At 39.1% G+C, this 72,089-nt stretch overlaps 2 protein-coding genes across 3 annotated transcripts; one reads left to right on the plus strand and one right to left on the minus strand.

Annotated features, from left to right (window-relative positions):
- The first annotated feature begins 14,862 nt into the window (after nucleotides 1–14,862).
- LOC131256512 (uncharacterized) lies at nucleotides 14,863–17,430 on the plus strand. The gene is made up of 3 exons (XM_058257379.1): nucleotides 14,863–15,736; nucleotides 16,216–16,388; nucleotides 17,242–17,430. The coding sequence occupies exons 1-3, from the start codon at nucleotides 15,068–15,070 to the stop codon at nucleotides 17,366–17,368; spliced, it is 969 nt and encodes a 322-aa protein (XP_058113362.1). The 5' UTR covers nucleotides 14,863–15,067; the 3' UTR covers nucleotides 17,369–17,430.
- A 5,716-nt stretch (nucleotides 17,431–23,146) lies between these two features.
- Nucleotides 23,147–43,983, minus strand: LOC131256525 (protein WVD2-like 5). 2 transcript variants are annotated; one of them, XM_058257385.1, is made up of 9 exons: nucleotides 43,693–43,983; nucleotides 41,021–41,346; nucleotides 40,603–40,938; nucleotides 40,400–40,458; nucleotides 40,156–40,233; nucleotides 39,926–40,025; nucleotides 39,761–39,832; nucleotides 39,512–39,622; nucleotides 23,147–23,827 (listed from the first exon to the last, which is right to left on the minus strand). In XM_058257385.1, exons 2-9 carry the CDS (start codon nucleotides 41,288–41,290, stop codon nucleotides 23,414–23,416), a joined length of 1,440 nt encoding a protein of 479 aa, XP_058113368.1. In that variant the 5' UTR covers nucleotides 41,291–41,346; nucleotides 43,693–43,983; the 3' UTR covers nucleotides 23,147–23,413. The 2 variants fall into 2 exon arrangements, with proteins under 2 accessions (XP_058113368.1, XP_058113373.1); XM_058257390.1 differs by having other exon boundaries at nucleotides 41,021–41,404.
- Between the last annotated feature and the right edge of the window lie 28,106 nt (nucleotides 43,984–72,089).

The raw sequence follows: 72,089 nt of genomic DNA on the forward strand, positions 1-72,089 counted from the left end.
CATCATCCGTTTTTAGTCATTACCTACCAATGTAATTGAAAAACCAAATATGCCTTTAGTGTAACCATGGTTATTTAACAATCCAATCTATTGAGTTGAGTTGGCCCAAGTCTTTGAGTTGACCTGACCCAATGACCAATGGGTTAAGTAGAGTTGTACACGAGTCGAGGCGAGCTGAGTATCGCCCTACTCGTACTCGGCTCTTAATGCCCGTGTCCTGCTCATACTCGGCTCTACTCAGCCATCGAGCATGAATTCGCTGCTCGTGCTCTACTTGCTCGAGTATGAGTAGAAAACGAGTACCAGCGAGTACGAGTAGAAAACGACTACCAGTCGGCTTTAATCTGAGAAATTCGGATCTAAATTCACCCCACCACCTGCCGCGTGTCAGCTTTAAAATCTAACGGCCACAGTCAAAAGGAATGGAATCCTCTAAAAACCCTTCCCAGGAAGAGCGTGCAACACCCGACCTGTTTGAGCCACTGTGATGTACGTGTGAAATCCACTCCATGTATCAGTTGCATAACCTCATTTCAAGACCTGGATCCCAAAATCAGAAAGATTCAAACGTCAAGTGGACCACACTATAGAGAGCGGTGGGGATGGGGACACCCACCATAAAAACCTTCCTGGCGTGTACTGTGTTTTCTATAAGTTATTGAATTTGTTCATATGGTGAGCCCTACCCGGACGAAGATCCATACCAAATATCCACTTGATCCAATGGTCAGTTGAGACTAGTTGAATTAAAGTTTTTAGCCGTGATTTTACATTATTCCATGGTGTGGCCCACCACAGTTTCAGATTAATCTTATTTTTGCATGGAGGTGAAGATGAGCTGTTAACGTGTAGTGGATGTTATAGTATGGAGAGTGAGTGAACAAAAACTTACTTTCTCCAAGTGGACCGGATCTGCTTTCTATGAAACCGGTATTATTATTAACAACACGCTCCTGTCTGCAATTTGTACGAGTACAGACCATGTTTGAGTAATCCAGACCATTGATATTAGTCTAACTCAGGTAGATGACCTCTGCACCAAAAACTGCCCATCCTAACAGTCAATTAGGTGTCTAAGAAATAGACAATTGAGAAAGACGGACAACGTGTAGAAAAAAACCACTAGAAAAAAAGATGGACACGAGTCGAGTACCGAGTAGAGTACCGAGTCGAGCACTTCTTTGCTCGTACTCTACTCGAACTCATAACGAGTAGAAAAAAACCACTCGTACTCGGCTCAAACACCTGACGAGTAGAGTCGAGTCGAGTACTTGCGAGTCGAGTCAAGCGAGTACCCGAGCTTTCTTTGCTCGTGTACAGCTCTAGGGTCAAGTCAATTTTTCAAATTTTAAACTATGCTAATGAGATACTCTACACTTTCTAACCAAAGGAGCTAAAACACTTTGTGGCTAAAGGCCTTACGAGACATCACAACTATAATTAGTCCAACTCTCAATGCGAAGGGACTATTCCAATGCCCAACAGTTAATAGAAAATCCAGGCCTAGTGCCCGGTGGACATTGAAACACCTAGATTGTCACCTAGAAGCAATCATAGATTTGACATAAAAGATCTTCAACATGTAAAGGTATGGTAGATTAAATTAAAATAGCATAAATATATATATATCTCTACTATATATAACATAGTATAGCGTGAGTAGCCTTGGACAACTTTATCTAAGCAATTAATAATTTGTGAACCATGGGCAATTTCAAACATGAGAAAGGATATTTAGGTCATTTGCATGATTTCACATCTTTATATGCTTGCAACCTGCATATTTCTCTATTTACATGTAGCCTACCTGGTGTTACCCGTATCAATCCCACATACGATTGCAAGTGCCATTCTCACTCATTAGTTTTAATGACAAAATCCTTTCCCTGTCACAGACAAGCATTTCATGTTTTCCTGCATCAAGATTGGTCCATGTTGTCAGCACTACTACATAAAATACTATCAGTGATGATATAACTCAATTACATTGCAAAATAAAGATTTTCTATTTGTGGCAAGTGAAGGATCCAGACTGCAATTGCACTGGCATTATAATGATTTATTAATATAAAATTTCTACCTTCTTCCGTCATGATCTAGTGAAAAATCATGACCCTTTTTTAAAGCCATGCAACTTATCATTTTTAAATTACAACTTGCAATTAAATAGCCTAAACATCTACACCAATGAAAACATAAAATATTATACTTTTAGGTTTGCAGGCCACAGTATCTAACTATATAACAAATAAAAATAAAAGTACTCACTGAAGAAGATGTGATTTTGCATGTAGACAGGCTTAAAATTATGAAGATTTCATGTCCTCGCATAGCATTAAGTAACTTATACAACTACTAAAATACAACATTGAAATAAAAAATATATATTATTTTGTCCTTTACTCTATTTTTTATTTTTTATTTTATATAATTTTAAATGGAGGACTTTAATAACCACCAAAAGCCTGACAATCAGAGAATGCACATGGAACGTAGCTCACCGTGAGTGTGACTTAGATGAGAGAGCATGATTCAAACTTCGATTGGGCCTGTAAAGGAGTTGGGTCAATATGGACTCAGTGAGTCAACTAGCGAGTCAACATAAAAAAGAAATGCTCCGGTGCTCTCAGGCACTAAAAGTTATAGTGCTCCTAAGTTGTATTTAGTTGCATTAGGGCACTTTGACTGTCCAATCTATTGATCTAGGCCGTCCATGAGGTCCAATGAAAATTTTGGTGATTTACCATGCAAGAACAACACCAATCCAACATAAATTAACCATTAAATCAATGGTCTTTTGGATGGTCAAGATCAATTATATAAAAATAAGTCCAATTAATAATTGGATTCATCTTTTTTTTTTTAAGAGAATCTGAAAGCAGAGGAGCATTTCTTGAATAAAAAAAAATATATACAATTAAAAAGAGAAATATGCCACTTTATGGTGCCTGTAGTTAATTTGGGGGAAGTGGTGGTGTGCCACGCACCACCAACTTCTGTGGTGTGTTGACGTCACCAAGTTACGTGGCCCACTATGTATATTTTGTTATCCATACCGTCCATCCATTTAGCGAGATCATTTTAAGTCATAATATAAAAATGGAACATATCCACACTCAAGTGGACCACATAATAAAATCTATGGTTTTTTTTTCTTTTTCTTGCTTTTCTTTTTTAAATCCTCTAAAAAAGTTGTCAACGGTCGCTATTGTGTAGCCCGCGTGGATGTCCTATAAGTAGCCCGTGAAGATGTGCGTGCGAGCTTAGTCGTACCTACACGCCACCCATGCCATTCTGGCACACATGTTTGAGATCCAAGGCATCCGTTGGCTAGGTACGAACGCTTAGATGGGCATCCACTATGATGTTTGAAAAAAAAGGCTTTCTTACAAAAACATAGCTAAACATTTTCTGCCCTTCATTTGTTTCATAAACTTTAACTCCAATGAGAAGTAAAAATTCCAATTTATTTTCTCTATGATGGGAATATACAAGTGGGACTCATCTTTTGAATGGTTCGGATCTTGTAAAAATGTACCACTTTGGCAAGAAGAAGTGGCTGTACACGCGAGTGGTTTATCCAGATTCCTCCACTGACATGTGGACGAGTAAGGGATATGTTCGTCATGTGAAAAGCACACGAGAACGCGGAGCTTTGCTTCCCTCGGCTGGGGTCTGAAAAGATCATAATTCTCATGCGAAACACGTGACGAAATCGTTAAAAGAGTAACACGTGGAAAATTCAATCCACCATGCTATAAATTTCACACGTGGAAGAGAATGCTAGCTTCCATCAGGTGAACTCCACTGGACTGGGGTCTATACCTCAAATATTAAACTGATCCGCCGATCTCAGCCCTACAATCAGGGAGATATAAATATAATGTGGAGCATTCATACTGCCCATTTATTGTCCTTGGGTATCAAAAAGAACGCTGATTATCGAGCAATCAGGATCACTCGATCAGTACGGATTTTGAGCTATTGTGCCACACTAAAATGAAGGCGAATCTGATGAACGGCCGGGATCTTTTAGGAACTGTCCAACCTTTTCACAACAAAGTTGAAAGGGTGGACAGTTCCGTGGAGATCAACTGGAGCAAACATTGAAACTATTCACTTTTGAGTGGCCCACAAGCATATATTGAATCAGAGCATCGGTTGTACGTTGATTTCAACACCTGTCGTCTTTATGAGTCGTACAAAACAATGGAAAATTAAGAGAAGTCTATTAACGGCTGAAATTCTTTGTAAACGGGTGGCCCATATGACAGTTAAATGAGCCTTGATTTTTACAAGAGGTGTCAAGACAGTGGGGATTGCCTCATGAGCGGCTCGGATTTTGTACACGTGTGCTTTGCTTCGATGTGTGAGCTGAGTACGCTTGCAAAGATGGCAGATGCGGTCCACCGTTTGAAAGAATCTTTTTCTATTTTTGTGGACCACAATCGTCCGTTGCACTTGTTATACTCAGCGGGTACAGCACCTAAGATCCGTCGGGTCACCTTGTTGTTCCCATGAGATCCACTCCGTCCATCAGGTGCGAAACTCCATTTTAAGTCTGTGGAATGAAAAAGAAAGGTCAATCCACAGTTTAAGTGGGTCACACCACAGTGAACAATGGGAAGAGATGCTGGCCATAGTCACGTGCCTGGGTCTCACCACGTTTTCTATATTCCATCCAACCCGTTCGTCAGTTTAGTCCCATCCAGACGGGACAGATATTCAAGAAATCAGCCCAATCCAAAACTCTGGTGGGCCACACTACATGAACTTGTGGTTTTAAGCATTGTTTCCTGTGATTTGCCCACCTGAGCTCTTTTATCAAAGGAAATGATTTTTGTCCTGTACGGTAGCAATGAGAAAACTCAACTCATGTGATGGAAACGGATTAGCTACTCTCATGCCACTGGCCCGGTGTGTGGTGGTAGGTGCTCGGTGGGCCCCACCATGATCTATGTGTTTCATTTCATCCGTTCTGTTCATCGATTGTTACGGATCATTTTAGGTCTTGACCTCAAAAATAAGATCGATATAAATCTCAGGTGGACAACACCATAGGAAAACAATAGTGATGGGATATCCACCATTAAAATCCTCCTAAGGCCCATTGTACTGTTTATTTGACATCCAATCTGTTGATTAAGTCATACAGACCTAAATGATGTGAAAAAATAAAAAATAAAAAATAAAAAAACAAAGATCAGCTTGATCTGAAACTTTTATGGGCCTCATAAAGTTTTTAACAGTTTACATCATTCAACACTGTTTCCTATAATATAGTCCACTTGACATTGGGATATACTCATTTTTGATCTGTATTCTAAAATGATTTAGAAAAATATATAAATGACGTGGATGAAACACATGCATCACCACCGACCATCAGCCATTGGCCGGTGGCAGGGGGAGTAGCCAATCCGTTTCATGTGATGCCCAATAGAGAGTTGCCCCACAGAGCTGGCGTGTTTCACCCGCAAGAGCGATTGCCCAATAGATAACAGTGGATTTCTGTCCTCGTTTTTTTTTTCCCAAAATAAGCCAAGGTTTGCACAGATATTACCGTGCAATCGTACCATGAAACGGGTAATTATCGGTAGGGCCACTAAAATGCGACCGAAAAGGTAAGGTGGAATTGAACCCACGGCCAACCTCAAGTGTCCCTCATGGAGTAGCGTACAAGCGAGCTATGGGCCCCACCCCAATCACTTTTTTAGACTTAAATTAATGCCTGTAAAAAGATAATGTAAATGCAAAATGGTCCCAATCACAGCAAATTGATGGACGTATAAGGCCTGCCTTGTGTACTTATGTATGATGTCAAGGTGAGCCGGGCTAAGGTATTTTAAGTATAAAATCTGATCGCCAACGACCGTCAGTTGGGTAGGACATCTGAGCCATGCAAACGGTGGGTCTGGCAATGAAGATCATCTGGCAGGCTGCTCTCCACATTAGGTGGGCCACACCGTCAAAATTCAATGGATAGCTGAACGTCTCACTCGATGAACAGCTGTAATCCAGCTAATGAGTGTATTGGCAGTTAATCTTCACGGTGGGGCCACCTTTTGAACGGGTCAGATGTGCAATTAGCATGTCACATCATTATTAAATTACTAGTTAAAAATTTGAGGCATCTGAAACGGGAAATCGGATTGCGTACTGAGTTCCTCAGTCGGCTTTTATGGTACTGCGTAAACTCTGTTGGGCCCAGTGGGAATATATGTCATTTATCCACACCGTCCATCCATTTATTCAGCTCATTTTAGGGCTTGAGATCAAAATTGAAGCATGTTCAACTCCAAGTGGACCACACCACAAGAAAAAGTGGGAATAATGATTTCAACCGTTTAAACTTTCCTAGGGCTCACAGTGATGTTTATTTGTCATCCAATCTGTTCATAAGATCACACAGACATGGATGAAGGCCAAATACAAATGTCAGCTTGATCCAAAACTTTTCTGGCCCACAAGAAATTTTCAACGGTAAATGTTCAATTTACACTTTTTCCTTTGGTGTGGTCCACTTGAGCTTTGGATATTCTTCATTTTTGGGTTCAACCCCTATAATTATCTGGTAAAATGGATGGACAGAGTTGATAAAATACATAACTAACGGTGGGCCCCTCAGAGTTTACTCAGTATGCTGCCTACTGAGTTAATCAGGTCGAGGTGGAATAACATGATCCCTCAGATGTTCCATGTGGAGCGTCTAGATCAATGGCCTGATCTCCCAAACCAGGGGCCTACTTGTTAATGAACGACAGGCACGACTCCAGTGCGGAGAGTGCACGCCAAAAGCTAGCATTTTGAAAATCAAATTTGGTTAACACAGGGAAATTAGACATTTCACGATTTTATGATGACAGCTCCATGCTTTCAAATGGAACTTTCAATCTTTTTATTTAACAAATACCATGAAAGCTTGTAGTTGCAATTCATCGTATCTGTTGTCCTGATTTTGTTTGTTTATTTATTTATTTGATGGCAGGGGTGTGTTAGCTAATAAGAGGATGCCACATCTGCACGCACTCCACAAGGACATTGACACTCTAATCACATGTTATTTGTAGGGCCGAGAAGAGACTAATAAAGATATAGGCTGCATTTAAAAAAAATAAAATAAAATTATAATACTTATAGAAAGATAATTAAGGTATATTTAGTTTTTTAATTTCCTTATATAATGCAAAATAAATAAATCATCATTATTATTTCAAGAGATTTGTTTAAATAAGAATTACAACTCGTAAATTAAGAATTTAATACACATGTAAAGAAAATTATAATCATTATATTTTTATATCATAAAACTAACACTTTTATAGTAATATTTTTTGAGTTAAACAAATAATAATAATAAGCTTATTGTAGTCAAAGTAAGTGATGTTATCATACAATTACAGGAGTGACTAATCATCACCCATTTTCAGTCATTACTTACCAGTAATTGAAAAACCAAACATGCCCTTCGTGTTAACCATGGTTATTTAACAATTCAATCTATTGAGATAAGTTAGCCCGAGTCTTTGAGTTGACCTGCCCGGAATGACCAATGGGTCAAGTCAAATTTTCAAAATTTAAACTATGATATGTATTATCGCTAATGAGATACTCTACACTTAAAAACCAAAGGACCTAAAACACTTTGTGGCTAAAGGTCATCCAATACATTACAACTATAATTAGTCCAACACTCAATGTGAATGGATTGTTCTAATGCCCAGCAATTAATAGAAATTCCGGGCCTAGTAACTGGTGAACAATGAAACACCTAGATCGTCACCTAGAAGTAATCATAGATTTGATATCAAAGATCTTCAACATGTAAAGCTAAGGAAGATTAAATTAAAATATCATAAACATTTTTTATATATTTTTTCTATTACTGTTTATTTGATTTTCTCTTTTAATCAAGGGTTTCTTTAAGAGATGTAAATTAAGAGTTTGTTGGTAGAATATAGGGTTGTTCACGAGTCAAGCTAGCTCGAAAAGCTCGCTCGACTCGGCTTGAGTCAGCTCAGATTGACTCGGCTTGAATGACCGATTCGAGCTGAGCCAAGCTAATTATTTGAAGCTTGAGTTGAGTTCAAGCCAAGTTCGACCAGGGGAGGGGTGGGCATTTCAACTCGACTCGACTCGACTCGAAGCTCGAACTTGAGCTCGACTCAGCTCGATTAATAAATATATTAAATGTTATATGTATTATATTATATTATATATATATATATTATTAATATAAGTTTTAAGTTTAAACTTAAAAAAAAAAAAAAAAAAAACAAACCCTAGAGTCTCTACCCGACCGCACGCACCCCCTTTCCCTTTCTTCTCTTTCTCTGCCCATTGCCGGTTGCATGCCCGCCCCGACTACCACCACCAGTTTTCATTTCAGCTCCACAATAGTATGATTTCAATCTCTTGAGATCTACTTTTTAGGCGAGAAATCCAAGAAATTCGAGATGGGTTCTTCTCAAATTTGTTAGATCTTCAAGGAAATCCAATGATCTGATTGGCTAGAGCTCTTTACTTGGATTTCTAATCTGTGTTTTGCTCTGCTTCTTTTCTAGTACTTGAATTTTTGCTGGTGGAAGAAGATCAAGAACAGGTCGGTTCTTACAGGTTTCCTCATCCCATTCGAAGCTTTGTTTGGTTTTTTCATCAGGTTTTACTTTGATTCTCTTAAAATTTTTTAATTTTTCATCAATGGAGGAGGATCAAGAACAGAATCCATTACTCTCTCACCCAACAAGCTTGAGCTCGACTCGAACCACTAGATCGACTCGAACTCGACTCGACAGCTTTGACAAACAAGCCAAGCTTCAATGTTGAGCTCGAGGCCAAGCTCGAGCTCGAACTCGAACTCGAGTACATCATGGACAAGCCAAGCCAAGCTTGGCCCACCGCGACTCGACTCAGCTCGATGCCCACCTCTAGTAGAATATAAATTGTCCTCACAAATTAGTAAAACTTTTCAATAGATAATTTTGAGTATAATTCTTTTTTTAAAAAAAAATAATTTTATGTATGATTCACTCTACACTTAAAGTAAGAAATACAAATTTAGTAATGTTAGATAACTATCAAAACTAACAAATTAGTCTAAACAAGGGGATCTTGATTGTTGGGCCATCTTCAACATGGGGTAATACAATGCTAGTGTCTCTTTTGCCATTAATATTCGCTAATATATATCTCTACTATATATAACATAGTATAATGTGAGTAGCCTTGGACAACTTTATCTATTTAATTAATAATTTGTGAACCATGGACAATTTCAAAAGTCAAAAAGGATATTTAGGTCATTTGCATGATTTCATGTTTTTATTTGCTTATAATATGTAACCTTCTCTCTTTATATGTAGCCCACACTATCTCTATAGTGTCACCCTCACTTATTGGTTCTAATGACGAAATCATTTGCTTGTCACAAACAAGGATTTCCTGTTTTCCTATATTGTGATTGGTACATGTTGTCAGCTCCGCTACATTAAATGTAATATGTGATCATGTGGCTCAATTACATTGCAAAACAAAAATTAATTGTTTGTGGAAAGCAAAAGATCCGGGCTCCCATTGCATTGGCATTACCGTAATTTATTAATATAAAATTTCTATCTACTTCCTGTCATGACCATCTAGTGGAAAATCATGGCCCTTTCTTCAAGCCATGCAACTTACCATTTTTAAATTGCTACTTGCAATTAAATAGCATAAACTTCTACACCAATGAAAACATAAAATATTATACTTTAATGTAGGCAGGCCACAGTATCTAACTATTTAAAAAATAAAAATAAAAGTACTCAATTAAGAAGATGTGATTTCGCACGCAGGCCGGCTTAAAATTATGAAGATTTCTTCTCCTCACATAGCATTAAGTAACTTATACAACTACTAAAATGCCACATTGAAATAAAAATATATATTTTCTTTTGTCTTTTATTTTTTATTTTATATAATTTTAAATGGAGGACTTTGATGACCACCAATACCCTGACAATCAGAGAATGAACATGGAACGTAGCCCGCCATGACTATGACTTAGATGTGAGAGCATGATTCAGACTTCGATTCGGCGTGTAATGGAGTTGGGTCAACATGGACTCACTGAGTCAACTAGCGAGTCAACATAAAAAAGAAATGCTCCAGTGCTCTCAGGCACTAAAAGTTATAGTGCTCCTAAGTTGTTTTTAGTTGCATTGGGGCACTTGACTGTCCAATCCATTGATCTAGACCACCCGTGAGGTCCAATGAAAATTTTGGTGGTTTACCCTGCAAGAACCACAACAATCCAACATAAATTAACCATTAAATCAGTGGTCTTTTGGATGGTCAAGATAATTACGTAAAAATAAGTCCAATCAACAATTTGATTCATCTATCTTTTAAAGAGAATCTAAAAGCAGAAGAGCATTTCTTGAAAAAATATATAAAAAATTAAAAAGAGAAATATGCCACTTTACAGTGCCTGTAGTTAATTTGGGGGAAGCAGTGGTGTGCCATGCACCACCAACTTTGGTGGTGCGTAGACATCACCAAGTTATGTGGACCCCACCATAATGTATATTTTATATCCACACTGTCCATTCATTTGGTGAGATCATTTAAATCATAATGTAAAAAATGGAACATATCCAAACTCAAGTGGACAACATCACAACACCTTGATCCATAGCTCAAGTAGTAGACCGAGGGAAAGATACGTCGTCTCAACACTGAGATCTTGACATTGATTCCCCAGTGGGGGTGGCTAACAGTGAAGTGTGAATTGACAGTGACAGTGGGGTGTACTAACAAGCTAACAAGAGAAAAAAAAGAAAAAGAAAAAGAAAAGTGGACAGCATCACAAAAAGCAATAAGGACCATGATTTTCATAGTTAAAAGCTTCCTAGGGGCCACCAATATATTTATTTATCATCAAACCTATTCATGAGGTCACACGGACCCGGATTAAGGGGAAAAAAAAACTTCTATGGCCCCAAGAAGTTTTCCTTGGTAAACGTTTGATCATCACTACCTTATGTGTTGTGGCCCACTTTAACTTTGGATTTGCCTCATTTTTTGTCCCATTCCTTAAAATGATCTCATAAACTGGATGAAAGGTGTGGATACAACACATACGTCATGATAAGGCTCATAGAAGTTGGTGATGTCAACACATGTTAGCTATTTGATCAATGCCTCTCTTCTTCTTTTTTTCTTTTTTTAATATGGAAGATTAATACCATATTTTTTTAAAAAAAGCCCAATTAACAATTTAAGTTATCTATTTGTTATGGCTATCATAGATTACTTAAGATATAATGAATCATTTTTGTTAATGGTTATTGATACTTTGGTTTGCTTTCTGCTATATATAATTTACGCGGGTGTGTCAAAATTGATATAGCAGCTTGTCCAAGTTGATTGATTTCAACTCCAAGCGTCGAAATAAGTAAATACATTTAATATAAATGTATATGATCAAATTCTAAGAAGATCGATCGCTTACTTAACCACCTGTAGAATTTGATAATGATCGGACAATAATCAGAGGGTGGGGTTCTTCCTCCAAAGATGAGTTACTTTATGCCTTCTTCAAGAAAGGACTTTTAAAATGTTAGTGCAATGAAATAAAAGGAAAAACTCGCAATCGGTTACTAAAAACAAATACAAGAATGCGTCTCTTAAAAGAACTGCGCGATATAGGATAAAGATCAAATTTAGCATATGAGCATAGATTTAGTTTATAACTAAAGATTATTTTTAAGAATTATTGCTACTCCTAGGATAAGTTGAGATAAAAGATAAATTGATTAGTTGTTATGTTGAATTGGTTGTGATGATCTGTTAATTTCCTCTTGAGTTATAGATTTTTATTGTAACTTGTTATTCTATATCCTTCTTTCATTATTGCAATGGTTACAGTAGTTGAAAAGTCTCTCTCTAGATCGCTCTCTTGTTATGTTTTCCTTTATGACTACTCTTTTTTCACTTAGCCAACTTTTGTTTCTCTCAATCGCCAGTCACCCTTCAACCATACATCAGCAGCATCACTTTTGTCGGCCACTTGCCCATGCTCCACTTGATTGCTCTCCGCATCTTTATATTTCAATAGCTTGACCGAGCTTCTCGACTGCATTATGTTTTCTAAATTTTCTCAGTTGCTCGATCTCTTATTGGATAGCTCTCGTCTGCTCAATTTGCTTTTGAACACCTCTTGGTTGTACCTCCTTATGCCTCTTGGCTACTTTGTTTACTTTTGAATACCTAATAACTGTTCCTTATCTTATCATCATATCAAATATGATTTCGTAAAAAAACATTCTAAGTATTCTTAAAGATTTTAGAGTCTATTTGACCGGATGTAATTACATGTATTTTTATGTAATTTCAAATGCATACATTAAACATCACAACATGCGTTTAAAAGGGAAGAGGAGTTGACCTAAACAAATTCCATGATAATTATAAGCTAAAGCTTGGTGGACCCACTATGATATATGTTATATCCACTTCATTCATTCATTAGTATAAATCATTTTAGGGCATGGGCTAAAAAATGAGGCAGATTCAAGGATCAAGTAAACGAGATTGAATGTTGAGCATTTAAATGTTCTTCCCATAATGTGGTCAACTTGAGCGCTAAATCTCTCTTATTTTGTGAGGTATACCTAAAATTTATCTTGCTTTCCATTATGATGGAACCCACATAATTTATCTTGCTTTCCATAACTAAAAGTTGCTGCTGTCGATGCCATATAGCAATTGTAATTAATGCCTTAAAAACTATAAAATATATTTTCTCTTTTTATAACACATGTCCTTTGTAATTGGATTCAGAACAAATAATAATGATAACATTCCATCCCTTGTAAGCTGGCCATTAAACTTATCTTGAATTTACGTACAGTTTGGATTAATTTGATTGGACTCTTTAAGTAAACCGATGCAACTAAGTACACCATATCTCGTGCTGCTCTCAAGGCACGGGAACATTTTTCATTATAAAATGAATAAATAAAATCTATCATATCTCTCTCTTTTTTTTTTCTTTTTTTTTCTTTTTTTGTTTGTGTTTTTTTAAATGGAAACTTTTAAAATATCTCCTTTCGAGGGAGATCCTAGCCTTCAATCTTGGGTACTTCAATTGGACATGGACCGTTGTCTTATTTCTCTCTTTAGGGGCCATCAACCGAAAGGGCCGCGTCGTCCTATCAGACTATATCTCATCATCGACGGTAGGACGCAATCAACCAGGTTTATATCATGGAACCAAGATATATCAGATCTAGCTGCTGGATCATAAGTTATGATATAACTTTTTCCCTCCAATTTATCTCATATAAAAAAAATCCTATCCGTAAAAAAGGTTTCCAACATAATGATAATCATTTATTATGAAAATCTAGCCGTTCCACTCAAAGAATGGTTCACACAAGTAAACTATGTCACACCAATGGCTGTCCATTGATAATTGACGTTATTTCCCTGCTCTATATTTGGATTCACCCGATTTCATATCAAATGACCACCATGGTGTGGCCCACATTTATTTTACCTATTTGACAGGTTGAAGGAAAAGATAACGCTGTATCATAGCTTTGATAGAGCTGGTGTATCAAATCATTTCTCTACTTCCTAACATATAATAAGAGTATTTTTTAGTGTAGACATGACCTAATGCATATTTTCATTGGATCCTATAAAACTTAAATTACTGGATGAATCTAGAAAGATGAAAATACTCATGCTTTTTTCACCCACTTTACTTTAATAGATAAGAGTATTTTTGTTAAAAAAATCAACTTTCATACCGTAAAAATTCAAATTAGTAAAATACTTTTCAAGTGGTGAAAGGAAAAAAAAAAAAAAAAAAGGCCTCGTCCATCGTGCTAACTTTTCCTATAATAAAAATTGAGATATGCTCGGGTGCTCTCGTAGCACTATGTACAGCACTCTATAGTGCTCCTAGTTGTATTAGGAACTTAATGACTAGAATCCATTGATCTGGACCGTTTATTAGGTCCAATGCATATTTCACGGGCTACCATGAGTACATCATGCTGACATATATAAAAAAACGATTTGATCAGTGGTCTTAAAAATGGACGGTCAAGATTATTTATACAAAGTAGGTTCGATCAACCATTTGAGTCATCTATTTTTCAGGGACATCATGGATTGCTTATCAGTCTAAAGAATCACTTTTGTTAGCCAATTCAAAGGATCCAATCCATGGCTCGGAAAAAGGATGGTTAAAGAAAAAGGCCAAATTAATTATAGATTATATCAGCCGTTCAGTTTAAAACCTTCTCATGGTAGCCCAACAAATGTGTTCTGAACTTAATGGACGGTTGAGATCAATCGATTGGACTTTCTAAGTGTCTGAATACATCCACGAGCACTATAAGTCATGATAACACTCCGCACTTCTCATGATTTTTTGTTTTTTAAATAAAAAATAAGAAAGGGTGGTGATTTGTAATAAATCTGAAACCAGAGAAAAAGAAAAGAAAAAATCCACGAAGGCAATTTGCCCGCGGATTCCAGGAAAACACTACACGTGACATAATGAATGTGAGCCGTCTAAATCCACGTCGAGACATATGAGCGGCTAAGGCGGCCCCACGTCACGTGCCCGATCAATATCACGTGGTCAACTTGGGTTACCGTCTGGTGACGTTGGCCGCGAAGCGGCTGCTTCTTCGACCATTCGGGATACGCCACGTTGGATATGCACGTGGGGAGGTGAAATCTCCTTTGTCGCATCCAGGTTGCATTAGAGGCTGAACCAACGGCTGAAATTCGTCCTCGTCTTGTATAAAAGGTCATGGAGATCTTTTCACTTCCTTGCGCCAACGCTCTCAGTAATGGTTGGGTTTTGAGGAGTTGGGTCTTGTGAAAATCGATTTTTCTGAAACGTAGTTTGGAATTCGAAGATCTGGGTTTCGTAATTCCTGGAAAACCTGATCTTCTGAAACCCTGTTTGGGTTATCAAGATCTGGGTTTTTTTGGGGCTTTGGATTGTGGAATTCTTCTAAAAATATCTTATCTTTGAAGCCCGTTTTAGGAATTGCATTTCAAAATGCTTCTCCGAAGCTCTTCGACTCCGCTCTTGAACTCATGGGTGCCTATGTCAAAGGAATCGTCGCCCGAACCCGATCATGTCCCTTCGATGCATCGGGCTCGATCGGCTGGCCACCATCTGTCGCCTTCTCTTTCCATAACAGCATCGTCGAATTCTCCGTCCCCGCTCGACGAATCCATGGCTTCGTTGAAGAAGATAACGAGAGCCTCATCAGAAAACGACCTTCGAGAGCTCTCGTTGCCGCCCAGGGCCCATAAACGTAGACCATTTCCTCGGAGCCTCAATGGGCTCTCCTCAATTTCTTCGGAAGAAGGGGAGGAAGGAGAGCGGGGCATCGAATCTGTCGCGTCATCTCTCGATCGTCTGTTTTCGAGCTCGGGCTTGGATGAATCGATTGATGGTGTTCAAGGGTGTTACGTTGGGTTGAAAGATAAGGAATCATCTTTGCCGATGTTTTTGGGTGGTGGGTTTGGGGGTAGTAACGGCGGTGGGATTTGTGGAGGGAGAGGAGGTCGTGATGGGGGTGGAGATGAAGATGGCAGGTCTGATTTTTCGGATTCAAATAATAACGGTAGTGAGAGCATGGAAGCTTACTATAAGAACATGATTGAGGTGAATCCAGGAAACCCGCTTCTGCTTGCGAATTACGCCAAGTATTTGAAAGAGGTATGTCGAAAAACAAGAACCCAATTGTAATTCAATTGAATTCTTTGATTTTGATTGCTGTTTCTCTACAAAAGAATGAATTTTATTTTATTTTTTTGTGTGTGTGTGTGTGTTTTTTGAAGTTGGGTATTTGATTATTGTTTCTAATCAGGTGTATCTACAATTTCATGGGTTTGTTTGTCTTTTATCTTATGATTTTTGGTCTCTCTGTTCTTGTTGAGATGATATTTTCTTATGATTTATCTAAGTCCTCTCTCTCTATTCTTGTCGAGATGATATTTTCTTATGATTTATCTAAGTCCTGATTTCTGTTTTCAATTGCAAAAGGGATAAAAATGTTCTTCCTTTTGTTTGTTTGTTTGTTTGTTTTTTTTTTTTTTTGGGTATTTGTTTGTATGTCAGAAAGCTCTGATTTCTGTTTTCTTTTTCTTTTGTAAAAGATATTAAGAAAATCCCTGTATTTTATTCATGTGATACAGGTACGTGGGGATCTAGGTAAAGCAGAAGAGTATTGTAGCCGGGCAATCCTAGCGAATCCAGGTGATGGAGATGTTCTCTCTCTATATGGTGATCTGATTTGGCAAACACATAAAGATGCTGAACGGGCTGAGAGCTATTTCAATCAAGCTATCCAAGTTGCCCCAGATGACTGGTAAGAAGATAGTTGATCCTAAGTATCTTTTCTCCGGGGATGTTCTTCTTTTCTTTCCTTGTTTGAAGTTTTGATTTTCCTGATTTTACCAAAACAAAGAACTGTTCTTTGGTTGAATGGTTTTCTTCAAAAATAATCTGGACACCCGAAAACCATAAATTCAGCAAAATGGTACTTGCTTTCCCAATAGGCCAGACTGTTGGTGGTGTGCTTTGTGCTCAGGTGAATCGGTTTGCAATCCGTGATGAAATGATGAAAAGATTCACCATTTGCAGCTAATTCATAATTCACTGAATTCAGTTCTAAATTCACGTCTCAGGTTGAATTCTCCAGGTTCTTGATTCGCATTAATTCACCCAAAGATATAAGCTTGAGAAGAATTGATGCCTAAATCAGCTTCTCAATTCGCTCAAGTTGGTGATTTCACCAGCTCCTTGATTGGACCTCCCCATCACCTTAGCTGGTTGAGCAAATGGTTCCTGTTAACTCAGGGAATCCAAACTCCCAGGTCTGTGAATTAATGAATTTATTCTGTGAATTGGATTCACTGGGGAAGTCATTACAGACTTTCCAATCAAACGTGAACTATTCAAACCTTGCAATGGCAATTCAAGCTAAGGAAAACTGGCTAATTTTGCAGTTCCCTCATGCATTATGAATTTTCTTATGGACTTCAAAACACCAACATCTCTATTTGCATGGAAAAACAGGGTTGCAGAGATAATTTTTTGTTTGGCTGGTTTAAGATTTTTCAGTGATCTGCTTTTGCATTTAGCTTAGGAAACTGGTATAGGTGCTGATATTAGATACTCATCTGTTTTGTTATTTACATGTTTTCCATTTTTATTGGCAGTTATGTGATGGCATCATATGCCCAATTTCTTTGGGATGCTGAGGAAGAAGAGGAAGAGGAAGAGGAAGGGAAGGAGACACCCTCTTTCTTCCATGGAGCTGCTGCTCCTTTAGCTGCTGCTTCCTGAGATTCTCTTGTGTGTGTGCGCGCGCACTCACACCCCTTGTAGAATAGCACTGGGTGGTGGTGGTGGTGGTGATGGTGAAAAGAGGCCTGACTGTAAATTGTGTTTTTTGGGGGGGTGGGGTTGACTCTTGAGGTTGGTAAAAATTACTGGATCATTTTTGTTTTGCTTTGTGCTTGGAGTAAAGATTGTATACAAGTATCTAAGAATTTTTCCTATCTCTTCATTGGAGGCATTTTGGGATGCTCTTGTTTGGAAACCACACACCACCTCCTTTTATGTGCAAATCAATGGAATTAACAATATAAAATATTAATGGGCAATAATCACTTCCAACACAAGCAGGCAAATGATCAAACAAGTAGGGTGCAAGAGGCAAAGATTTTTTTTTGTTTTTTTTACGTGGAAAATCTTTCGGTGTGAAGGGAAAAATCACGGGACTTAGTCTAGCAAAATCTACTATAATATAATGTAGATGATACAAGTCTTCTTTAGTTTCAACTAGAGGATCCCAGCAACAGGAGAATAACTTTTTTAATACACAAATTTCATCATAAAGAATCTCATGCTAAAGAGCATGGAGGTTCGAGTCCGCGTTAAGGCATAATATTGAGAATGTTCATTGAATGAACAATTCAGTAACAAATCTTGAACCTAATTGATATATATACCTAGCATATGTTGATATGAAGTATTCATAATCCAAGTCCATATTGTTAGGATTGGAATAGGTTCGGCAGTGAACACGAAATCTTGGCGATAAAATACAATGGGAATCACACAAGGTGCATTAATACAATAGAAACCTCTTGTAAAATGTTCGCTTGTAATCAAACAGATAAAATACATTACAGTCTGTTTTAAGGATTGTCAACCTTCATCGCTAAAAAAGGATACAAGCAAATAAGAGAGGAAATTTCTACCAATTTAGAATTGAACAAGAACCAACAAGAACGAAAAAAGAAAAAGAAAAAAGAGGACTTGATATTGTCTATAAAAACCCCGTTCTCTTTTTCTTTCCCCTCTTCTATTTTTATTTTAAAATGTCTCGCAAGACATCTAAGGACAAAAAGTCTCTTTTTCTTTCTTTCATCCCAGCAAAGGATACTCATGGGTTTGTATTTGGAGGTGAAGATGGCACGGACACATCTAAGATTCTCACCCGGAACATTACACTGTTGGAAGATTCAAAGGAGAAGATAGCTTGTTAGTACACCCACTGAAGTGTGAGCCACCCCCTCCGGGGAATCGATACTAAGACCTCAGCGTTGAAACGAGGTATCTTTCACTCAGTCTACCACTTGAGCTATGGATCAGGGTGTAAAGGAGAAGATCTATTAAATGATCAAAATGCGCACTTATATTTACAGTCTAATCACAGTTAGTCACCCATTAATCATAGAATTATAGTTATATCCCTTGAATTTTATAATACTTTCTTTTATAGCCTTTCGGTAGATTCAAAGGAGAAAATCTATTAAGTTATTATAATACAGTTTTTAATGTAACGTTATTTGTTTTATCCATACTGCTGAAGTCCCTCTTCATATGCCCCCCTCTCAGCGGTAGAACAATCTTAACCTTCCCATCCATGGACAAGAGAGATTTATAAGACGAGAGAAACAAGTCTACATTCCAATGGAAAAAACATCAGTGATGAATCAGTGGGATATTCCAATTCATTCATCAATCTCTTGGAAGCTTGTATCCATTAGTGTCCTTTTATTGTTGCATTGTCTTAACCGTCCAGTTGCATGCCAGGTTAGATCAATCAGGATGAATCTAGGAACCTCCATCCTTGTTGTGGTCCATCAGAACAATGGCTGAGATCTGCAATTCATTAGCCGATAAATGGTGGGAATCGGCCGTAAAGACAAAGTTAGTGTGTTTGGAAGGTGATAAATGGATTCTATTTACCACACTTTAAGCCGATTCAGATACTTGTCAATGGTTATGTTTTTAAATCCCATTACCACCGTTTGTCATGGATGACGACATTAACATCAAAATCAACATTACCCTTGCACCCAAAAATTCTCCAAGAAATAGTGGGCCCCATTGTCATGTTTACATAAAATCTGTCTTGAGTAATAAGTGGGTCCCATTAATTTAACCATAGAGCCTAAAATCAATTAGATGTGTAATTCAGGTGGGCTATACCAAGGAAAAAGTCAGGAGAGAGATGCCCATCCTTGATTTTTATTTTTTATTTTTTTGGGCCTAAAATGATCATTATATGAAATCCACTACAACCGTTGGATACAAAGTTAAAATATAGGCACATGGACAAAAAATTAGGCCCATCTTTGATTCATATGGGCTACACAAAAGGAAACAGTTTGGAGGGTGAGGTTTATTGTTTCCCTTCATATGGTCCACTTGAATCACAAAACAATATGATATTTGGGCCTTACAACCTAAATTAAGTGACACACTTGGTGATCTGGGTAGATTTTATATAAATATCATGATGGTCATGTCCCACAATATTTTTAAGGTCTTATCTTTCTCCATGAAAATGACTTTGTTGGCTTTAAGAATTAATATACCCCACATTAATATTTACATGGAATCCATCCCAATCATTAGGTATGCCTCTCTATTTTAGCCGTAGGGCCCAAAAATCGGCTCAGTTTGTGATTTAGGTGGGCTATATGAAGGGAATAGTTATGAGAGGTATCACCCATATATTGTTTCCAATTGCATGGTTCAACTAAATCATGGACTAAGCTAAGTTTTGGGCCCTATGACTAATATGGAGTGATACACCATGTGATTAGTGATTAGGGTGGATTTCACTTAAATCTTACGGTGTGCCACTATTAGGAATACAGTGAAATGCATGTCATACATAAAGAAAGGTGCCTAACACAAATGCATAATTCCAAATACTTCTTAGGATTTTAATTCACATAAATTTCATGGTAATTAAGATTTAGATTCCAGTTCACAAGGAATCCATGCTGCCAAACAATGTGAGGTGTATATGCAATTGGGCATGGCACACGAGAACAAGTCACACGTGTAGCATTCATCAAGTTAGGAAAAATGTTCAAATTTAGTGGCTCAAAGATCATGCTAATTAACTCATCAGAGCGTCAACACGAGGAAGAGAAGATTTGACACGCTAAGAAAATACAATGAACGGTCTAAATTCAATGTACAATTATGGCCCACCTGACTTTAGACTATACTCATTATTTTGATTGAAAACTAGAAAGTATTTCCCTACTTAATGAACGGCCTGGATTTTTTCAAAAGTTTTATATGGGCTCGTGTACTTCGAAGACCCCTTCCATCTCTCGTGTCATGTGTCATGGGAGGAATCTGTGAGTGAAACGAAGGAATATATATGAGATATTTTCGTTTTTCCAGAAAAGGACAACAGGTAGAAGTTGTAATGTTGGAATTCAAGATGATAATGGAAGGAAAAGATCATGGGCCCCCCACAATATGCTCTGCTGAAATAGGAGGCCACAGCTCTAACGCATCAGGCCCCACCACTTTCTAGGTGTGGGCCTTTGGGTTCTGTCAAAGGCAGTGCCAGGGATATTATCAGACCATCCATCTTTTTCTCCACCGCGGTTTGGGTGGATCCTTAACTGTAGGGCCCACTGTGATGTATGTGCCTTAAATCCACACTGTCCATCCATTTTGAAATCTCATTTCAGGGCATGATTCCAAAAATGAAGCAGGTCCAAATCTTAGGTGGACCATACCATAGGAAACAGTAGTGATTGAATCCTCACCATTAAAAACTTTATGGTGGACACTGGAATGTTTATTTTCCATCCAACCTGTTGATAAGGTCACAAAGACCTATATGAAGATATCACACAAATATCAGATTGATCCAAAACTTTTATAGCTCACGAGAAGTTTTTAATGGTCGAATACCACTGTTTCCAGTATTATGGTCCACCTAAGATTTGGATCTGGTTGATTTTTTGAATCGTGTCCTAGAATGAGTTTTTAAAACGGATGGATGGGGTGGATATGAGACAAATACATCAAAGTGGGCCCTACGTTCAGGGATCCCACCTACCTCAGGATCCACCGGATCCTAAGGCCTTTTCCTCGTATATTTGAACCTTCCCGTGCACAGTTTCATTTGGGCTCGTTTCAATCCACATCACTGATCTGGGACGTCCATTAGGTCCAGCCCTCTATTCAGTGCTTGCCTTGAAATCATCAAACGTGCTGGCAATGCCATGCTAAAACGGATGGACAAGGTTGCAAGTGGCGGATCTTAGGACCGTCCTCTTGCTGTGATGTTTGCCTAGTCAGCGGAAGAAGAACAGACTGGGCATAATGGACGATCCAGATAGGTGATGTGAATGCCAAAAACCTTAAATGCAACTATGTGCCTGGAAACTAGAATAGAAAATGTTTCGTGAACGAATGCACAGAACGTGGGATCATGGATTGAACAGATGAGATTGGTTCTCCTCCATGTAAGTGGATCCCGAATAAGAATTTCATTCGTTTCTAGTTGCTAGGTGGGCCATCTGATTTGTACGATATTTTCTTACATCAACTGTCCAATACACCAATCAGATAGCTGTTGGAAAAGCTCCGTCGGCCCCATCATGATGTATGTATTTTATCCACCCCGCCCATCCATTTTTCCAGCTCATTTAAGGGCATGAGCCCAAAAATGAGGTAGATCCAAAGCTCAAGTGGACCACACCATACCAAACAGTAGAGACTGAACACCTATCGTTGAAAACTTATTGGGGACTACAGTAGTTTTGGATCAAGCTGATATTTATGTTTTCCCTTCATCTAGGGCATAACATACAATGGTTTTTTTATTTTCTTTTTCAAATCCTCGCCCAACAGACTACTGATTTGGGCTCTATTGCAAGAGGGAGATTCTCAAAATCCTCCATTAAATGAACATATGTTGATCGGGTTGCCTTTTAACGATTAAATGGAGGCCATTAGCTGCAACTGTCACTAGAGAAACCACCAAACATATGGTTATCATTATGTGAGAAGGTATGGCCTAATGAAGCACAGATGGTTATCATTATCTGAGAAGGTAAGCTATAATGCAGCCCATGGACCATCCATAAGAGTGGTTAATTCAATCGAGACTGGTATGACACCTTTTCAGCACCGTGTGTTTTGGAACATTATAATGTTCTGGAATTAAACAAAAACATGACAAAGCAGTTCAACAACCTTGTTACAAACAAACACAAATTAAAAATTAAAAATTAAAAAGCAATTTGAAAATAGGGAGGGATATTTACCTTAAAATTCCCCAGCAATTCTGATTTTATCAAAAAATGCCTTGACGATCTGAATTTGCCACAAGGTGTTTTTCAGGGGTTGAAATAACCAAACGCCTCTTTCTTGTTTTTCTTGTTTTTTTCCCTCTAAAAGGTGTAACATCGAGAAATTGTGGGGCTCACATGGTGCAACCATGACATCCAAACTACCCAACCAATGCACCCTAGCATGATGATCAGAATAACCAAAACACAGGCCTATCCCATTGTCAGGTGGGCCACACCATAAAACAATATACAACACCCAAAAAAATCCAAATTCATGTGTCCCGTTTGATTATATTGATCACCATGATTTTTATTTTTTTTTCATCTAATCATCCAGGAGTGCATATGTCAAAAACAGACCACATGGGCCCCACAATTCTCCAGTTCACAACTTCTCAGAGAGAAATTTCGTTTCACTCCCTGAAAAGCAGCACATATTGGAATTGCAGTTTTGTCAAATGCATTATTTGGTAAAATATTTTTGTGCTAAAATCCATTGAAAATAATACAGTATTGCAAATTCAGGCACAAGTTCTAATAGCCAAATATGAAAGCACGCTATAAGCCCAGGTACCTCGCAGCGACTCTGAACAAAAAAATAACATCACAAGCCACAATACAAAATCCTCTCATGCCTTCGTCCATCTAAGACAATTTATCTCCAGTCTTATTGTCGACTTCTTTCTTATTTTAAGAAAAATGCAATCGACATTCCCATTAATACGCCACAATGGACATTCCCATTAATATGTCACACCCTCTTTCATTGCTGCTCTGCCGATGGCTCACCAGAAGCAACTACATTTACAGGCTCCTGCTCAGTGGGCTTTGGTTGCTCCTCGGTCTCGGCAGGCTCATCTGACATGGATTCAGTCTTGTTCTGTCCAATGGTAATAGCTGCCTCAGAATCCAGGTTCATTTCTTTCTGTGGTTGTTTGGGAGTGATTTCTGTTAGATTTTCCGAAGTTGATTTTTCAGAAGGCAATTTGGGAAGGGACTTTCGGTTTGGCTTCTTCATATGTGGGTGGGATTCTTTGGCAAGGCCGTTTCGGGAGACTTTCTCGTCAAGGCTCAACCGACCCGTTTGACAGGAGTGGCTATTGTTTCCTTCGGCTTCAGCTGTCGTAAAGCTCTTTGGACGCCCAAGCTTGGGTGATTTTGCTCTCGTTGGCGGAATCTGCATCAATGGATAAAAAGAATTCACCAATTGATAGAAGTTTTAAGCAAACCTCAGTACTGGGAATGCAGCTGAGATGGCTATTGTTTGGACAGGCCTCTGAGTACTGAGTCCAAACTTGGTTTTCAGGAAAAATTGGCCTGAGTTGATGACCAACTCAGCCAAATCATACTCCATTATTGGAAGAACGCAAAAAAATAAAAATAAATAAATAAAACAAAATCCCAAGCTGAGCCTGAGGCTTCAAAATTTTGGCCTGAGCTCAAAACCAGTTAACATAGAAATAGGCCATTTAATTTGATGAATGTGTGCTTCAGCTATGATAAATCACACACAACAAACATTCGGGGAAAAGATATGCTAGCAAAGATCAACAAGGTTGCTTAATATATGTGTGTGTGTGATCAACAAGGTTGCTTAATATGTGTGTGTGTGTGTGTGTGTGTGTGTGGAGAGATGAGTGTTGCTTTCTACACATACAAGAAACTAACTACGGAAGGTATACACAAACAAGGGACTAAACTTATGCAATAGGGTCAGAAATTAATAGTAACAAAATTGGAGATCTAACATTATTAGAACTGAACACAAGTAACGGGTGAATAGTTAAAAGACAATACCAACCTTAATTCTGAAGCCTCCCACATCTGGAATCCAGTTTAGGCATATCAGTGAGAGGAGCATCCAGTGGTTTCCATTGCTTGGCATTCCGAATGAGAAACACAGGACACATCCAAGCAATACACTATCAACATTGACTAATGATTGGGACCCGTGGTTCAAATCTCACTGGTCATGGCAATAGAAGTTTGGGGACAAAAGGCACATGTGATTTGAGGCCATCTAATGGAGAATTTTCAAATGGACAGGCCTAAAAGTTGAATTGATCCTGGGCTAGTAGCCATTCAATCAGTGACCATCATTTATAGAATAGCCAAAAGAAAAACTGATCCGATGACCATTGGAACAGTGATTGCTCATCCATGGTGGAACCTACAATCTCTGGTCAGCCTTCCTTGCATATATTATTCCATATTGATTGGGCTATCCTAATTTTCTTAGTGGACATCAAATGGATGTATGGTCAAAACTCCAAAACCAATGGGTGAGTGCCCATTTATTAGATGGCCATAATCGTTTGATTATTAGGGCACACCGTGGCCACCATCCTGACTGTGTATCTGTTGTGTGATTCCCTGTGAACGTGCATCATGCAGGGTTCTCACTGGTATACTTTAGAAATCCCCTATTGTTCCCGATAATTTCCTTAAATAAGAATAATGAGTTGCACAATCTTCCTGAATTTGAATGCCGTAACTACGATACAAGATCATATAACTTGGCACAATAATTGGTGAGCCTGTCTGCAGAGCTAAAACTTCCATGAGGATGAGAGCAATCCGACTGTCCGCAGAGCTAAAACTTCCATGTGGATGAGAGCAATCCGACTATCTGCAGAGCTAAAACTTCCATGTGGATGAGAGCAATCTGACTGTCCGCAGAGCTAAAACTTCCATGTGGATGAGAGCAATCCAACTATCTGCACAGCTAAAACTTCCATGTGGATGAGAGCAATCTTAAACTCCTATAGCCCCACTTAGATCGAAAGAAACAAAATGTCATCCACACCAATGTTCGAAATATTGGTATCGCGTTACGTATCGCATCCTTGGGATATAAATACGTATGGTTATCGCACATGATATATCATTTGTATCGGGTAATTTATCATACTTTTTGGGAAACATTGGGAAAATGGTAGAATTTTTCAATGAAACTTCAAGGATTGTTAGAAAAGACTTTACTACACACTTTTAAATAGAGTTGTACACGAGCAGCCTAAGCTCGGTAACTCGCTCGACTCGGCTCGAAAAAGCTCGACTCGACTCGGATCGAAATGCTGTTCGAACCGAGTCGAGCCATATTTTGGGCGCTCGGAACATTTCGAGTCGAGTCCGAGCTAGATGTATCTCGACTCGACTCGACTTTAAGTTAGTATATAAAGGATTTTTAAAAAACCCTACCCAGTATGCCCAAACTAGCAACCTTACCCGTTCTCCCTCCCTTTCGCCCAAATCGCCCCATTTCTCCCTCCAAATTGCCCAAATCGGCCGTCCGTCAGACTACATTTCCTTTTTCCAGCAACTGTTCGATGACATTTCTTTCTTCCAGCGTCTATCCGGACGAGCATTTCCTTTTTCCAGCGTCTGTCTAGACGAGCTCCGCCCAATACTCTCCGCCCGGCGACATTCCCTCTTCCAATGTCTGTCCGGACGAGCTTTTCTTCGAAAGTGAGTCCTATCCTCCACTCTCTCCATTTTTTCCCGGTCATACGAGTAGCGAAACCCATCCGACCAGCAACCATTAGCCGGGCTCGAACTCAACCGAGCCGAGCATGAGCTATTGTTCCGAGCTCGAAGGCCCAGCCGAGCACGAGCTAGGCAAAGCTCGGCTCGGCTCGGCTCGACTCGTGTACACCTCTACTTTTAAATCATAACATCTCAAAAAACAAGTGCATATATTAGGTCTCCTTTGTATAGGGTCATAAGTTATGTATTGTCTAACTGAACTAGTGCAACTGTATTCAAATTGAATGGATAACATTTAAAGTACATGTGATAATCATTTCATCAAACGCTCTTAAATACTTCGAAATTAGTCTCAATTAACAGCTGGTTAAAGGAAAATTTCAAATAATAATAATAATAATAATTTTTTATTAAAAAATAATTTTTATTTTCTAAACATTGACAAGGACTTAACAAATCAATAGATCAACCCTCAAACATGCTTGATTTCATGTTTGGCAAGCAACATTGCAAGCTTAGGAGACTTAAATTTCGAAATTAGAATGTATATGATGATCATTTCATCAAATATTAAAATATTCTTTTTAAAAATTACTTTTATTGTCTGAAAATTGACAAGGACTTAACAAATTAATAGATCAACCCTCATAAATGCTTGATTTCATGTTTGGCGTGCACCATTGCAAGCAATTTAGGAGATATTGGGAAACTTTCAAATTTCTCCAATATTCCCTAAATCGGACCACCTACACTCAAATTTTGAAAGTAGAATATATGTGATGATCATTTCATCAAATACTCTTAAAAACTTTGAAATTAGTCTCAATTGATAGTTGATTGAAGGAAATTTTCGGGAAAAAAAAAATAAAATTGGAGAACAAGAAGAACCAATGGATATCCAAGTGGGGTGTGGCTAACGGTGGGGTGTATACTAATTGTGGGGTGTGTACTGACATGCTAACCTTAAAATTTAAAAAAAAAAAAAATTAAAAAAAAAAAAAAGAACCAATGGATATTGAAATCGAATCTCCAATTCCATGATTTTTCATGCAAAACATGAAGAACCAATGGATTTTATAACCATTTGACACTAATTTAACAGAACTTCAAAAAAAAAAAAAAAAAAGGATCGAAAATTGAAAATGCTCACCGGATCAAACATGTGGGATATATAGGCATTACCTGTGCGTTTTGCATCACATAGGTGGGATACAAGATATATTGTGCGATATATCAACCAATGTCATCGATATTTAAAACGTTGATCCACACTTTTTCATTTGCCTTTTTTTTTTTTTTTGGATGGTTGTTGGAATATAAGGTACTGATAATGCAAATTATATTAAAGCACGGCGAAAATAACAATAGTCATAGAGAATAACAAGTGGAGACTACTATGGAAGACAGAGTGTCTAAGAACACTGTGCTTGGGTAGTATGTTGGCATTGGACTACCCTCCCTAGACATTAAAAAAAAGACAACTGGAATGCGAAACAAAACTTTAAAAGAGTCTAGCACCATGTACTTGAGTAAATCGACCAAAATGAAAAATTTTGCCACCCTGCCGAGCAACCAGTTACAATGTAAAGAATCATGGCTTTATATTTTTTGTCGAGATAGTGATTCAGATATTTGAGACAGCCAATTAGAATTGCTTTAGCATTGTCTGGTCCTATCAGAATTCAGTTCCAACATGGGCACAGAAAGCGAACACAAACTTGGTTTTCCAGATTCCAGATGTTGTAAAGGTTCCCACAGACAATGTTTCTCCCATTCTAGACCCCTAATCTTGTCATCAATATCTAAACCCTGAATTTGAGCCACCAAATTAAGGATTTTTTAATCATTACAAATTCCTCAAAGCGTGAATCTCCCTCCCTCTAAGGCTTCACTTCTACCTCAGCATAAGTTTTTGGCCTTTCGCAACAGATCAAAGTTACGGAGAATGAGAATAAAAGATCCATTTTGAAAGCAGATACCATGATTAAGAGACACTGAGGCCCATTTTCTCAAAGACTAATAATAAGATAACGAACATTTTATATCCCGCATTCCTTTCATTCAAAACAGTTTTAGATTCACAATCCATGGAGCTAAAGATCTCACATGAATGATGGTGTTGTAGATTGTGGATTATGGAAGTCAAGGAAAACAGCATTGGACCATTTAGGTATTCTAAGGAACTGTTTGAGGGCATTAATCGATTTGAGATAGGCCAATTGACAAGGAGATTCTGACGTTGTAGAGTAGGGTTGATAGGGACATTACGCACACACACGCGCCGCCCCTATGCACGCATGGAAGGAGAGGAAGGGCCCCACCGTCGATCTGACTCGATGACGACATCCAGGGAGGGCCTCCTAGTTAGAAAACGGAGTTTTGGTTCATTAGAGTAGGCCCGATAATCAAGTAAAGCCCATCAGGGGATCTCATGACCGGGGCTCACTAGTCGGATTGATTTCATATTTTAGGTTTTGCTTATTTATGTTATTTAGAACATCATGAACGCTTGAGATTTCTTTGATTGATTTTTATTTTAGTTTACTTCATCGCCAAGTAATAGGTTGCGCACATGACGAGTTTTTGAGGTATAAGGTTTGTCCTATAAATAAGCACCCCTTGTAGTTCTTTTGATTCATTCAAGTTTAATAAAAATTCGTGCGAGTTTTTTTCTACTCTCTGAATTTTTGAGTTGTGGAAAAATTCAAGTGGGTGCGAAGCCCTCCCTTTTCGAAGGGCTAAATTCAAGTGGGTGCAAAGCCCTCCTTTTTCGAATGGCTAAATTCAAGTGGGTGCGAAGCCCTCCCTTTTCGAAGGGCTAACTACCGTGGTGCGAAGCCACGTTTATCCCAATCTACCCCTCCATCTTATTTCATCCATCCTTCGATCATCTTCGCCTCAAATCCACTTGTTTTGCAGCTGTTTGTCTTTATACAGCCAGTTTCTAGAATCTGGCCCTACAAGAGGGTTGAAACTTCAACGAAGTACCGCGCCTCGACCGTACGTTAGATTACTATCAAAATTGGAGGGTTTGGAGACCCCCCCTGGTCAACCAAGGCTAAGAAGTCCCTTTTGGGATTCGGGCCTCCTCCACATGTGTGGCCCCCTACTGCACACGTGCGCCGATACCCTGCCCCGTTGTCCGTACGCGGGAATTGTCTTCTAGTTCATGTTTTCTCTTATTTTACCCTCTCATACCTATTTTTTCATAAACTCTAACCCTAGATTGCATTATCCTTAATTTATTTGCCCCTTTCCTCACCCTAGGGTTCCTTAATTTGAAATTGATGAATTCCTTGGATTAAGGATTGATTGTCATGCATGTGTGGATGATTTTTATTTCCCATTGAGTATTGTTTGGTTCATAATTTTTATTGATCCAGCCCTAGCCTGTGTAGGCCTGGACCTGCATAGATTTCCCTTAATTGAATGTTTGGACTTTCATGTGGGATATGGAATTTGTGTAATTGTTTCTGAACTAACATGACCTTAAGCTTGAAATCTTACACATCATATCTGAATTTCATGTCTTGCATCAAGGGTGATTAACATTCTCACTCACAACCATAGGAAATTAATGAAGTTATAGACATTGGCCAAGTAAAGAGATGACGAAAATGCATGGAAAAAATAAATAAATTCCCATGGCTGCATGTATATAATAACTTTGAACCAGCTCAGAAAAGGGGAAAAAAACACACACACACACACACACACCACACACACACACACACAATTCTCTAATCCATCAAAAAGACTGTAGTAACAAAGAACCCATAAGATTATTGGCTAATGAATGAACACCATAAGTAATCGTCTTTGGAGAAGCCAAAAAAATATAGCTTGCAGTAGAAAGATGAACCTACTGCAAGGAATTGACCAATGATTTGCTTGATGAAGTTATTATAAGAGAACAGGCTACTACAAAGCCCTTGACAAATCAAAAGGCATGAGACATAAATCAAGCAAGAGAAGGTTTTCAACAGGAGTTTCAACCCAGAGGTCATGGGTTCAAGTACCCATTGTGGTGGTGTGGGTGTGTGTTTAAAAAAAAATAAAAATTAAGTTGAGCAAGAGAAGGGAGTTGTAGAATTAAAGAATAGTGGATATCAAGATCATTCTAAATGATTTCTCAAAAGAAACAAATATATATATATATATATATATATATATAGAGAGAGAGAGAGAGAGAGAGAGAGAGAGAGAGAGAGAGAGAGATCATTTTGACTGTCAATTGGCTATGAAAGAGAGTCCAAGAGAGCCGACAGGAGGAAGATACATGAGGCATATGACAAGTAAACTGAAGCACATAAAAGAGGAGGCACCTCTCATGAGTTGAACCATTAATAGGGGCCAAACTGTCCATTCTGTGTCATTCACTAAGGTTCCGTACTTTCCATATTTCACTAACATGTTAAATTTATATTATATACATAATTTACATATTTTGTATATTAAACTTCAAGTTCCAAGTGATGGGAGAGTCAAAATATTCACATACAACCTTGTACATAACTTCAACTTTGAAATACAACATTTCTATTATGTGCTATTGTGCCACTTTGGTGGAACATCTGAGCTGTGAAAATTGTGGGACCATACCATGAATGCCAACTTAGAGGGAAAAAAAATGGAACAAGCCACTGATTAGGTAGGCCACACATTTAAGCAGATCACCAACTGAACATTGATTCAACGGTCTAGCCTGCCTGATTAATGGACCATCCTGTCTTTGGCCAGGGTGATTTTTATGATGCGTCCCACGTTGGGCATGGGGTATTATGCCTAAGTAACGTGTTGGCAGGAAAGCATTGTATGTTAAAATTCCCATACAATGTAGTACGAGAACATTTCCCAAGTCTTGTCAAATGGATGGCATAGTGGCTTTGTATGCTAGCATATCGAAAATGGATGCAATTGGGGATTTCCGTTGTTCACTTTATAGAAGGATGCTATGATCAGTGACCATGCCTAAACTAGATAGTTTAGTTCTTAGAAGGGTACCTGAAGAGTTGTCGATTTTGCTAGAGCATGAATTCAATGACGAAGATGTTTTATCAGGGGGCTAGAGATGCACAGGGCTGCAGCTCTGGGCCCACATCGTTTTTCAATGGCTTATTTTCATTCAGGAATTCCATACAAGGTTGAGGTTAAATAAAAGTTTAATACAACTCTTACTACTATTGTCCTAGAAATTAAGATTGGAACAAGTCTACAAGATTTTGGTAATAACACTTCTGTCTTTCAGTTAGAATAAGGAAGGTCATGTGATGCAAGCAGGAATGATGGCAGGAAGCATTCACTAGTTAATATTTTGCTTTTTGGATGTAAAATCTGGATGTTAATGATTTCAATCTAGAATTAGTAAACTCTGGATTTCTAAGATTTTTTTGGATATTTATTTTTGTAACTTGGCCTACATAGGCCATATGTATTGGAGAGTTGATGAATGAGATTAAAATGAAATGTGTGGGCTTAATAGGAAACATTCTCTTAGAGGGAGAAAACCCTAAAAAAATCAACATCTTTGAATTGTGTGCATTGTACAAATATCCTTTCTTATCTTTCCATCATTTTCCCACTTCAAATTGGTATTGGACCAAGTTCATCTGTGGGCTTGTATTAGACGATGGCGAGCAATGAGATGAATGTCTTGGAGGAAAAGATATGATCGTTGAGGGAACACGGAATGAATATTTCCGGTTGATTGGATAGTTTGACAACATCAAAACAACATCAACGAGTGCCTCATGTGCATGAAGGAGGCAACGCCCTAGAATAGAATGTTGGCAATTCTGATGGTGTTTCAATCGATCATCCTCACGATAGAAGAGATGACTAATTGGAGGATCGTGACTCATCTTATGATATAAAACTTGAGATGCCCAAGTTTAACGAAAAATCCGAGAATATCAAAGAAAAAAATTCAAAATTCATTAGGAAAAGCATTTGAAGATCCGACAGATGGAATGCTTGGTGAAAGCATCACAATCCTAGACGATACACATGAAGAGTCTACCTTTGGATTGATTGTGGAATCCCTCAATACATCAACGGATGGATTAGTTGATGGAACAAACGATGGATGGATAACTAGATTGACGGAAAGAAGATTCCTAAAGTTGAGATGAACACATTCGTTCCATCCCAAGGGCAATCAAAGTATGCAGATGATCGAGTGAAACGAGGAATGCACAATCGTGATTCCAACATTTGAGGCAAGTAGTCCTACGGAAGAAGATATGCAAGCCATACTAGAGGACATGAACCGCAGAGAAATGAAACAGGAAATGGCATGCTCTACCAATCCAACTGGTGAGAGAAATCTGTGGCAGGTACATTAACCTCCATCTAATCTTGCCAAATCCTGCGAAGGAGCGAGACAAAGGCAAATGACAGCAACAAATCGATACTGGCCAAACTCATGGATGAACTTTTTGAAGCCAGGGGGAATAATGCAAGCGGGAATAATCACAAGAAGGGTGCGATGAACATGGGGTCCCAAAAGCCCAATTTGCAGCTCCTATGGCCCATTTGGTCAGCCACAAACATGGAGTTAAGTTCAGAGTTTTTAAGGAGATATAGATCCCATGTATGGTTGTAGCTTGATGGTTCAGAGTCTTCATTTAGTAAGGATTTTGGAGGGATCTTTAATAGGAGCTTATGTATCATTAAGTCATTAGCAGTTTTCTATTTTGGGAGATTGAGTAAAGATTTGGAGGAATCTTTAACAGGATCTTATGTATCATTAAGTCATTAGTAGTTTTCTATGTTGGGAGATTTGTCTTGTGGAATCTTTAATAGGATCTTATGCATCATTAAGTCATTAGTTGCTTTCTTTTAGGGAAGATCTTTTAAGATTTTTAATCTTTTTGTATTTCCCTTTTTGGATTTGAAACTCAGAAGTCAATCTCTAGGATATAATTTGGATCTAAAATTAAGAAAGTTTAGATTTGTAAGATGATTGGAATTAGAAAAATGTGTGCGCTTTGGGAGAAATGTTCTCTTGTAGAGGAAGAAAACCCTAAAAGTAAGCCTCTTTGAATTGTGTGGTTTGTGCCTTTCTTTAATAACTTAAAAGTTAAAATTTATTAAAGAATCACAAATGGCAAAGAAATCCATCAAGGAAATGGATAAGAGTTCCCTATACAAAGATTGGATATATATAGAGCTGACTATGCAGTTTGCTTCTATTGGAACATGACAGAGGCTAATAAACAGAAAACGACAATGCCTTCTAATATCATGGAATATAACTTCTAGATCTCAAGGAGGAGGGTCTTTCCCGATACCCGCACTAAGGCCGAAGTAGAGTCCCTTCTAATGATAGTACCTTTGAACCGATGTGTGGAAAAATTGTTATTCTCAGTTTACTCTTTCTCATCCATCCGAAGTCAACATGCGTCTGGTTATATCGTTGAAGGTGGTCACATCTTAGATGGAATTACAACCAACAAATGCATTAATGTAAAGTATCAAGAGTAAGAAGGCTGGATCTTTTACAAAGCTGATATGGAAAAAGCTTATGCCCATGTAGACCCTATTTTCTCTTACTCCCTTGATAAAATGGATTTCAAGATACAGGGGGGGGGTGGTGGGTGGGGGATTAAGGAATCTATTTCCCCAGCATCCTTACTTACACTTGTGAATGGCTCCCCAGCTGGATTATTTGTAAGCTCAAGAGATCTACATCAAGGCGATCCACTCTGTTCTTTCCATTTCTCTTTGCAGCAGAAAGTTTCAGCATACTCCTGTGCTTGGCATCAGATCTCGAGTTCCTCAAACTTGAGGTGGTTAATCCAGAAGCCATCGATTTCCACCTTAAATTTAGGAGTGATAAACTAATATTGGATGATACCTATTTAAGCCAAGTGATGAATTTGGGCATCCTTCGCTGTTTTGAAGTGGTTTTTGGACCGAAAATGAATATAGGCACTAGAGCAATTGGCGAGGTTGCTCTAGCCATGATGACATTAGCCGCTTCACAAAATGACAAGTTCTTAAACGAGGATGATACTTAGGCTTCCCATAGGGGGCAACCACAAGGCACCGTTACTTTGTGATCCAATACTCCAATGGAAAAGAACATAACTTGGAAGAGCAGCTATTTATCTTTGAGAGGTAGGATTACTCTAATCAAATTTGCAATCGCAAATCTCCCAGAATATATCCTATTTTTCTTTAAGATGTTGACAGTGGTGGCAAAGTGGTAAAATCAGAAGGACAAACAAGTTCGTTGATAAAAAATCTAAACAAACTAACCATACATGTTATCTTGATTAATGATCTGGACCAGATCCATGGTCTGATGATAAACTAATGATATCAACAACCATCTAAACACTAAGGGGCCCATGGGATCAATCAAATGGTCTTCAAGTTCATACGATTTACTTGTTTTAATTAATTTTTAGGATTAAATTGAGTCATGACTTAATCAGTCTCCCTGTTGTATTTTCGTTGCTTTTTTTGTTGGCCACTTTTTGGGGCATCAAACAATGTTGAAATAACATTAAATTGCTTTCTTTTAACACCATATTGAGTTAGTTTTCAAGTGAGCCCAAGATCATGGAATTTTGATGCCGTTTGGGTGAGTTATTCCCAATTTACAAAAGGCGTTGTTACGAAATTCAAGGGTATTTTAGATTTTCATGAATTAGGGCTTTCTTTCTTTCACCCTAGACCCATATAAGCCCTCCTTGAGGGATGTGTGGGATTATAGTACACTGGAAATAAAGTTCTTTGAATTCAGTATTTCTTTGCTTTGGAAGGTCTGAGTGGGCTTTTGTGAGCTCTAGTTCTTGTCTAGAGGATTGTTGTGTTCTTGTCCACAATCTTAATTTTCTTTTCTTTGATCCATTTGCATCCTCAGCCGCTACATCACAAAGAATATTGACCATATACAAACTGACTTTTTGTGCAGGGAAAGAGAGGCAAGTCCTACAATTTATCTAATAAAATGGAAAAATGTTCAAAAACTATCTTTCAAAAAAACAAAGCAAAAAACTTTTTTTTAAAAAAAGGTCAAAAGCCGAAAAGGGATGGAGGCATATGGATTGTTTGAGGAAAGAAATCAAGGGCTCCTTACAAAAAAGGGTAGCAAATGGTGGTGGCATGTTGGGAGGAGACAAATGCACTTGCGGAAAGAAGATACAAGGTTTGGATGTTTGGAGGGCGATTAGCATATTGGGGATACTTTGGGAAGATCTTTGAGTGGGTGAAGAAACCCTTGCTTGCTTTGTCCTCGCCCTTTACTGTCTCTCCACTTGTAAAGAGGAGTGCATAAAAAATTGCAATAAACATATAGGCGGAACCATTATCTGGAACATCTTGATTCATTGGAATCTCAAGGACAAGGAAATAGTTTACTCTCAAGATCTTAAGGTGTCTTGGATGGGGCTTATATTGACATTAACGAGGCAGATCATATGATTTGAAGAGGAATTCGAAGCGTGTCTTCTTGTCTTTCTTGCTATCTATTAGACTGTAAGGAAGAACAACTGTGAGCCAAAGCTTGGGCATAACCTCCAAAGGGTAGAGGGCCAAAGGCTCTCACTTGGGCAGCAACTGCACACTTGATTAAATCACTCAGGAAACCTTTAACAAATTCTTTCACCATTTCCAGATATCTCAGATGTTAAAGGTTCCTGAGTGATTTAATCAAGGGTTAGTGGGCAGGACCTTTTGCTATTAGAGGCAATATCATATGGAGAATGGTGTCATTCGCCATTATGTGGGGCATGTGGAAAGAAGAAACATTAGCATCTTTGATAACAAAGTTTCTAGCGTGGATGCAATTAAATGGATGATTATTTCTCCCACTCCTGATTGCAACTTTGCAAGACTTGAGTTCAAAGGTGCCCCACAAAGAGGTTCATCCGAGATTGGAGGTCTGCCACTACTTGAGGGAAGAAATCCAGAGTCATTACTCGTCGGGAGCCCCAGCCACTCAGTTCCTGAAGTCTGATGAGTGCTCCCTTGGCAATCCAAGCCACTCCAAATTTTGAGGCATCTTATGGAACAACAAGAAGGATATTACCAAGTCTCTCTCCAGGCCTTGTAGTGTGACAGGCCCGAATGGGGTGGAGGCCCTCATGCTTTGAAAAGGTCTGCGCATCATTACCAATTCCTACTCCAGGCTGTTCGTTGCAAAGGGAGAAACCCAAAAAACACTATTTGATAGAATTCCAAAGGAGATTTGGGGTATCTTGGGATATCTTGAGAATAAATGGTCTAAACACTCAATATTTACGAAGCTGCGATCTGATAATAGGTAGGGTTTATTTGCACGAAACAATGCCTGTCTGGTCTCCAGGAAAACTCATCATATGTTCCCCAACCATTAAGGGTCCATAGCTGAATTTCACACTGGAATGATCCTAGTGTCCAACCACTGGTGGGATCCACATGCTGGATCTCTACCAATGATTGGACCTTCTCTAGTATGGTCAAAATATGGATCATCTATTTTCCTAGCCATTCATTACACAGTTCGGATCATTCGATAAAAGCAATGTTGTCGAAATCGTAATCGTATTGCAAATCATAATAGGAGTCAAATCGCAAATCGAATCATAAACCATACGATTTTTTATGATTTCTTTAAAAAATCGAAAATTAAGAAAAATCTAAATAAATCAGAAAAAATTAAAAACTCATAAATCATCCTTTTGGCATCAATATGCACCAAGTAATACATTGAAGAGAATATATATCATTTAATCTCTTGTAAAGAACAAAATAACATAATTTACCTTTTTTAAATGATTTTTTTTTCTTTTTACCTGAAAGGTTTTTCTAAACGACTCTTAAAGCCCCCACAAATTTAAAAACATGAAATGAAAGCCAAGTGAAGCTTAAAATAGAAGAGATAGTTTGAATCATAAATCAGGATTTGAATCGTAAATCGTAGGATTCAAATCATAGAATCATAGGATTCATATAAAAAGGTGGGATTCAAATTGTTTCGCTTAAGATTCTACTTCAATCATAAATCGTAAGATTTTGACAACACTGGATAAAAGTGATTTTTTAAGAGGGATGAGTTATCAAAGGTGGGATCCACATGATGGATGGTTTGGATCAATGATTGGACCTTTTTGAGTATAGTCAATAAGGACCATCCATTTTCCTACCCATTGATTGAATGGTCAAGATTATCTGCCCAAAGTGATTTTGAGAGGGATGAGCAATCGAAGGTGGGTACTACATTACAGATGGTCTTGATCAATGATCAGATCTTCTCTAATAGAACTAACACCGTCATCCATTTCCCTACCCATTGATCGGATGGTTAAGATCATCCAACCAAGGTGGGTTTAAGAAGAATGAGAATCCAATGTGGGACCGACATGTATGATCCAGATTAATGATTGAAACTTTTACTAGCACAATCAATATTGAATCATCCATTTCCATTTTTCTAGCCATGGAGGGGGTGGTTAGGAAGGGCAACCAAAGGTGCGGCCCACATGATGGATGATCTAATCATTGATCAACCTTTTTTAATATAATCAATAGGTGTTGTGCATTTACCTAACCATTGATTATATTGCTATGATGATCCAATCAAAGTGATTTTTGAGCAGGATGGGCAACCAAAGATGGACAGTCCATATCAATGATAGATTCTGGTGTAATCGACATGGATGGTCAATTTGTCTAGCCATTGAATGGATGGTTAAGATCATCTCATAAGTGATTTTTGAGAGAGATGGCAATCAAAGGTAGGCCCCGTATGATGGATGGTCTAGGCTAACAGCCGGTGCTTTTCTTGTATACTCAATAACACCTTTCATTTTATGAGCTACCTGACAAGTGAAACAGCCTGATTTTTTAAGCAGAAGATCTACACAAAGAAGCCACCTGATTGGAACTTCAGATCTTGTAAATGTGTGACATTGGAACATATGGATTCTAGGAATTTTCTTCTACCAAACAGTGAAATTCTAGATCCAAGGAATTTTGTTCTCTGTCATCCTAACAAGAAAATTGTGATTTCCGAATCTATGACTCCCTAGAAGCAATGGATCCAGGTTTTCAACCAATTCCAAGATCTTGGGATTTTATATCCAAATAGGCCCCAAGGGCTGGAGAGGAGTGGGAGATTCTACTGCAGAAGCAAGGCAGTAGTGATTTCCACAAAACACGAACAGGATTGCCTAGAAAGTGCTGAAGCGAATTAATATTAACTAATTTCAAACATGCATTTGTAATCACTAAAATATAGAAAATATACTGAGAAGATTGGTGTTTTAGGATTTTGAATATTCAGATACAAAATGAAAACACTACAGCAAGCAAAGTACACAGTTGATTAAGCTAAAGATATTCAAGTCATAACAGCAGTAGTTGGTGGATGAAGCACTTGCAGGCCTGAAATTAGGTAAACAGCAAGATTTTGGAACAGGGAGGTAATGCATTTCAAGGATCTAAATGGTACAAGGAGCATTTCATGTTTGCAGTCTCAACTAATAAGTTGTGATTCCTGGAATAGATTGCATAAATACTTATACTGTTCCAACTTCCACAACATGATGGACTTGGGTTCAGATACAGAATAGTAAGGATATTGAAAAATGAGAGATGCCCCAATGCTCTCAGAGCACTTTTAAGTTATAGTGTCCTAGTTACATTTGGTCACTTGGACAGTCCAATCATTTGATCTGAACACTCTATTACGTCCAGAACACATTTTATTGGCTACCATGCAAACATCACACTGATTGGATGATCCAATCATCCCTGGTTTGTACTTAGTCTTGCAACCACCCTTTTTTTCCGAGCCATGAGCAGATTTGCTAGGATGGCCTACCAAAGTGACTCTTTAGAATCATAAGCAATGTATGGTTGGCCCCAACAAATAAATTGATCAATTTGTTGATTGGACCCATTTTTGCATAAATGATCTTGACCAACATTAAAGGGGAATGATCGTAGGGTTACAATTGTCAAATTGGTGCAATGCTTTCATGGTAGCACATGAAAACTATGTTAGACCTAATGGATGGTCTAGATCAATCAATTGAATTGTCTGTGTCCCCCAATGCAACTAGGAGCACTATAACTTATATTGCTCTGAGAGAAATGGAGCACATCTCTTGAAAGATATAGGTAATAGTTATTTAAAGGCCCAGCTGTCATGACCAGCATGGCTACCAAAGAAATGGCAACACATATTGCATGTTCAATAATCCTAAAACTTATGAATGACACATCCTATATAATTTAATTTGTACACAAATGAGTGGGAAATTTATAACTGATCCAAATAATGTTTCTTGTCAGTTCCTTTTTTGTTTTGATAAAATCATTTCTTGTGAATACTGATTAAGTGGTATTATGCTGGATACCATAAAAGTAATGTAATGCTTACCTTCTTCAACTCCACTTTGGGAGGTGCCGGTTCCTGATAGAAACTTGGCATAGGTGTTGCTTTAAAAGTTAGGCTCTTCCTGAGCAGCTTAATCTCTGCCTCTTGAGTTTCCTGTGAAAGGATGAAGCAGAAAACCATTAAAAAAGGCACAGACTAGAAACAATCAAAATCATTCAATCCAATAAAGAAAAAAACAATCAAACTGTTAATCACCGCTCAGCTTGTAGATTAAAATTGAAATGGTACCACCTTAGATTTGGCCTGCATGGTAGTTTTCTCCACTTCCTTTGCATGAATCTTTTCCTCAAGCTTAGTGTAGAACTGTTTAACAGCATAGTGGAAATTTCTTCAGTTGATGAAGTGTGGAAGCTGTGAGGAATGACCATATACAAAACTAGTACATTTCAGACGAACCTCCTTCCTTTTCTCAGCCCGTTCATTGCATCTAAAATTAAAGCTATAGGAAGGAGTAGAGCCCACTCTTCGGGGTTGTGAACCTGCAGCAGTGGGACTTCTAAAATGTACTTAAGGATAAATGAAAAAACCTTCAATGGATTCTCAATCGCTAGATAAAATAGATATCAAAGAAGCCAAACAACTTGAAAAAAAAAAAAAAAAAAACAGTTTATAGTTATAAAGGATACAAAGAAGAAGAACGAGGGCGCTCTTCAACTTTATTTGGCATCCCCTGTTTCAGAGGCTTAAGATCTTTTACCTGCTCCCTGCATCAAAATAGCAATTTCTCACCTGTTGAATAGCTTCTTTCTTCCACTAGATTAATATTAGAGCTAATGGTATAAAAGAACATACGAATATCATGAAAGACCAATAAGGCTCTGTGAGGAAAAGAAGAGGGAAAAGTGTAAACCAGGATGGCAGAAAACATACTTCAGGCCTTCATGCTGTGAGATATTGGTGGGTGAAGATGATTTAGAGTTTCCAGACAACTGTAAAAAGAAAATAAACAATATTGACCACGATCATTACCCACAAAACTGATATTTTAAAGAGCAAAATATTGTCAAGAATGAACTTGATTTTACATTCTAGCTAGGCCATAAAGTGCAAAGTAAAGATGCCAGCATTTTTACCTTGGAATTAAGAGTAGAGCTTGGTGCAGATGTTGATCTTGCAGGCCCATTCAAATCAACACTTGCATTGCGTTCAACACCCTGCCTTCCATTAAATGAACCCCTGTTAGTTGCAAGGGCTGAAGACTTCTTTGAACGGGAAGTTGAAGTGAGTGAACCATTCGAAACAGAAGCAGTCTCCTCCTGCTTCCCATCTTTGCTCTTTTTCACCCAAGTCGCTACAGTACGTTTGGGGCTTGACGGCATCTCATTCCCAGAAGAAGATTTCTTGGCCTTCCCTTGACCCTTATGTGACTTGGAATGCTTTGCTTGATCAAGATCTTTCTTTCCAGATTCCTATACAAAACAAGGCCCTCAGATGCAATTCAAATTGAATAGACAAATGTTAATTTGTTAAGATCACTCAAAGGCATCTCACCTTAGAAACAGACACACGTTTTCCTTCCTCATGGATAATTGGCTGGCCTTCAACTTTCCCCATAGAAGATTGAACTGTTTCACTCTCTGCCAGATGAGATTTTCCTTCTGAATTCCCATCCAGCTGCCCAGTGTCTTTACTACTATTAAGAGTCCCATTCACTTTGTGCAAAGCTAAACCTTCCCCACCAGAAGAAGTACATTGGTCGAGAACACCATTTCCGTGATCCTTTGTGTTCCCATCATCACTTTGAAGTTTACCGTCATCCATTGTAAGTTTACAATACAACAAGCTCAGAAGCAGAGTTTTGTGTGTTCACAAAATCCCTAGAGAATATCACGTAACAAAGAAGTTATCAGCACATCACTTGCAAGTATCTTCCTCCTGAAGACAAAGGAAAATACAATGACTTGGAATTTCCCAAAAAAAAAAAAAAAAAAAACACCGAAAAGGGGAAAGCTCTTGTAAAATTCCATTGCGACAACGTAAAAAATGTGCTTTTTAGTAAAATATTGAATTCTTAATTTTAAACATCCTTTGTTAGGCAAATATTTATGTCAATGATAGTCCAAAGTTCTCTGGAACCAAACCAATTATCTGCTCAAAAGATAATAATATAAAAAGACACCATTTTAGTGAGAGAAGAATTCCATATATTATTTATAGATTAAACTCTGCTACTATAAGTAGCTTCCTTGCAAGAAAGAGATGATGGGGAGAGAAAGAAAGGCAAAGGAATGATTTTCTGAAAGTTACAATCAGATGCAACAAATCCTTTACACTTCTATTAGTTTTAAATGTAATGCCTTGTCAAATTCTAGAAAATCATATTCTTGAATTCCAAACTCCCTTAGTTATGTAAGTTGTTTTCGAAATTGACCAAAATTTCTTAAATAAACAACCAGAACATGAGAAAAAGCCAAAGATAATAATATAAAAAGACATTTTAATGAGAGAAGAATTCCATATACTATTTATAGATTAAACTTTGCTACTATAAGTAGCTTCCTTGCAAGAAAGAGACGATGGGGGGAGAAAGAAAGGCAAAGGAATGATTTTCTGAAAGTTACAATCAGATGCAACAAATCCTTACACTTCTATTAGTTATAAATGTAATGCCTTATCAAATTCTAGAGAATCATATTCTTGAATTCCAAACTCCCTTAGTTATGTAAGTTGTTTTCGAAATTGACCAAAATTTCTTAAATAAACAACCAGAACATGAGAAAAAACCATTCCTTGGAAGAGATTCAAACTTCCAAACACTAAAGCAGGATGTATCTTGTTTGACCACTACTAAGTTTTTAAGAAAATTTGTATGTATGGTTGGGATAATTGCATTATTTAGTTGCAAGACGGTGAAAGAATGGAGTTGGCAAGTCTCACTTTGTTACGAGCGAACAATACCAGTCACAAATCACGATAACATTCACTATGAGATGGACTTGAAACAAATCAACTGCAATCGTATTGAGAGGAACTAATATTTTTCATAGGAGAAATGTTTTAGATCATTTAGTTCAACATTGCTGAAACTTAATTACTGCAACAAAAAAGGCAATTACACATCCAAACACACCAATAACTTAACATGGAACCAAATTCCAAAGGCCCCAGCACATAACTTTTCAGTGAAACATCAGATTCTTGTACTAAATCGACAACCTTTTCAGTGAACATCCGATTCTTGTACTAAAACGACAACCTCTTCAGTGAAACATCAGATTCTTGAGCTAAAACATCAGTGGCGAAAATTTAATTTCAAAATTGTTGGATAGTTTCATAAAAGAAAGATGGAGATTCAGTGCCATCACTTTCATGATTTCATCTTCGTTATTAAGCACTTGACACATATGCGTGGCATCTGGGAATTTCATCTATTTGGCCCTACTGTGGATGGGTCATACCCCAGAATACACCACTGGATGATAATGGCTGCAAATTGGAAGAAATTTAGTTATTGCCAAAATGAATGATCTAAAAATTCCCACCAAGGGGGCAACATTAAAAGGCAAAAATTTCTCCAATCCATAGATTGGATCATCAGGCAAGTGTACTTTTGGGGGTATAGCCCATCGATAGCAGCACTCAACAGATCAATGGCCCAGATCTCCGTACAAGTGGGCCGCATGTACAGAGATAGTGTGCTCAATGGAAACTTAGACATACATGTTTAGTGGAGGATCCTTCCCTACTTAAAATCAATAACTGATCTAAATGCAATAACTGATCAAATTCAAAAACCATTGGCCCGAGACGTTTTAGTGAAATGTTGAATTTTCAAACAGTGAAAATCTTACAATCCGATCAAATTCCTATCGTTAAAAAAAATAAAAAAGTAGAATATTCAAATTCATACTCGGGAGGAAGATTCATTCTAAAGTTCGTAAGAAAGTTTATAAAATAAATCCTCTTTGCGGAGGAAATGCCATTTCAGCGGCAATCAGCTGCTAGGGCACCAAAGAAGGAGCGATTCCACTGCATTCCTAGGTCACAAATTTTCAAAACTTCTCCATTTCCGAAATCAGATTCCAGAAGAAATCAATCTGCCCAAATCGATTTATAAAAAAATAATAAAAATAAAAAATAAAAATAAAAATCAATTCCTGGCTATGGAAACTCAAAAGCTTGGATTTTGCGGGAATGGCGACGGGTATGAGCATCTTGCCTACCTCTATTTGAAGGGATCGAGCATCAAACCGGAATCCAAAGATATGAGAGAGAATCTGAGATTTGTCTTTTGTACAAGCTAAGGTGAGAGAAAGCGATGGATTGAAAGATGGGACAGTCGGATCACAGACGCCATGATCGTACGGATTCTCGAAGCAGGTGTCGCGAAGAAGAAGGGAGAAAGACGATTAGCTTTTTCGTTCGCCCTCTTTGGGCAGAAAATCGCTCGGAAGCTCCTTTTGTGCGGAAGCGGCTTTGAAATCCCAAAGGAGAGAGATTGAGAGACGGTTATACGGTTAAAATAACAAGCAAAATTAGAAAAATACGGTTTTTCCTCTATACTTATACCCCCGAAAATACTCATTTTAGACGGAGCCGATTGGAAGAATACGACAGAGCTAATCGGACTGTCCAAATCGTGAGCCCTTCTTTGGGTCCAGCATGTACATAGGTTTGCATTTGATTAATGGATCACCACCGTCATTCTTCGTATTTGGACTGCGGCCGCTCTCAACGGCTCGGATCCTAGAGTACCTGTCCCGATCTTACCTAGTTGATGACCCGGTTGTTGGGGTCAAATAAGAGCATTTACATGGTCGGATGGACCACCTTGATGGACGAATTAGATTGTACACACGTGTGCCCCTTTGACACTTATGTGATGTGTCAATGTCAGACTCATTCTGTTGCTAGATTAATTAATTTATATTTGTGATATTTTAATATTACTTAAAAAATTAGCTGGATCAACTCATATTTTATTTAAATCATGTCCATGACGGTGGACCCAACTCAACACCAGCCTAACCTGAATTCTCACGGGCCTAAAAACGGACCTGAACCCGACCCGATTTTTCTAAATAGGTGTGAAAAATCAGACCCTGGCGTGTAAAAATTAGGTATGGTCTATCGGGTGATTGCTGGTCCTGGCACTTGGAGAGGACCCTAGTTGCCCATTGGATAGCCACCAGTGGATAGGTGAGACTCTAGACTCACCAAAGATAATGGTACCCTTACTGTGGGGCTCACCTTGTTGTATGTATTTTGTATCTATGTCTGTTATTCATTTTTTCATATTATTTTAGGACATTATTTAAAAAATGAAATAAATCTAAAGATCATGTAGACTATAGCATAGGAAACTGTAGTGATCTTGGTGTATCTTGTATCCACACATGTCATTTGTTTTTCCATATCATTTTTGCCGTTATTTAAAAAGTGAAGCAGATCCAAATATCATATGGACCATAGCATAAAAAATTGCAGTGATTTTGATATATACCAAACTAGTCATCTATTTTTCCATATTATTTTAGCATATCCAAATATCAATTGGACTATAGCATAGGAAACAATAGTGATCTTGATGTATATATTTTGTATATTTTTTGTCATCTGTTTTTACATATCATTTTTAGGCCATTGTCTCAAAAATAAAGCAGATACAAGTATCATATGGATCATATCATAGGAAATAGTGGTGATTAACTATTAATGGGATACAAAAGTTTTGGATCAAGCTAATATTTGCTTCTTTTTTTTTCCTTCATATGGGCTTATGTGATATTATTAATAGATTGAATGGCTACTAAACTCTACGGAAATATTAAGGTGCACCCCAAGAAGCATTTTATGCCCGGTGTACAATCACCACTGTTTCTCATGGCTTCGTCCACCTAATAAATATATCTATTTCATTTTTAAAACAATGCCCTAAAATGATTTAGAAAATTAGATGGGCAGTGTAGATACAAATACACACATCATGGTCGGCCCTATAACATAGGCGCACCGTCTTGGATAAGGCTGGCGTCTCACCTAAACCACTCCCAGCCAATAATGGTCATCTGGCTCTTTCTTTCTTTTTCTTTTTAGCTTGTTCTTTTTTATCTTTACAGATGAACCCTGCAAGTTTTACCTAGGTTTCGTGAATCATGAGTTGATCTAGTGAGTCTTGTGAAAATGACTACAATGTAGTCTACTTCCTTCTAAAGTGGGTTACATTAAGGGTCAAATCATGTGGGTCACACCAATAGGTGCCCCCACGGATGTTTATATATGATTTTTTATGAATATTAGTGGCATGGATCTCATCTCACACATCCTTTCTCATTTTAAATTTACATAACCACCTCTTAAGTAAATATCATAACGTTGCAAGAATAATTAATATACATTTAATTTGTATATATATATTAGTAAGAAAAATAATCAGACCTCACTTAGACCTGATTAGATTCTAACCAGGTCTAAGATAGCGGACCGACCCAATCCCAACTTAACACAATTTTCTAATAGAGGCAAAATGAAGGACCTGGACCCAAACTGATTTTCTAAATGGGTCTGAAAAATTGGACTGGGACAAGTAAAAGTCGGACGGGGTCCATTGTTTAAGTACGGGCTTGAGCATTCGTAGACAGCCCTGGTTGCCTAGTTGAAAGCCATTAATGGCATGGCTATAATCATTCTCCTTTTTTTACTTCTTTTCCTTTTTGTTCTTTTTTTTTTCTTTCTTTTATGGACCCTACCCCTACGATCTAGATTATTGAAATACTGAATATTATAATATATCATCATATCCTCAGTTTGTTATCAAACCAACTATTGAAATAATCACGGATCGACCCGAGTCTTCTCATCTTCCTCTCTAAACCTACGAGCCCCACACCACACAGATTCCGGTGATGGACTATTCATCACAGAGGGACCCACTAGCTGATCCAAACCATTCCTAGAGAGACTTCAATGATAGCCATTTTCCGCCATTGTTTTGAATTATGTGGCCCATCTTGAATTCAGATCAGCCTCGTTTTTCAGTTCTCAACCTAACTTGATCTGGAAAACCAGATGGACGGATAGATTTCTCATAACTATCACAGTGGACCCCACTTAAACCCCCAGCACTCAAAGGTTCCATTCGAAGCGGAATCCTTCTCTCCACCTTCTTGCGAGCGGCATACCTAAACTAAATGGATCATGGATCGATCTGAACCGTCCAACCTATGGCTTCTCTCCACGATCCGATGACCTGCAACCCACCAACGCATCCTCACATAAAGCAACCCATCGAAAACTCCCCCTTCTTCGTGTTCTTCTCACACAATCAGAGATCATTGTCTTCCCAATCAGGAAACAACTATCACATATTGCCTATAACCACTAATCCTTGGATCAAATCTGTTGGTTTTGAGGCCCATCTGATGAATGTAGGATCAAGGTATTAGAACAAGATCATACCCACAGTGTAGAATTAGAAAACCAAATGAATCCAGATATGTACCTGCACGTTAGATACCTCCAACGCAACTCACTTGCATGCAACTCCTATTCCGAGCCTAATTATTGACTACTATGACTATTAGAATGTGTTACTTATTCGTATGTTGTATTTGAATGAAAAATGAAATCAAATCACGAGTACTCTGTCCGTAGGTCATTCACAAAAATATTGACATGGGTGTTCTATCCTGAGTTCTCCTTAAAAGATCAACATGAACACTCTCCTTTAAGTTATTCCTTAAAGATTAGCATGTGCGCTTTGCCCTAGGTCATTCTTAAAAAGATCAACACGAGTGTTTGTTGTTTTTTATGTCTTAAATCGAGTCAGAAACAAGGCTTGTCGATGCCATCGAACAATGCTCAATCTCATTGAGATTTTCTCTTGTTTGTCATTGGACTAACTAGGTACTTTCTCGATTCTATCGATGAGTGTTCAATGACATTAAAGAACAGTTTGATGCCATCAAAGATGGCTCAATGCAATCAGAGAAAATTGGATTTTCATGTTTTGTCTGTGGACAATTTAGGTGTTAGTTCAATGCTCTCGACATAGTTTCGATACTATCAAAGGATAAGTTTCGACGACATTGAAGTGTGTTTGATGACATCGATCGAATCACACAAATTTACACAGAGTTTTGATTTTGCGGGATTTTTTTTTCAATTTTGCTTGAGATCCTGTGTGTGTGTGTGTGTGTGTGTGTGTGTAAGTGGGATTGGGAGGCACAACTAAGGTTTCTAATTCGTCCAAGGGTTTCAAAGGATATAACAAATGGTGAGATTCAATGTTGTTCAAATTAGGTAAGTTATTTCTCTCTATAATTTCAACTTTCATAGTGATCATATGTCACTTTGGGCCGTGGTTTTTTTCCATAAGGATTTTTCCATGTTAAATCGATGCGTTATCTTTGTGTTTGCTTGGTGTGATTGGATTACTCTCCTAGATTCATCTCTTTATGCTTCTGTGGTCCCCCAACAATATTTTGCCCTAAGTTATTCCTTAAAATATTAGCATGGGTGTTCTACCTTGGGTTCTTCCTAAAATATCAGCACAGGTGCTCTATCCTGGGTTATTTCATAAAAGATCAGCACGAGTGCTTTGTCGTGTGTTAATTCCCTAAAAGATCAGCACATGTGATTTGCCTTGCGTTACTCCCTAAAGGATCAATACGGGTGCTCTCTCCTGAATTCCTCCCTAAAAGATCAGCACATGTGCTTTGTGCTAGATTACTCTTAGAAAATCTCAAGAAATGTTACTATTTAATTTATATTACATGAGTAGTCATAGCAATTGCAATATTCTACAATCTTAATATTTCTCTATTTATGTTCCTTAATTAGTGCTTCAGAATTCATGTATATATTTGAAAATAAATTTAAATTTTTTTAATTTGGAAATGAAATGATCTCACTAGGCTATTGTGCTCGTCGTTAATTAACTATTTCAAGTACTAAGCTGACATTCCTCATTTGTGAAAATCTCTCCCTTTAGCACTTTGGATGTATTAGACATAGTTAAATTTTCATGTAATAAAAAATATAGTACTTCATCCAATATAGCAAATTAGTTGATTTTCAATTAGTGTTGTATTTATAAACCTATGGACATTGACTAGTGAAAGTACATGGGTTCGAATTTATTATTATAAAAATTTTCATATATTTTAAAAGTGAATTGTGATTAATAATATTGCATTAAATTTTAAATAATTATATTTCACAGGCCTGGGATTCAAGTTTCGAGTAGCCCACTTGTGTACTCAGATTTCGGGGCGTGATAGGTGGTGGGATCACGTGGGCATACTAATGATCGCACTATAAGATTTGGATAGTAAATTAGTAGTGGATTCCATATAAAAATCATTGCATTTATCCAGAGTTAATTTACTCAACACAACATATTAGGTGAATATTGTCTTGTTAAAATTGAACTAACTAAAACAATCAACTATAGAAGGAGAATCTTGTAGTGACAACAACTAAATTAAAGTTATCCAAACGAACTCCTCAAGATATCAATGCATCGATTGTGAGATGAACCGAAGGGCTCACATCGATTGTGACCTATGATAGTCAAGTGGAAAATGTAAACATGCATATATACACATAAGTGACTATACGACCTTTGTTGGGGGACCACGGAAGATCATAGAGGTGAATCTAGAAGAGTAATCCAATCAAACCAACCAAACAAAAAGATACACAGTGATTTAATGTGGAAAAATTCTTGTAATAAAAATCACGGCACGAAGCGACAGATGATCACTATGAAATCAGAGATTACAAAGAGAGATTACCCGATTCGAACAATTGCGAATCCCACCCATTCTATACCCTTTGATACCCTTGGACAAATTAAAAACTCTACGAATACCTCCCAATTCCGTTTACACCCATATTTATAAGCTATGGAAAAATCACAAATAAAATTGAAAATATATCCCGCAAAATCATAGCTCTACAAAAATTCGTGCGAATCCTGTCGATGGCATCGAAATAACACCTCAACTATCTAGAGACAAAACATGATTTTCTGAAAATTCTAGATTGCATCAAGCCATGTTCGATGGCATCAAAGGTGTCATCGAATACCCTCCGATGACATTGAAAGAATGCCTTGATAGTCCAATGACCAACTGGAGAAAAAACTGAAAAATCTCTATGAGATCGAGCACTATTCGATGCCATCAAAGGTGACATCAAATAGTTTGCCGATAGCATCGAAGGCGACATCGAACAATTTAAGACATCAAATACAACAGCCTTATATCCAAAACAAAGACATATAACGAAATTCGACTCTCTGGTACTGACATGAAGAGAGGATCAAAAGAATCAATTGCAAAAGAAGACTATTAAATAGGGAATCAATTTTCTCCAGTCAATGATAAAAACTTCCCAAAAACAATTATATATATATATATATATAAAAGTTTAAAAAAGTAAAGAGAAAATCATAAATAGAGATGAATAACCATGAACCAATAGTAAATCTTGAACAAAAACCATACATTAAACAGTAAAAACATTCTATTATTATCTGTGGAGACATCTCCAGCTGATAGCTATTTGTTGCCAAACGTTATCTCATTGTCACTTCGGCACGGACCCTTCACACTGCGTTATTCTCCAACTCATGCTACATCAGGCAGATAGAAATGTCCATATTTAACTAATCAAATGGCTTGAATTTAGCCCATAACAGCCACACATGTTTAATCCATTTCTTAAAAACCAAGAAGATTTATTTTCCCATCTCCCATTCAAGAAAGGCATTTTCACACAGCAAAAACTCACATGTTCCACTGTCAATCTTTCATTCCCTACATGTGCCAATGCCCCACACGTACTAAACATGCTTACCGTCCATCTTCAATCAATGTGCACATATGCACATGTTTGGGGTCAAGGGGCCCCACCATACCGTGATAGGGAAGTTTCTATAAAATTAGGAGACTGTATATACAAGCTATAACAATCTAAAGGAATGCGACTGGACTCAGTGTCCTCTCCTATACTTTTATAGTAAGTCGTTGAGGGCACAAATGGTCCCGCCCTGGTCTGTAGCACGACACTAATCCGGTCGGGATGAATAATGAGTTTGCCAGAGTGTCCGCTGCAGTGGTAGATCGCTGTCATTTTTAAAATGTTGGTGATTCTTCTACTGCACGCATGCATACGTGGCAATCTGGATAATTTAAGTTGTGGGCTGGGCTTAGATGTTTGATTTCAGCCATTGAATTTTGAGCAATGACCATTTTATTTTTAATCATCGAATTTGTATCCAGTAATTGATTGGTTAGGATCGTTTGATCAGTGTGAACTGCTGATTATGCTATATCCAGATTGGACGCTACATTTTGTGGGGTTCATATACTCTGAATGAGTCACCATTATTTGGATAAAAAAAGGTGGTGAACCTAGGTCGTTATTTGATACTCTTGCAGGTCATCATGCTTGATATGCTGGTACTTTAAAACTCTTGGTGTGGTTAAATCAAAGTAAACTGATTAAATTGGAGAACAATACAGGTCCAGCATAAAGTTGGTTGAGAAATCCTAACCTCTGATTTATAGACACTTGTTTGTTGAAATAGGATCATTGGATATTTTTCGTTTTAAACTATTAAAAAAATGTCCGCTAATCTGGTTGTCTCATAATCGAGTAACTGTAACTTTTGGTCCACCATGCATCTCAACGGGGACACATAACTTGGACACTTTTATTTGAATTACTTGCACCCCATATGTTCTTCCTTAGTAATTTTTAATTGCATGTGTATCATCCATCACAATGCTGGAGCATCAAATCCATCGATCATTTCGCAGGATTGTAGGGTATTTCAAATTCAAAAGATTTCAAATTCTCACTTTTAATGAGCTTTGCAATCCTTTCTTTTGGCTTGGATTACCGGTTATCTCCCTTTTTTGCTCATTTTTAACAAGGGAAGATTTGCATGTGTAACATATGTTATTAAGCTACTATTTTTATTTTATTTTTTATTTTTATTTACACATGCACACACACCCCACACACTCACGCTAGTGTAATTTCACCACCTATGGATACTCAAACCCTTGACTGGGTGTTGAAACTCCTGAGAGTCTACCACCCGAGCAAGAGTAAGGATCCTATTAAGCTACTAATTCATTGTACATGTGATTGATGATATCCTAAAACAATTATATTATCAATTGCATCAATAAAATTACATTAATAGAATGATTTGAGGAGTTCAAACATTGGTCATGTAAACTAATTACCAAAAAAATTAGTTAGTCGCTTAGTTGTGATCCTATGCTTGTGGCCCATTCGAGGCATGGAATTCCATCATTTTTTGCTAAAGTATATATATTTTAATAGGCTTATTATAATCATTGTTTTAAACATCATATATGTATCCTAATTAAGAATATTAAAGTTGATTTTGTAATTAAATTTAAACTTTCCTAAATATACTACATAATTTAAGTGCATTGCAATTTTTAGATTAGGGAGACTCATCGGGTTGTGAAACACAATCATGGTATTCGATTCTAATGTATTATAATTAAGGGATTGCCAAGCCAAGCATTTTGCTTCAAGGTACCAAACAAGGCCATCCTATTTTACAACGGACGCAGCTTCCGTGGATTCTTACTTTGGGACCTACTGTAATGCAAATGTCTTATATCGATGCTAATCACCTGTTTTTCTAAATCATTTTAGAGCATGAGTCAAAAACTACGACCACCTGTTTTTCTAAATCATTTTAGAGCATGAGCCAAAAACCACAACAGATCCAAATCTTAAGTAGATCACTCTACAGGAAACAATGGTGCATGAATGTTGACTATTATAAACTTCTAAGGCCCACTGAAATGTTTATTTGCCATCCAACCAGCTGATAAGGTCACAAGACCTGGATGAAATGGGGGTGCAGATTGGGTACTGCTCCCACTAAGAAGTAGTTAGAGATGGACGGTCATGTCGGGCGTTTTGTGGGGGCCTACCTAGATCTATAATTTTATCCATGCTATCCATCTATTTTGACAGATAATTTTAAAGCAGATATAATATTCAAGTAGCACACAACATTAAGCAGCAGGGATTGAAGTCTAATGGTTGAAAACATCCTATGGCTCATCATGATATTTATTTGCCATCCAACCTATTCCTAGGGTCGCATAGACATGTATTTTTGGGAAAACATAAATTTCAGCCTACTCCATAATTTCTATTGCCCTTAATAAGTTTTCAATGGTCAATCACTACTGTTTCTTATGTTGTGGTCCACCTGATATTTGGATCCGCTGCAATTTTGGGCTAATACCCCAAAATGTTATGGTGAAACATATGGACGGCGTGAATGTAAGACACGTGCATCATGGTGGGCCACACGGTTGGGGATCCGCCAACTTTGGGCGGACATCATATAGCTTTCTTTACCCTCTGAAATGATCAAAATACCCTGCACCTGCGATCTGACCCGGGTCAGTCGGTCTTCGTAAAACTGTCGAATAAAAAAAAAAAAATACAAAGAGAGACTTAGAAGCGATGAAGCATCGACAATTTGACAGAAATGAGTGACGAGCGGAAGAGACAAACTCGGGCAATCCGGTTCCAACTCGAGATGGTTGGGGATCGGAGCAAACGGCAGACAATAATGACGTGGCGACAAACCGACCGATAATGCTTGGTTGTCGGTTTCGTTTGGTATACGGGCCCACTCCCAGTTTGCGGGCCACCGTTCAATTTCTAACCGACGCAAAAAACCAATTCAAGAAAAACGTTGATACTCTGGGAGAGTTGATGGTTGATACACAGACACTCAGACAGTATCAAATCGTACATGTGGCATATAGGTAATTCAAACTTAACCATCCAATCCCTGGAACTCAGTTTAGATGGTCATGTATCAAAAACTGGATTGACTTAGTTTTCTATTTGGCTGATCGGTAGGTATTTAGTGGACGACTGAATGAGAGATGGGTTAATGGTCCCAATTCTACGGACGAATGTCAATCAAGCATGGTCAATCTATCTGAAATTTGTGTTGGATTAAAAGAAGTTCAAAAAAAAAAAAAAAAAAGATTTGATTTTTTTTTTTAATTGAATTTTGTTTTCATTAATTGATTTATTTTAATTGTATTTAGTTTTGTCTCATAAGTTATTAAGAAAATTAAGCTTTTATATTAAAACCTCTCGTTAATTTTTGTATTGGAAAATAAGAGTATGCCATGCGAGCAATCTTTCGTGCTGACGACAATGGCCGGAGTGAATTGTGGTATGTGTTTGATCGGATAATTTTTGTTTACTTTTCTTTTATAAAGATATATCATCTCTATATATTACAAAATTGTTCGAAAATTCTCTCTTTTCTGATTTTTTGTGTGTTCTTTATGGACAAATCAATTCAAGTATTATTGAGTTCGTATGGTTGTGATTGATGGTGCACCAAATTTAAGTTGTTCATCTTGGAGGAGAACTGTTATATCTTCGGTACAAATTTGGTAAGACCTGGTACATTATTTATCTTCCTATGGGAGTAAATATGTCTTTAAGACATTGACTGTAATGTGATTCAGCTCTCCAGATTCTTCAGTTATTATTTCTAGTTTATTATTGTGAATTTTTTGCCATATTTTCGTGACTTTAGAACTAACATTTTGATGTAATGAAACTATCTCCGACATGTCACGATATTTGGACAATTTAATTCCAATTAATATATCTAAAGTTTACAACATCTTAGTGCCACATATCAACTATTACACTATATCAGAGTATTAATATAGCTACCTTTTAGCTTTGGACACGGATTGTGTAGTGAGGAACTCACCACTCTAGTGTGTTGCTCACGATGATGTATTTGTTTTATCCAGGCCGTCTATCCATTTTCCTTCCAATTTTAGGGCATGAGCCCAAAGTTAAAGCACTCCAAATCTAAGTAGACCACACTATAGAGAATAGCGGGAATTGAACATCTACCATTGAAAACTTATTAGGGGCTACATAAGTTTTGGATTAAGCTAATATTTGTGTTTTCCCTTCATCCAAGTCCGTGTGGCCTTATGAATAGGCGGATGGAAAATAAAGATTACTATGAGCCCTAAAAAGGTTTTAGCAGTAGATATCATTATCCTTATTATTATTATTATTTAGTATGGTTTGCCTGAGCATGGGATGTGCTTCAATTTTGGGCTAATACCTTAAAATGAGTTAAAAAAAACAAATGAACAATGTAGATAAAACACATATCATGGTAGGCCCTATACAGAGTCCATAACACACTATAGCGTGGTGAGCCCCTCACTACACAATCACCGTGGTCAGTGGATTCCTAACTATGGGGTCCATCGTGATGCATGTGCCTTACAATCTCTCCATCCATCCGATTAGCAAGTACATAAGTTTTGTATTAAGCTAATATTTGTGTTTTTCCTTCATCCAAGACCACGTGGCCTTGTAAATAGGCGGATGGAAAATAAAGATTGCTATGAGCCCTAGAAAGGTTTTAGCGGTACATATCATTATCCTTATTAATATTATTATTATTTTTCAGTATGGTTTACTTGAGCATGGGACATGCTTCAATTTTGGGCTAATACCTTAAAATGAGTTGAAAAAACAAATGAACGGTATAGATAAAACACATATCCTGGTAGGCCCCACAAAGAGTCCATAACACACTATAGCGTGGTGAGCTCCTCACTACACAATCACTGTAGTGGTGGATTCCCGACTATGGGGCCCATTGTGATGCATATGCCTTACAATCTCTCCGTCCATCCAATTAGCAAGTACATAAGTTTTGGATTAAGCTAATATTTGTATTTTCCCTTCATCCAAGTCCATGTGGCCTTATGAATAGGCATATGGAAAATAAAGATTACCATGAGCCATAGAAAGGTTACAGGGGTAGATATCATTATCCTTATTATTAATTTTTTTTAGTATGGTTTATGGGGATATACTTCAATTTTGGGTTAATACCTTAAAATGAGTTAAAAAAACAAATGAATAGCGTGGATAAAACACATATCATGGTAGGCCCCATAAAGAGTCCATGACACACTAGTGTGGTGAGCTCCTCACTACACAATCACTGTAGTCAGTGGATTCTTGACTATAGGCCCATCGTGATGCATGTGCCTTACAATCTTTCCTTCCATCCAATTAGTAAGCACCGCTTATGCGAGGACATGAGCCCAAAATTGAGGCATATTCAAAACTGAAGTGGGCCACGCAAAAGGGAAAATGAACCATTTAAACATTCACAGGGCAGTTCATCAGCTTTGGACAGCATATGAACATCCTGCTGATCACAAGAAGGTTTCAATGGTGGGTATTTTCCTCCCTAAAATTGCCCTATTGTGTGGTCCACCTAGGTTTTGGATTTGCGTCATTTTTAAGCTCATGTCCTTAGCGTGAGCTGTCAAAATGAATATTATACAGGGTGAATTTCTCACAAACATTGCAGTGGACCCCACCTTAAGAACTGGTCCAGGCCCCAGGCAATAGGCAATTTCCAAGATGAAACCTACTGATGTGACAACTCTCTGCCATGTCATCCACCTGTGGAAGGTAGGACCAACATTTCCACTCTCTCTGTCTGTTCTGGCAGCTCATTTTAAAACATGTGCACAAACATGAGGCTGAAACAAAACTCGAGTGATTGAAAAGTAGGAATAAAGACGTGCAATGTTGACACCTAACCATCGAGCCAAAGCCCATGTAGAAAAACAGCAAGCATAAAGATGCTGTGTTGAAACCTGCCCAAAGCCCATTGTTATCTTATATGCCATCTAACCCATTCACAAGATGACTCGAACCTTGATGAAGGGAAAACACAAATATCAGCTTGGTATAATCTTTGGTCCTCAAGAAGATGTCAATCATGGGTGTTAAATTTCTATTGTTTTCTTTAGTGTGGTCCACCTGACTCTAGATCTGCCATATGTTTGAGCTTACATCCTACAATAAGCAGGCAAAATGGATGGATGGCTTGGATCTAACCCATACATCACAGGTTGGGCATGTGACACCTTTTTATTAGATCATGTCTTGTTACATGTAATTTGCATTCTTATTTTTATTTGTACCTAGGGGTGTATATCGGGCCGAACCAAGTCAAATTGGGCTCAACCCGGCCTGGCCCGGTCACCGGGCCAACTTGTCCAGCCCGAACTCGGCCCGGTCAGCAATCGGGCCAGTTTCGGACCCACGATTTGGACGACCTTGATTTCTTTACTCTGCTCCATCTACTCCATGGGAAGGGCTTTGACAAGTAACTTGAACGGCCTTGATTTTTGGGAAGGGCTTTCGCAGGTAATTTGAACGGCCTTGATCTTTGGGAAGGGCTTTTGTCATAGATTTTTAAGACTTTGCTCCATCTACAAAAGAACCCACAATTTGGACGGCCTTGATTGCTATAAATGGTTAGGGTAAATGGGTAAGAATATATATATATATATATATATATATATATATATATATATATATATATATATATAGAGAGAGAGAGAGAGAGAGAGAGAGAGAGAGAGAGAGAGAGTCATGCTCCCCTGCGCACCTACGCACGTGCGCACCTTTGCACATGTGTCATGGGTGTCTAATCTGAACGGTCCATGTGATGCGGAATCCCATGAAACCCCATGTGACAAAATTTTACCCTAATCTAAAATTCTGGTGGGCCATAGCAAAGAGAAATGCAAATCAAGGGAGGAAAATGTTTTCATTTTTCATGGCCCATCAAAGTTTTAGATCAAAGTAAAACTTGGTCCCGGGGGGTTTTACGAGGTGCTGCTTCAAATGAACGGTTCAGATTTTGGATCCACATCACGTATGATGGGTTCTCAAAAAAGTTCGTATGTAGTACGTACGAACTGGTTCGCAAGTGAGCATTTCCGTGTGTGTGTGTGTGTGTGTGTGTGTATATATATATATATATAGGCCGAGTCGGGCCAGGTCGAGTTGGGTTTTGGGCCGAGTTGGGCCGAATTGGAACCTATCCGAACTCGGCCCAAACTTAGTTTCGGGCCAAAGAAAATGGTCCGTCCAGACCCAAACTCAGTTCCGGGTCGGGCTGAGTTGAGCTTTTTTGAGCCGAGTTGAGCGAGTTAATCGGGCTAGCCTGATTCGTGTACAGCCCTATTTGTACCTTCAAGACCTGTTTGGATTATCACAAACTGTGGTAATGTGTTGTAATATATGGTAAATGAGTAATGATTATTATTAGAGGTAAATCATGATAGCAATCCTACTCAATATTCCTCCAATAGTTACACTTTCCATCCGCATGGTATTCTTGGTGGTACGCTATATGTGAATGTACTATCGTTATTACATAATATATCTACATAATCTATCCATTTTGCAATATCATTTTAAGGCGTATCTTAAAAAATGAGGAAGATTTAGTTGAGGAACTGCATAAGCACAGAAAGGCGAATCAAGCAAAGTATATGTAGTTGTACAACCAAATTCAAACACAAACAATCCAAATTTTATGTGAAAAAACTTGTAGGAAAAAACCACCGTATAAAGCAAAAGTATGCATTATGAAAGCAGAAATTACAAGAGATAAAGTGTTAACGATTCAAACAATCCTCGAATCCACTTCACAAGCCCTAGCTATGCCCTTGAAACCCTTAGGAATGATATAGAAAGCCCTAAAACACATCTACTTCACCCAAATTCCAATTACACCCGATATATAAAATATTACAACCGAAATAGAAAACAAATCTCACACTTATTCAACTCTGCACATGCGCTCAATGGGGCTTCGATGGCATCGACCACGCATTGAGGATTTGTCAATGGCATCAAACTTACTTCGATGACATCGAGTAGCAACATTAAAACATTTTAGCAACCAATATGAAAATTTTGAATTTTCTCGATGAAATTGAGTACTTATCGATGGCATCAAGTGGTCTGTCGATGGCATCGACAAACCCTGTTGCTTACAAATTTAAGACATCAATAATAGATTCAACACTTCTGTGCCCCCAAGAACCTTACAATGGTAGGTGTTCGATTCCATTGCTTTTTGTGGTGTGGTCCATTTTTGGTTTGGACCCACCACATTATTTTGTCTCATTCCATAAAATAATTACTCAAGAAGGACGATATGGATACAATAAATACATCATGATGAAGCCCATGAAATTATGCTACATGAACACACTTTCGTCAATTCAATGGTTTCTATTGAGATTTCAAAAAATTATCATGATTTGACTGTCATCAATATCAAATTAAAGACAAGGTGCAATGATGTGAGTTTTACATCACAACACTGCAATAGTCCATTATCCAAATAGCCCCTCGCATTTGTTGCATTTGGTCTTAGGCTCTTACTTGCGAATGATGCCTGTTGGGGGAAAAATATGACAAGTCAATAAAGTTGGCTTATGGAATGGACCAACTCTACTGACATGGCTCGGGTTCACTAAGTGTCGAGTCAGATCGAAGCCCTCATGTCCAGAGCCACAAGGTGAGACCTCTAAGGAGGTCAGTACATCTTTAAGGACACTCAAAGGGTCCTTTGGAGGCTGCTTCATATCGACCCAATTCATGAGTCGGCTATTGATCAAGCACAGACCGACCAGACCTTGACATAACTCTAGCCCGACCTATCCTCTAGGTCGGTGATGGGTCGGCCGACAATCAGCAATAGGTCGATTGCGGATCGACTACACCTCAGCTGGCAACTGATCAAAGGCCAGCCATCCGCAGTCAACTACAGTTTGGCAGAGAATGAATCGGGCAGCGTAAGCCATCCGAGCATACCGATGCTCCGAGGTTGGCCGACGAGCTGGCCGAGCTCCATTAGTCGCTCCCATCTGGACGCTTGGAGCTGAGCCAAGGATATGTCTAATATCAGGATCTCTTTCCAAGATCCTCGGGGGATAAACTCCGATTCCGATAATCTAGGAGATCGAAGATCTCGGGATCTTCTGAGATAAGGATCAATCCGTTCCTGGGAAAGATCCGGACGCCACAGGATCACACCACCCCTATAAATAGAGGACCTACCCACGATGAAAGGTACGAGGCATCCATCTCTCACCCCTAAACCTTTATTGTTAGACCCAAATTCTAAGCCTGACTTAGGCATCGGAGGGCTCCTTGAACTAGCTAAGGTCTCCTTTGTCCTCTTCTTGTGCAGGTAACAGGTACTCGAGTGTAAAAAAGGTGTGAGCTAAAAATTGCATTAACAGATTGGCGTCGTCTGAGGGAACGGCATTATAAGTCATGTTCCACATCATTAATGTACTACGAGTTGCTATGACAAGAGGGAAGAAGAAAACCCAAACCCCTCCAGAAGCAGTTCCAATCGCAACCTTGCCGCCGGTGGAACGTAGGCCGCAAACCGTGGATCAACCAGAATGATAAGAGAGATGTCAAGGCTCTCCGGCTCGTCGAGCCACCTCTGGTCCATCCAGGTATGGACAGTGGGACCCCTGAGGAAGTAGGCGACGCTATTCGCTAGAAAGAGAGGTTGGAGATATGAGAGCCGACATGAACTACATGAAACAGATGCTAGAATGGATACAGCCTCTACAAATGCAGTAGCCCATTCCAGGGGGAGAGCGGTCGAGCGACGTCCGACAGTTCATCAATCCTTAATCACCTGCCCCCCGGGCTGCTCCTCAGTTAAGCAAGCATCAAGGGCCTCCCGAGCCCATCCCGACTCACGTCTCGAAAATGGCTCCGCTGCCCGCTTCCGACCTTTGGCACGAGATAGATCGAAGGAGATGCAACTAATCCCTGACCGAAAGAATGACAGATAACGAAGTACCCTGGAAGGCCACATTCCTAGCTCTGAAAAAAGAAATTACAGACATAAAGTAAAATCGGGCGAGTAATACATCCAGTCTAGAAGAGAAAGAATCACTATTTGTGGTGGACATAATGCTCGCTCAGCTCCTAGATCGGTTTCGCCTGCCTCAGATTGCGTCGTACAACGGGAAAGCCGACCCTACTGAATATACTAAGTCCTTTCGAACTTATATGGAGTTACATGACGCCTCGGATGAGGTAATGTGCCGCGCTTTCTCGCTCACCTTGACTAATGCTGCCCAACTTTGGTTCAAATAATTAAAACCGAGGTCCATTAGCTCGTTCGACGAACTCAGCGAGGCCTTCGTCGTAAACTTCATTGGGGGCAAGAAAAGGCTTAAAGCCTTGGCTCATCTCAACAACATGATCCAGAAAGAAGGAGAGATCCTCAAAGACTACATTTAGCGTTTCAACCTCGAGTATTATAAGTCCGAAAATATTCGGACGAAACATCCCTAAATTCCATTATGCAAGGAGTAAGAGACAAACTGTTTCTCTCTTCCCTAGATAAAAACCCTTCGTCCACTTTGGCCGAATTCATGGCCTGATCGCAAAAGTACTCCAATGCCGAGAAAACCAAAATCGTACAAGAAGTAGCTCAGAACAGAAGCTCCTCGGCCAAGGGATCAGTAAAGAAAAATACCGAGTCAGTCGACGCCGGCAAAAAACAAAGGAAGATCAGTCTGGAGACGAGCGAAGGTCGAGCAAGCGACCAGACAACAAATTCACCAACTACACTCCACTTAATAAGCCCCAGGAACAAGTTCTGATGGAGATAAAAGGTAAACGATTCGTCAACTGGCCAAACAAGTTGCACGGCAATCCTGACTGATGCAACAAAAATAAATATTATCATTTCTTCCGCGATCATGAGCACAACACTAGTAACTGCTACACTCTGAAGCAGGAAATTGAGAGGCTCATTTGTGAAGGTCATCTCGATGAACACGTAGATCAGGGAGCCAACAGGACCATCGCACCACAAGAACACCTGAGTGAAAACCGACCAATGGAAGAAATTCAAACTATCGTCGGGGGTCATAAGGGCGGAGGTGACTCAAACAACACTCGGAAAACCCATGTGAGAAACTTGAGTCAACTTGAGTCTGAGATCATGGTCCTAGCTTGACCCTCGAAGGAAAGGAAACTAGAAAAGTATAGTGTGACCTTTACCATGGCTGACGCTCAAGGCATCCATCATCCACATGATGATGCTTTGGTCGTCACCGTCACAATCACTAATCGCAAACTCTTTAAGATTCTAATCGATACAGGGTCGTCCGCTGACGTGCTATTCACCCAGGCATTCAATAAAATGAGTATCGAACGGTCTACGTTGCGTCCCGTCTGAACTCCTCTGATTAGATTCTCAGGCGGGCAAGCTCTACCCGAGGGAATCATTCAGCTCCCACTCACCGCTAGGACGCGTCGAACCAAACAACAACTATGGTCTACTTTCTGATAGTCGACCAATCTTCAGTTTATAATGATATTCTCGGCCGTCCTTCACTTTGTCTTCTCTGAGCAGTAGTCTCAACATATAACCTTTTCATGAAGTTCCCAACTGAGTCAGGAGTTGGAGTCGTCAAGGGAGATCATCACGTTGCCCGACGTTGTTATGCCACCACTGTAAAAGTTCCATCCGAAGTAGTGACGATTGAGTCCTTGAACCCATGTGACGAAGCTCCCGAACGTGGCCAACCGATGGAAGACCTTGTCCAGGTCCCTCTATATAAGTTTGACCTCTCCAGAACCGTTCGAATTGGCTCGTCCCTAACTCCGCCGCTGAAAGAAAGGTTGGTGGCTCTACTACGCCAATACGCTGACATCTTCGCGTGGTCACATGAAGATATGCTCAGGATCAATCCTTCGATCATCACTCACTGCCTCAACATCGATCTAACCTATAAGCTGATCTGACAGAAACGGCATGCCCTCGGCCCGGAGAGGTATGTTGTCATCGAGGAAGAGGTAAGCAAGCTCCTCAAGCCTAAGTTTGTCGAAGAAGTGTACTACCCCGACTGAATAGCTAACATCATGCTCATTAAAAAGGCCAATGGGAAGTGGCGGGTCAGCACGGATTACACCAACCTAAACAAAGCCTGTCGGAAGGATAGTTTTCCTTTCCTTAGGATCGATCAGTTACTCGATGATACTATGGGGCACGAATTAATTAGTTTTATGGATGCCTACTCAGGGTATAACTAGATTGTAATGCATCCCACTGATAAATCGAAAATCACCTTTATCACTGACAAAGGTCTTTATTGTTACTGAGTAATGCCATTTGGTTTAAAGAATACGGGACCGACCTACCAAAGGTTGGTTAATAAAATGTTTGCCCAATAAATAGAGCGGACGATGGAAGTATACATTGATGACATGCTCGTCAAGAGTATCAAAGCAACCGAGCATAGTACCGACCTTGAAGAGATGTTCCTCATCCTCCAGATATACCAAATGAATCTGAACCCGAGCAAGTGCGCATTCGGCGTAAGTTCGGGTAAGTTTCTCAAATTTTTGATCAGCTAGCGAGGGATCGAGGCAAATCTAGAAAAGATTTAGGCTCTGCTCAATATGGATTCACCAAAGACGATTAAAGATATTCAACGGCTGGCCGGGAGAGTTGCTGCACTTGATCGCTTTGTGTCCCGAGCCACAGATAAATGTTTTCCCTTCTTCAAACATTTGAAGGGTCGACAAATGGTGAACCAGACAGAAGAGTACGAGACCGCCTTCCAACAGTTGAAACAGTACTTGGGATCGCCACTGCTGCTCTCTAAGCCCGAGCCGGGTGAAACACTACTGATCTACTTAGTAGTATCTGACGTAACTGTAAGCTCAGCTCTAATTCGTGAGTATGAGGGGAAACAGTTCCCAGTTTACTACGTTAGCAAAGCATTTATCTCGGCACAAACAAGATATCTGACCTTAGAAAAAAGTGGCCCTCGTGCTGGTTACCTCTTCTTGACGACTACAGCCACATTTGATCATTGTTCTGACTGATCAACCGTTGCAATAGATACTCCAGAAACCAGAAGCATCCAGACACCTCCCCAAATGGGCGATCAAGCTAAGCGAATTCGACATTTAATATAAACCCTGAGTCATAATTAAAGGTCAAGCAGTAGCCGACTTTATAGTTGAAGTCACACAGTAGTTCGAGCCAATCGCGGTCGATCCTCCCCAGGACGATCCACCTAAAAGCTCGACTGACGTTCTAAATTCAGAACAGTCTGATTCCGCTTCCCCACCCTCTCAACCCCATTGGCGACTTTATGTTGGCGGTTCATCCAACTCCAAGGCAAGCGGGGGAGGAGTTTTCCTGGAAACTCCCGATCATACATGCATGCAGTATGCCTTGAGACTCAGATTTCAAGCTTCCAACAATATAGCAAAATATAAAGCATTACTCCTCGGACTCCATTTAGCGGCCAACCTAGGTGTTACTCCTCTAGACGTATACAACGACTCACAATTGGTCGTCAATCAAATATCTAATATCTACTAAACCTAGAAAGAACGGCTGAAGGCTTACCTCCAGAAAGCAAATGAACTTATCGGCGGTTTTCAACACTGTGTCGTCATTCAGATCCCGTAAGCAGAGAATGCCCAAGCCGACTTACTGGTGAAGCTCATTACAGCTGACGAAGGTGAGATCCCCAGGTTCGTCCCAATCAAGTACGTTGTCAGGCCGAACATCAACGAGACCGAAGCTGCAACCGTACTACCAATTGATTCGAAACCATCCTGAGTTGATCCTATCCTCCGTTACTTCGAAGTAGATGAGCTACCAGAAGACCGGACCGAGACCTGACGACTAAAGATCTGAGCCGCTAGTTACACCTTACTCAATGGGATACTATACAAGAAAGGGTACTATGTGCCTCGGTTAAGGTGCTTACGCCCGGGCGAGGCCGACTACGTTCTCAGAGAGATACACGAAGGTATCTGTGGAAATCACTCTGGAGGACGATCCTTAGCTCGTAAGGTGGTACGACAAGGGTATTACTGGCCAACCATTCAATATGATGCATGGAAGCTCATCCAGAGCTGTGACAAATGCTAAAGGTTTTCAGTCGTCCCTCGACAATCGTGCGAAGAGCTCACCCCTGTGGCCAGCCCATGGCCTTTCGCTCAGTGAGGGATCGACATCATCGTACATTTTCCTATGGGAAAGGGACTTCAGACGAAGTTCGCCATTATTGCTGTAGATTATTTCACCAAATGGGCAGAAGCTGAACCATTAGCGAAGATAACCGAGCAAAAAAATCACCGACTTTGTTTAGAAAAACATCGTCTGTCGATTTAGGGTGCCTCGGGCCATTGTCTCCGACAATGGAAAACAGTTCAACAATAAATAGTACCAGAGATGTGCGAGAACCTCGAAATCAGAAACATATATTCGTCTCCGCGCCTTCCTCAAGCAAACGGCTAGGTCGAGGCCGTTAACAAGATCATCAAGTAACATCTCCAAACTAAGCTCGACTAGGCTAAGGGAGCTTAGGCCAAGGAACTTTCAAAAGTTCTATGGGCCTACCGAACTACAACTCGAACCGCGATAGGGGAAACCCCGTTCTCATTGGCATACAGGTCAGAAGCCGTCACCCCGGTTGAGATCGGACTGCCGACCACCCGAGTAAGCTCGTTTGACGAACAAGACAACGAAGAACTCCTAGCAATCGGCCTCGATCTCCTGGATGAACATAGAGAACAAGCTCAACTCTAGACAATCGTCCGCCAATAACAAGTGTCGTGATTGTACAATGTCCGAGTTAAAGTAAGAAGATTTCGAGTTGGGGATCTGGTCCTTTGAAAGACATTCCAGAACATAAAAAAGGTCGGCGCAAGCATGTTGGGGCCTAATTGGGAAGGAACTTATGTAATTACAAACACCATCCGACCTGACACATACCGATTGGAAGACTTAACCGGCCAACTACTGCATCATCCTTAGAATGCCGAACATCTCAAGATATATTATCCCTAAGTCGCTCGACAGACGAAACATCGCCTGCCTAAGTTCTTTTGATAAACATGCAAAAATTCATAACCATGTAGATCATACAATTGAATGCAAGGAAAAAGTATTCATTGATTAGAATAAGATTTACATTGGGAGTATGTCATAATGTACATCGATATTACATTAAGAGAGAAGGAAAGGCACAAAATGCATAAGTATCGACGCTCGGGGTTGCAGATGCTCTCAAGCTTGGTGCTTGGTATGCTTGAAATACTTGAAGCTTAAAAAGGGAGCAGAAAGGAATTTTGCTCCGCAAACTCGACTTTAAGGCCCGACCGTCACATCAAGAGCTAACTCAGGGGCAGCCTCAGAAGTTACCTCGGGATCAACCATGGTCGCCGAAGGACTAGCTGTAGCCGACTCATCCTCGGGATCAACGTCCCCCTTGGCGCCCAAGTCGCCAGATCCCGACCCGCTCTCATCAAAGCTAGAGAGGTCGAGCTGAGAAAAGCTCTCCCTCATCAACCTTACGCACTCCACGTAATTATCTCGGTAAAGATGGTCTCACTCCTTTGTGAAAGATTGGGAGGAGAGAGACTTTTACGCCCTTTGCCCATTCCCGCTCCCACGCCTGATTCTGCGCAATGACAAGAGTGGCTTTGGTTCCGTCCTAAGCTGGTTCGCCACTTCACAGGCTCAAACGTACTCGGCGTGGCATTTGTCATATGCTACCCTAACCCCTTCCAATTGCGAGGCCAAACGAGTATTTTCCATTATGGCCTCATCAAGGGACGCGATTGTCGAGGACAGATCGGCCGTTACAGTGGCAGCCTAAGCCTCAGCAGTCGTTAATCGAGCCTCAGCAGTCGTTAATCGAGCCGCGTGCCTGTTGGCCTTTGACAGCTCGGCGCTGGCCTTCAGCGCACACGGAGCAAACTAGAAAAAAATAATTCTTCACCATCTAACAAAGAAGCCGAATGGAAAATAAAGGATTTCACTCTTACCTCAAGGAGCATCCTCGTCATCTTGGCGAGAGTCCGCTCTATAGAAGACTTGAAGAGGTCAGTAATACCCTCCTCGGTCCCCTGGCAACTCGCCCAAGAGAGAATCCCTTCGATGCTACGAAGGAAGCCCATCCTTTCTTCCTCGGCCGCCTCCCCGCTAGGGGGCTCATGCCCTTCCACTTCCTCTCTCCTCTCAAGGACCTGTTCTGCAACAGGTCCTGGCTCGAGAACCTCCTAAGGCTCAGATGAAGCCACCTCCGCCGCCTCCGTACCCTCGTCCACAACCTCTATGACAATAGGATGAGGAGCGATGACTTTCCCCTGGCTCTTGGAGGCCGCCCTTTGCCTCTTCAAAGGCTGAGTATCGACTCGAGGCTCACCTCGAGGAGGAGCCTTTATCATAGAAGGAGGACGAAGGGTTGATCCAGCCTTAGACATCTCTGCATCAGAAACAAGATTTAACAAGTGTCAGCAAAAAAAAATATTTCGAGAAAATGGGAATTATGCCTAGTACTAATGATCAGCTGTGGGTCATATCAGTCGGGGTCGAATCTAAGTCCGACTCAAAAAGATGCTTTGGTTGGAGAAGCCTTTTACAAGACCTCATCTCCAGGTCTAGTGCTCTCAGATCCCTGATTCGAGCCTCTGAGCTCAATCCAACTTCTTGACGATGTGCGGGGAGGATTGAAGGAGCGCAGACGGTCAAAGGACGCATTAAAAAGGTTTAGCCAATTAAGAAGGAAAAGTAACGAACGCTAAGTCACCTAGCTCAGAAAAAGACCGGGGAACAAAGGGCATGAATGGCTCCGACCTGGCCATCTCCCAGCGACCGCACGCCCAGAAGCATCGATCCCTCCAGTATTTGTTGGAGGAAGGCCGCACTGTAGTGCGACCCGAAAAACCGCTACCGCCCCCGGAGGGGGTCGGTTGGGCAGTTCATTCGGTCGAGGAAGGTTAAGGCCGATAGAGTCAGGGATATGAAATTTGACCCGGATCGCAGGTCGTCCTTAGTCAAAACTGAGGGTACCGGCCCCCTCGGTCCTTCCTCGGCCGAAGCTCTTTCAGCCGCAACTTCGTCGGCTTCCTCGGCTTTGTCATCCTCGTCTACATCAGGGAGGTTGGGCTTGCCTGGAGCAGTTTCTATTACTGCCCTCCGCCTAAGAGATGAGTCAGACGTCCTAAAAGATGCCACCGACCTTTGCGCTGAGGACTCCATCACCCCACACTGTACGGATTCGCCATCAAACGCCCTGTCACGCGTCCACCGCTCATTTGCGACGGCCTCTCACTCGTGCAGCCTTGAGAATTGAATCGACGTGTGTTCAGGATGAGGTAGTCCGCTTCGGTATTCGAACTAGCCGTCATACTAGTAATAACTGCTCCATCATAAGTTCGGACCGTGCATAATCCGACCTAACACCGATTTATTCATCAGCCTTCGTAGGTCGGCACAAGGAGTAGGGGAGCTCACTATTGGGTGAATAATATGACAAGTCAATAAAGTCAGCTTATAGAATGGATCAACTCTACTGACATGGCCCGGGTTCACTAGGCGCCGAGTCAGACTGAGGCCCACATGTCCAGAGCCACAAGGTAAGACCTCTAAGGAGGTCAGTACATCTTTAAGGACACTCAAAGGCTGCTTCATATCGACTCAGTTCATGGGTCAGCTATTGATCAAGCACAGACCGACCAGACCTTGACATAACTCTAGCCCGACCTATCCTCTAGGTCGGTGATGGGTTGGCCGACAGTCTGCAATAGGTCAATTGCGGATCGACTACATCTCAGCTAGCAATTGATCAAAGGCCAGCCATCCGCAGTCAACCACAGTTTGGCGGAGAATGAATCGGGCAGCGTAAGCCATCCGAGCATACCGATGCTCCGGGGTTGGCCGACGATCGGCCGAGCTCCGTTAGTCGCTCCCATCTGGACGCTTGGAGCTGAGCCAAGGATATGTCTAATATCAGGATCTCTTTCCAAGATCCTCGGGGGATAAACTCCGATTCTGGTAATCTAGGACATCGAAGATCTCGGGATCTTCTGAGATAAGGATTAATCCGTTCCTGGGAAAGATCCGGACGCCACAGGATCACACCACCCCTATAAATATAGGGCCTACCCACGGTGAAAGGTACGAGGCATCCATCTCTCACCCCTAAACCTTTATTGTTAGACACAGATTCCAAGCCTGACTTAGGCATCGGAGGGCTCCTTGAACTAGCTAAGGTCTCCTTTGTCCTTTTCTTGTGCAGGTACCAGGTACTTGAGTGTAAAAAGGGGGTGAGTCGAAAACTGCATCAACAATGCCCACTAGAGTAATTGATTTGGCTTATGGGCAATGTATCCATGCTTTTTTAAAATAACCCAATTTTCACACCTCCATGTTAAAGAAAAAAAAAAGAAAAAGAAATTGAAAGACCATTTACTTTTCCATCTACTCTAAAAAAAAAAAGAAAAAGAAATTGTAAGACCATTTACTTTTCCATCTACTCCAATTTTAGGTTTGGGCATGAGCGTTACGTTGAGTGTTATTTCAAATGAAATCAAATGCAACTTCACTAACAAAAGTCCACTTAAATACATCCCAATGTTATGCAATTGATCCATCATCGCTTTATCTTTTGAATCAAGGTTCACTTAGAATGATTCAAATTGTTTACGTGAGATGTCATAGTTTGTACTGTTGAGATAGGGTGAGTAAAATTTATAAAAACTGCATTATATTAATCCTTGATCATTTGGCTCTTTTGCTATCAATATGGACGGCTATTATAAGCTTATACAATTCAACGGTTGAAATGTTCAATCTAAGAGTTCTTTTGTATATCCCCATCTAAGGTGAGACCAATCACATCAACAGTTTGATTCATTGAAAAGAATCCAAAACCAACTAATAAATTTCCCCTGTATAACTAATCATATTGAAATATGTAGCGATGTATTCTACCGAACTTCTAACTGGCATTCCTCGAACCCCATGAGTTGTGGGAGTGATGAATTTGGTAATTCAATACACATGTGGAATCCTGCTTACAGACACCCAGGCTTGTGAGATTTCCACTGGTAGGAAAAAAATACTTACATCTTTGGACTTAAAAAATAATTAGTTTCACTTCTTAAGTTGACGCAATGTATAAATTAAGAATTTTGATCCTTTGGTTGCCATAAGTAGGAAATTCCTATTTTCATACATTGTGATTGGTTCAAGTTATCACTGACATGGTTAGTACTGCTACATTAAAAATTATAATGTGTGATAATGTGGCTCAATTAAATACCAACAAACAAGAAATTTTCATTTGTAACAAATAAAGGATTTGAATTCATAAATTAAAAAGTAGATAAAAGATTTTTCAAATGTTGTGTAGCATGTAGGTTGTGAAATGGCTTGAATTTTAGGTAAAACCATCAAAGAAGTGCATCCCAAATAGAAATGTTCTATTTTGGCAAGTGTTAAGGCTTACGGATGGTAGGGCTTCCTCACGTGTGTGATGACCACGACTCTTGCCAAAAAGGCTTCTTAAGAGAGTTTCGCTATAGTTTGTTCGTATGTATTTCTCTATGATGCATTGGAACTTTACCCTCAGAATTTGGGGATGGGCTTTTTTTGTTCTTTTAACAACAGAGATGGAAAAACTCTTAATTTGAAATGTTTTAATCCTTGATCATTTGATTGTCTTCCTTTTAATATAAACTTGTCTCTTTAACTTTTGGATGAGCAGATGAGAAAATATTTCAATATGAGAGTTTTTCTTAGGTTTTCCCATTCGAAATGAGGCCTATCATTAAAATGGTTTAAGTGATTAAAAATGACCCAATCTATAGCTAAGGTCCACAATACCTATGGATTTATCTTAGCAAATCTCTAGCAAATTTGTGATGGTATGTGAGGCTTGATTCTAGCAAATTTCTCAAAGGTTGAATCATATATAAGTTATTGTAGAAAATGTTTATTGTACAAGAGTTTCTCATTAGACTCATGTTAGATTTTTGGAAACGTCATGAAATTTAAAACATTTCAAAAATTAAGATTATATGATTAAACCTTATGGATCCCAATTTAGATATATTAGAGTTTCTGGAAAAGAAAAACCGTAAATATTATTGCTAAGATTTAAATGATTGAAGACCGCTGATGAACTTGTTGATCTTGCCAATGTTGATCTTCTAATTTACAAAGTCTCTCCCATATCTATTACAAATGGAGGAGAGATGAGAGTAAATTATGTTAGTCCTTATGTGGGGCCAAGGGAGACACTTCATTCATGTAAGTAGACTCCGCACATGTCTCACATGCGATGGTCCAATGGAGGAAGGAGAGAGGGTGCTCTCTCTCTCTCTCTCTCTCTCTCTCTCTCTCTCTCTCTCTCATTGGTGATGCCAAAGTGGGAACATCCAAAGGCCCTTTCCACTTTAGTCTAAGACTCTTCTTATTTGAGATGAGATCTATAAGGAGGGAATTAAGGTTTCAAGGAAACACCATTTATGATACAATACCATCTTACAATCTTTCATATACCCCACTGCAATAAAATTACACGATCTTACCTCTCTCTCTCTCTCTCTCTCTCTCTCTCATTGGTGATGCCAAAGTGGGAACATCCAAAGGCCCTTTCTACTTTAGTATAAGACTCTTCTTATTTGAGATGAGATCTATAAGGAGGAAATTAAGGTTTCAAGGAAACACCATTTATGATACAATACCATCTTATAATCTTTCATATACCCCACTGCAATAAAATTCCGGGATCTTACCTATACCGTGCACTTATAATTATTCCAATCCTTATAGTCTCATGGTCATCCACCAAAGACCTAATATCTATACAAATCAAGTACTGCACTATCAAATCTAGACTATCAAATTATCATCAAGTGCAATCAAAATCATTTTAATAGTCAAAATAAATGTTTAACAGTTGAAAATACTTGTAAAACCTTTTAAGTGTTGGGCCAATGGAAAAAAAAAAAAAAACACTCAATAAACATCAAATCTTCTAAATTTACATCTATGCTAAAAGTATGTTCCTAAGAAACTAGTGGATCTCTTGTTGGTTTATATTAATCTCAATGGACCTTGATGTATGCGCGTCCAGCCACACCCACTTTGACTGGCCAAATAATGACTTTGTAAAGCGAGCCAAAACAGATATAAACATCAAATCTCTTATAACTAAATTTGAGATACAAGTGAGTTTATATTAAATGAATAGATCCCTTGTTGGCCTATTTGAATCTTAATGAGCCTTGATATATGTATCTAGCTACACCCACATTTATTGGATAAATAATGACTTTGTAAAGCGAGTCAAAACACGTACAATGACCTTAATTTAGGTACTTCCTCATGTCTAAGGATTAATAAAATCCATTGCATTCACAAGTCGATCATATATAGTCCAGACATGACAAGCCTCTTGCTCTAGAGAATTGACATTGATTCACCAATGGAAGTGCTCAATATGTCCAAACTAGAAGCTTATATCCATGGCACACTCATACTTCTATGTGAGGTAGGGCGAAGCTATGCCACTCGTCATCATGCCCGATGGTGGAGACACTCCATCCTGTCTCTTCGTTAGTTCTTTCATATAATATTATGTGTTGTGTGGATCAAAACAAATGACCAATGTGTGTTAGTTGGGTACCTATTTTTTTTCTTTACAGATAAAAATCTTGTTGCTCAATCTGGAGGCGTGGCCACATTTGTTACAAACGGCCTAAATTCTATCAAACCTGTGCAATTACGAATAGTGTTAGGTATGCTAGAGTTGTACTCGACTTATATTGATTGAAGGCTTGTGACCTTAGGCGT

This window comes from Magnolia sinica, chromosome 1 (genome assembly GCF_029962835.1).
Source record: "Magnolia sinica isolate HGM2019 chromosome 1, MsV1, whole genome shotgun sequence".
In the NCBI taxonomy this organism is placed as follows: Eukaryota; Viridiplantae; Streptophyta; class Magnoliopsida; order Magnoliales; family Magnoliaceae; genus Magnolia; species Magnolia sinica.

Coding starts and splice junctions, on each gene's coding strand:
- LOC131256512 (XM_058257379.1), top strand. CDS start 15,068: ATGCTTCTCCGAAGCTCTTCGACTCCGCTCTTGAACTCATGGGTGCCT. Junction 15,737..16,215: donor ACGCCAAGTATTTGAAAGAG/GTATGTCGAAAA, acceptor CATGTGATACAG/GTACGTGGGGATCTAGGTAA. Junction 16,389..17,241: donor CAAGTTGCCCCAGATGACTG/GTAAGAAGATAG, acceptor TTTTATTGGCAG/TTATGTGATGGCATCATATG.
- LOC131256525 (XM_058257385.1), bottom strand. CDS start 41,290: ATGGATGACGGTAAACTTCAAAGTGATGATGGGAACACAAAGGATCAC. Junction 40,459..40,602: donor GCTCTACTCTTAATTCCAAG/GTAAAAATGCTG, acceptor TTCTTTTTACAG/TTGTCTGGAAACTCTAAATC. Junction 39,833..39,925: donor GGGCTGAGAAAAGGAAGGAG/GTTCGTCTGAAA, acceptor GCTGTTAAACAG/TTCTACACTAAGCTTGAGGA.